The following is a 72,089-nucleotide window of genomic DNA, read 5'->3' as shown; positions in this document are numbered from 1 at the left end:
TGTGGCAGATAGTGGGGTGCGATGTTCCAACATGGTTTGTTCATTTTTTTGTAAATGCAGTGACCACCCTTTGAGAATTTTGGAAACATAAAGTGGACCCCTCATTGTACAATAACAATGTATTTCACATTATTCTTATATTTAGGTTGTTAATAACGTACAGGTCTCTATTTTACAAAACAAAACAACTGAAAATTGCGTATCTTCCTCCTGAACGTACATGTACATGCCTTCTTTTGCTGAAGTACAGGTACATGCCTTCTTTTGCTGAAGTGACTACATCGTCAAGTAATATTGCACATATGATACTTGAATGAATCTTGTGCATTGTATTATGTATTGTCCCCCATTGTTAGACAAGTGTTTTTCTGCTTCTTGTTTGCATGTTATGCAAAGTACTTAACATTTCATGTTTTACCCATAACTTGGTTGTCTTAATTAATACAGATCTACATGAAACTTATATGTAGCAGATATTATGTTATTCTCGTTTGTATCAGTGTAAGATTTAAAAATTTTGGATAACACGTGATTCAGTTTTTACATTTGTTACAATTCTTTTCTATCTATTTATATCTAACATATCTGATGGTCTTGTAAATATGCTAGGTATGATTACATAGTGAGCTACTTGGTGCTGCCAATAACAATCAGCATGACATGATACATAGTTTCCATCAGGAGGGCCGACAACAAGATGAATAATAACTTGAATAGTTTAGATGTTATCTTTGTCTGAGCTGGATTGTACTATTTCCTAACTTTTTTGAGTGATATTTTGTCAACCTATATTGTAAAATTACCATTTCCTGAAGGATTTTGTAAACTTCTATATTGTAAATACATGCGGATGATTGGATATTGATTCATATATGTATGTATGAAACTTTGGAAATACTTTGTCTTGGGCCATATTTGGCATTATGATTTGTGGAACGCATTATGCTTAAAAATGTACTTGGTGAAAATTGGGTTGAATGAAATAGGCTAATGGTAGAACTAAATTTATATTGCCTCTAAATCCATGACAATTTCCGTGACAGAAAATAGTGTCCATGTAGGCAGCCACGGAGGCGATTTCTGTGACGATTTCCGTGACAGAAAATAGTGACCATGACAAAGGCGATGTTCGTCATGAATATCACGTCATAATTTGACATCATACTGACCATGACGTCATAATTTGGTCAACTGAAAATCCTACGTGGTGTCAGTCCATGACAGATTTTTCTGTCACAATGGTTTGGGCCTTGGGAGGGCCTAGGGCAAATCCATGACGGTGAAAATCCATCATGGTCAGTATGATGTCAAATTATGACGCGATATACATGACGGGCATTGCCTCCGTCATGGATGGGCACCCATGACAATTTTCTCCTAGTACATGACGGACAGTAACCGTCACGTATTAACAAATTTCTTATAGTGTAGGGCGCCCAAGAACCCAAGAGGAACAAGCTCAAGGGTACCAAGCACCCAAGAGTAATAAGCTTCTCAACTTGTAACTTCCACGTATCACCGTGGAGAACTCAAATCGATGCATCAAATGCAATGGCAAGGGCACACGGAGTGCCCAAGTCCTTCTCTCCCAAATCCCACCAAAGGAACTAAAGCTAGGGAAGAAAATGAGAGGAAGAATAAGAAGAACACCAAGAACTCCAAGATCTAGATCCAAGGGGTTCCCCTCACCTAGAGGAGAAAGTGATTGGTGGAACTGTGGATCTAGATCTCCTCTCTCTTTTCTCCCAAAAACTAGCAAGAATCCATGGAGGGATTGAGAGATAGCAAGCTCGAAGAAGGTCAAAAATGGGGGAAGAACACGAGCTCAAAGGATAAGATTCATTGGGGAAGAAGACCCCCTTTTATAGGTGGGAAAAATCCAACAGTTATGCTCATAGTCCGCACAGAGCGGTACTACCACTCATGGGAGCCGTACTACCGCTAGGGCGGTAGAAGCCCTTTGAAAAACAACAGCGAGGAGGCAAAAGGCCAGTAGAACCGCTGGAGCGGTACTACCGCTTTTCCTCACGGTACTACCGCTAGGGGTAGCGGTACTACCACTAAGGGCAGAGGAACTGCTGCTTGCGAGCGGTACTGAAAAATACATCCGTGCCTACCATTGCTGGACTTATGACGAGTTTTTGGTCCGGAGCGGAAGTAGCCATGGAAGTAGTCGCGGTAGTACCGCTCCCAAGAGCGGTAGTAAAAAATTACATCCCCTCCAAGCGGTAGTACCGCTCCCGTGAGTGGTAGTACCGCTGCAGCCTTTTTAAGGACACCAAAACTGACACAACTACTGCAAACGGACTCCGAAATCAACAAAACCAAGTTTGTTGGAAAGCTAGTGACAAGGGCTAACACGGAAATAACAATAAGAAGGAAGTTATAAAAGTCCCATAAGAAAATGGTGAGAACCCTTCCTCGAATAAGACCGGTAAAACCTCCAACACCAAAAACGCAATAGAAGAAGCATGTGAACTCCATTTTCGATGAACTCGAGCTTGTCAAGAAGATGACCATAAACTCAAAATCTCACAAGGAGAAAACAAAACAAGAACCAAGAAATATGATGCAAGCATCCAATGGTTTGAGCTCTCTACAAACGATAGGATCAAGCTACTTACTTGAGAGCTCCCCTTGATAGTACGGCAATCGATCCTATAACCCAGTCTCGAAACTACCACCATGAGACTGGTAAAATAGAGAACCTATCAAGGCCAAAACTTTGCCTTGCACAAAGTCCAATTGAGCTAGATGTAGATGATCTTGACTTCCTCAATTTGGACCACATTTCTTGATTGTGTTGGCTCGGTGAAGACTAGTAGATTGCTCCCCCATACTCCACTATGGGTGAGCCACTCTTCGGCACATCTTCACAAGTCAATTGTCACAATAATGGACAGCAAGCTTCAAGCATGATATCTTCGTGATGCTCCACTTGATCTTGCACACCGCAACCTAAACCTAGAAAGAACTCTCACGCATACCATGGGTTAGTACACAAAGCGTAATGGACAATGCTTAACGTACCATGGGATCACTTGATCCCTCTCGGTACATCTTCTATGCTTTGTGAGTTGATCAACTTGATTCACTCTTGACTTAGTCTTGATCAACCTTGAAACTTTCCAAACTCTCTTCATTTGGATGATGTCTTGAAGGTAAACATGAATGATCACACAATCTTCTTCTTAAAGACATGCGTGCAATAAGCTCAACACTCACATGACCAATCTTCGGATAATTCCTTAATAGCACCTTGGTCAACTCATAAACTCCTTGAAACCAACACATGGACTTCAAGAAGAGCCTATGGACAGATCCTTCAAGTAAAACACAATGCAACCATTAGTCCAAAGAGAGTGTCATCAATTAACAAAACCACACATGGGGGCACTGAGGGAGTCCTAGATTATAGGGTCCTCGGGGAGCCGGCCTATGTGACATGGGTCGGTTTGATGGGCCGTGAAGATACAAGACCGAAGGCCTTCTCCTGTGTACGGATGGGACTCTCCTTAGCGTGGATGGCAAGCTTGGTGTCCAGATGTATAGTTTCCTTCCTCTGTAAACTGACTTTGTATAACCCTAGTCCCCCCGGTGTCTATATAAACTGGAGGGTTTAGTCCATAGAGACAATCATAATCATACATGCTAGACATCTAGGGTTTAGCCAGTACAATCTCGAGGTTGATCAACTCTTGTAACCCCTATACTCATCAAAGTCAATCAAGCAGGAAGTAGGGTATTACCTCCATCAAGAGGGCCTGAACTTGGGTAAAACTTCGTGTCCCTGCCTCTTGTTACCTTTGATCCTTAGCCGCACAGTTTGGGACCTGCTACCCGAGATCTGCCGGTTTTGACACCAACATTGGTGCTTTCATTGAGAGTTCCACTGTGTCGTTGTTAGAAGGACCGATGGACCTGTCATCAAGGACAACATCACCTCCAGGGGAGCCCTGGCTTCAAGGCAAACCCTTCGGCTTGGCAACTTCGTCATGAGTACCCGTTCAGCCCTTAAGCCAAAAACGGCTCATGTTGCCACTGAGAATCATCTCCGCATCAATGTTGAGTACTCCGACAAGATGGATCCGGTAGACGTAGTGTCCTTGAATGCACTGCTAGATTGCATCGCCGCCCTAGGGGTCGCAACCGACTATGATCGGATTGGGCTTAAACCCGATCAGAGAGAAATCAAATCTCCACTGATCACCCATCGGGTAGCGGTCTGGAGGAAAAGCAGACGAAAATTCTTCTCCTACGCTGAGGACGAAGTATGTTTGGATCTCTGAACTCACAAAACCGGACACCCCTCCTCTGGAGTACATGTCCTGCCTTCTGAACACAGGATCGGGCTTTAAACCTGGAAAATTACTAGACACTCCGGAGCCCGGGCTGTCAGCCCCGGACACTCTTCAAACCCCGGACTCCATGATGGTATCGGGTACGGATTCAATCCCGCCCACCCACCACAAGCAATATTCACCAAGAAACTCCAGTCCTCTGGATATATGCGACTTAATGTACGTGCGGCAGCAGTCTCAGGAAACAGTCCACCACTTTTGGGCTAGATTCCTCCTTGTTAAAAACAAGATTAAAGATTGTTGCGACAACGACGCAATCTCAGTATTTGTTAACAACTATACGAATGAAGGAATTCTCAATGGCCTCAACCACCGTCGCATCCTGCACTTTACAGACTTGGAACACATAGTACAGAAGTACTGCGCAATGGAAAATGCCTGGAAGACCAAGTCAGGCCACTGGGAACCACAAGCCCTTAGGCCATATCCCTGGCGGGCCAAAAGGATGCACCCTCGAGGAGCACCTGATCATCATCCCAGGGACAAGAAAACTAAACCCTTTACGGGACATAGAACTGTCCTCGATGACTGGCTCGACAAGCCCTATCAAATTCACATGACTCCGAATATCGAACCAACACACATCCTTAAAGCATGTTGGATACTTCTGCAGGTGGCTAAGAGCGGTGAGGATATTCTCACCAATACTACCCCGGAGAGTCACTCTTCGGAGAACAATGATCTTAAAGTATTCACGATCTTCAAGACCTTTTCATCCAATACTTGGTGCAAAAGGGCACTTCGCGACCTCGCCGAAGTCTGCCAAGTGGCAGCAATAAATCCTTGGAATGACACGACAATCACTTTCAATGGCGAATACGAACCAAGATCACGCTCAGTCCGGGCACCAGCCGCTTTAGTCCTAAACCCAATAGTGGATGGCTATCGGCTCACTGAAGTGCTAATGGACGGGGGTAGCAGGCTGAACCTCATTTACGAGGATACGCTTAATAAAATGAAAATGGACATGAGCCGCATTGAGCAAACTAACACAACCTTTCGAGGTATTATCCCCAGTCGAGAAGCAAGATGCTCGAGGAAAATCAAACTTGACATGGTATTCGACACGTCGGAGAACTATAGGTCCGAAGAGTTACTCTTCCATGTGGCACCTTTTAACAGCGGGTATCACGCCCTACTAGGGCGTGATGCATTCACACGCTTCCAGGCAATACCCCATTACGGGAATATGAAGCTCAAAATGCCAGGGCCCAATGGAGTTATCACTATTGCCAGTGATCCGGACATAACACTTCACGCCGAAAATAAAACCACCTCTCTGGCTCTCGAGGCCTTATCTGTGGCCCTAGCGGCCGAAGAATTAACCTCCCTACGTTCCATAGTCTCGATAAGAGATCCAAATGCACTTCCTTCGAACCAGCGGACGAAATAGTCGAATTTCAAGTCCACCCAATGGACCCCAAGAATAGGGCGTCCATTGGGGCACAACTGGAGTCGGCGATCAACACTGCATTATGTGCATTCATGCGCGACAATTGGGACATATTCGGCTGGCACTCTTTGGATATGCCAGGTATCCCACGAAGACTGGCCGAGCATAGTCTCAATATCCTGAAAGGATACAGACCGGTCAAGCAAACACTGCGCCGATTCTTTGAACCCAAACGACAAGCTATGAGGGAGGAACTAGCCAAGCTACTTGAAGCCGGGTTTATCAGAGAGATCAAACATCCGGATTGGCTAGCAAACCTGGTCATGCTGCCAAAGAAGGACAAGTCCTGGCGCCTATGTGTCGATTTTAAAGACCTTAATGAGGCTTGCCCTAAGTACCCCTTCCCATTACCTCGCATCGACCAGATTATTGATGCAACTGCGGGACACGATTCACTGTCTTTCCTCAATGCATACTCCGGATACAATCAAATTAAGATTGTAGAATCTGATCAGGCCGCAACGGCATTCAATACTATGCCTTTCGGGCTCAAGAACGTCGGCGCAACATACCAACGCATGATTCAAACATGCTTGGAGAAGCAAATCGGAAAGACTGTGGAGACATATGTAGATGATGTAGTCATCAAAACCAAAAATGTCAAATCACTGGTGGAGGATTTCCGCCCTATATTCGACAGCCTCCGATCATATGATATCCGGCTTAATCCGGAAAAATGCATTTTCGGCGTCCCCATCAGAAAACTGCTTGGGTTTATTGTCTCTAATAGAGGAATCGAAGAAAATCCAGCCAAAATCCAAGCTCTGACTCAGTTGGCAACACCCACAGGCCTCAAGTGGGTCCAAAAGCTAGCCGGGTGTGTGGAAGCCTTGAGCCGTTTTATCTCCAGATTGGGAGAAAAAGCATTGCCATTATACAGACTTCTCTGACGCACCGATAACTTCGTGTGGACGGATGTTGCCACTGCTGGAATGGAGGAGATAAAAGCTTTGTTAGCAAGCAACCCAATCCTGTCCACACTAGGCATCGGCGAGCCGATGTTGCTCTACATATCCGCAGCACACCAGGTGGTGAGTGCGGTGCTCATCGTCTAACGAGAGGACGAGGGCACAAATTCCCACTCCAAAAACCAGTATACTATGTATCGACGGTCCTTCCACCATGCAAATCCCGATACCCGCACTAACCAAAGATGGCATATGCGGTCTTCATGGCATCCCGCAAGCTGCGGCACTACTTTCAAGAGTGCTCGATCACGGTGGCTTCCAAAGTACCACTCAATGACATTATAAATAATTGGGACGCCACCGGCCGAATTGCCAAATGGGCCATCGAGCTCTTACCGTTTGAAAACCTTATAAGCCACGCCAAGCAATCAAATCTCAGGTGTTGGCCGACTTCGTCGCCAAATGGACAGAGGCCAAAATCCCTAAATAATACAGCACATATTGTAATTGGGTGATGCACTTTGATGGATCTAAAATGCTAGCCGGACTCGGGGCTGGTGTCGTCTTGACATCCCCCACAGGAGACATAGTTCGTTATGTGCTCCAAATATTGTATACAGATTCCAACAATGTAGCCAAATACGAGGCCCTATTGCATGGTCTCTGAATGGCCGTCTCCATGGGCATACAATGCCTCGAAGTACGCAGGTATTAAAACCTCGCAATATCCCAATTAAATGGAGACTTCAATGCAAAAGATCTGAAGATGGCTGCTTACTATAACGCTGTAATCAAAATATCAGCTTGGTTTGAGGGACTCGAGTTTCATCACGTGGCTCGAGAGAGTAATCAAGGTGCGGACATCCTTGCCCGCATGGGCGCTAAACGCGACCCCGTCCCACCCAATACCTTTGTGGAATGTCTCTTCAAGCCATCTGTTGTGTGGCTAAACGATTACCAGTCTAGAGCCGAACATACCCCAAGACTCCGAACATAGTTCCGATATAATTGGGGGTTCGGACACTGAAATAACACCATCGGCCCACGAAATTATGGTTGTAATTGCCCCATGGGCTGAACCTTTCCTCGCCTACCTTACTAGGAATGAACTCCCTGAAGATCAGACTAAGGCCTGTCGCATTGTCCGGCGCTCGAAGGCCTACAAAGTTCATGAAGGGGAATTGTACAAGAAAAGTAGTACCGGAGTCCTTCAAAGGTGTATCTCCGAAGAAGAGGAACGGCAACTTTTGGCTGAAATACACACCGGTCTTGGTGGCCATCACGCCGCAACTTGGGCCCTTGTTAGTAAGGCCTTCCATACGGGTTTCTTTTGGCCCACGGCCCAAGCAGATGCACAGGACCTCGTACAGCGCTGCATTGGATGCCAGCTTTTTGCCAATCAAAGCCACATGCCGCCCACTACCTTGCGCACAATCCCCATTACTTGGCCTTTTGCGGTCTGAGGGCTAGACATGGTTGGACCCCTTAAAGGGGGAAGCCATAAGAAAAATTATTTACTGGTTATGGTCGAAAAATTAACTAAGTGGATAGAGGCCAAAACAGTCAAAACGGTCGAAGCCGGACCGGTTATAGACTTTATATCCGGTGTCGTACACCATTATGGTGTCCCGCACAGTATTATTACTGACAACGGCTCTAATTTTACGGTTGATGAGGTGAAAACCTGGTGTGCTAATCTGGGCATCAAGCTCGACTACGCCTCCATATATCACCCACAGACTAACGGTCAGGTCGAGCAGGCCAATGGTCTGATAATGAGCGGCATCAAACCCAGATTAGTGCGATCTCTGCAAGAACCAGACAAGCACTGGGTTGAGGAACTCGATTTCATACTCTGGGGGCTGCGGACCATGCCCAATCGCACGACCAGATATACACCCTTTTTCATGGTGTACGGTGTTGAGGCAGTATTGCCTTGTGACATTATTCCAGTGCACATGTACAAAGAGAGAGAAGCCGAGCTTGATCGGCAGGACGATCTGGACAGTCTGGAGGAGGAGCGCGATGTCGAGAAGGCCCGTTCCGCATTCTACCAACAACAAGCTCGGTGATACCAAAACAAGGAGGTAAGGGCAAAGACTTATAATGTCAGTGACCTCGTTCTACGCCTACCAGAGAAGAAAAAGGAAAATCTCAAGCCCAAATGGGAGGGTCCCTTCATTATAGATGAAGTTCTCACTAGAGGAGCCTATCTCCTTTGTAACTCTTTGGATAATTGCTTGGAGCCAAACCCATGGAATGCTGCCCGGCTCCGAAGATTCTACGCCTAAGTCCGCACTCTTATCTTTATTTTTGTTCTTTATTTTCTCTCCTTTCATGTTTCCTTTTCCTCATTTTTTTACGAATTCTAGCTCGTGTTCGGATAAACCGCACACTTGAGGGGCATACATCCTTAAATGTACCTACCCTGCAGTACCTGGGGGCTTCTTTTTACAGAAGCTTATTATTATTTTCCGAGCATTAAGCTCATCATATATATATATGTGTGTTGTCTACTCATATATGTCTTTTCTTGCCATTATATGCACCTTTATGACTTAAGTTTTTGCCAAGCTGGGTTGTCTGGCTCCTGTGCTTATGCCCTACGTTCTCGCTTGTTCGGCTAGGGCATAAAGGGAGCACCTCTGCGATTGTTACAGCCGGGTCATCCGGACGTGTACCTCAGACTGGGTGAAGCAAAAGCTAGCATTCTTAAGGGAATGATTGGTCGGCAGAAATAAAGACAAACCGCACTTGTTGCAATATAAACCCCCAGAATATAACAAATATTGTGATCTTTACAATCACAGCTTCGGCATGCGCCAAAAAGGTGCATGCTAGCCCAGGGAAAGGAACCCTTAATGGAACTATTCTCTCTGGAAGATGTTTCTTACGATTAAATGTAATATAACATAACTCCCCGAATACAACTTGTCTGTTCAAGAACCTATGACCGGACTGCCTGGTTTTTGGACATACTTTGGTATTTACCCATAGTACATGATACGTCTCCGACGTATCTACTTTTCCAAACACTTTTGCCCTTGTTTTGGACCCTAATTTGCATGATTTGAATGGAACTAACCCGGACTGACGCTGTTTTCAGCAGAACAGCCATGGTGTTATTTTTGTGTAGAAACAAAAGTTCTTGGAATGACCTGCAAATCCGCGGAGATAACTTTTGGAAAATATAAAAAATATTGGCGAAAGAATCAAAGTCTGGGGGCCCACACCCTGTCCACGAGGGTGGGGGGCGCGCCCCCTCCCCCTGGGCGCGCCCCCCTGTCTCGTGGGCCCCCTGATGCTCCACCGGCCTCAACTCCAACTCCATATATTCCGTTTCGCGGAGAAAAAAATCAAGGAGGAAGTTTTATCTTGTTTTACGATACGGAGCAGCCTCCAAGCCCTAAAACCTCTCGGGAGGGCTAATCTGGAGTCCGTTCGGGGCTCCGGAGAGGGGGATTCATCGCCGTCGTCATCATCAACCATCCTCCATCACCAATTTCATGATGCTCACCGCCGTGCGTGAGTAATTCCATCATAGGCTTGCTGGACGGTGATGGGTTGGATGAGATTTACCATGTAATCAAGTTAGTTTTGTTAGGGTTTGATCCCTAGTATCCACTATGTTCTGAGATTGATGTTGCTATGACTTTGCTATGCTTAATGCTTGTCACTAGGGCCCGAGTGCCATGATTTCAGATCTGAACCTATTATGTTTTCATGAATATATGTGAGTTCTTGATCCTATCTTGCAAGTCCATAATCACCTATTATGTGTTATGATCCGACAACCCCGAAGTGACAATAATCGGGACACTTCTCGGTGATGACCGTAGTTTGAGGAGTTCATGTATTCACTATGTGTTAATGCTTTGGTTCGGTACTCTATTAAAAGGAGGCCTTAATATCCCTTAGTTTCCATTAGGACCCCGATGCCATGGGAGGGTAGGAGAAAAGATGGCATGCAAGTTCTTTTCCATAAGCACGTATGACTATATTCGGAATACATGCCTACGTTACATTGATGAACTGGAGCTAGTTCTGTGTCACCCTATGTTATAACTGAAAGTGCTAGTTATCGACTAGAGGGGGGTGAATAGGCGATTTTTATCAAAGTCTTCAAAACGTGGAAATTTCGACGACAAACAATAGAAATGACCTAATTGATATGCAACGGAAGATAAACTACAACATGTAAGCCATAGTCAAGTATGCAATAGTATTAACATACGAAGACTAATAGCAGCTAGGTAGTAAGGATCAGGATGGAAGATAGTATGAAGCCAATTAACGGTAGTAGTCAAGCAATGAAGTCAAACAGATAAGACAGATAAGCAATGACTTCACGAAGACAAACTCATGTAAAGGAGGGAAGGGATAGAACCAGTCACTTGTTGAAGACACAGGATTTGTTTGACCAGTTCCAGTTGTTGTGACAACTGTACATCTGGTTAGGGAGGCTGAGATTCAACTCAGAAGACCGCGTCTTCACCTTATTCCCCTTGAGCTAAGGACACACAGTCCTCGCCCAATCACTCTGGTAAGTCTTCAAGGTAGACTTCCGAACCTTCACAGACTTCGTTCACCGGCAATCCACAATGACTCTTGGATGCTCAGAACGCGACGCCTAACCGGCTGGAGGATACACAGTCCTCAAGTGTAATAAGTCTTCAGGTCACATAGACAGAAAGACTTCAGTGATGCCTAACACTCTTTGGCTCTGGGTGTTTGGGCTTTGTCCTCGCAAGGATTTCTCTCTCAAAGGCTTCGAGGTGGGTTGCTCTCAAAACGACAAAAGCCGTAAACTACCTCTGAGCAGCCACCAATTTATGGTGTAGGGGGTGGGCCATTTATAGCCACAAGGCAACCCGACCTGATATGTCCGAAATGACCCTGGGTCACTAAGGAACTGACACGTATTCCAACGGTCAGATTTCAAACACACACGGCAACTTTACTTGGGCTACAAGCAAAGCTGACTCATCTAGCTCTGGATAAGATTTGCTCTCATTGTCTTCGCTCGAAGACATAGGATTTCGGTTGAGCATCACTTCAGTCACTCTGACTTAGTTCACTTGGACCCCACTTAACAACTCAGTCTTCGCGCTCCATAGTCTTCACTCAATGTCTTCTCATGTCATAGACTTCAGTGTGAATATCTTCACACACCACCATTGTCTTCAATGTCTTCATACATTTTTAGGGGTCATCTCCGGTAGGTAAACCGAATCAATGAGGGACACTACCTGCGTTATCCTGCAATTCTCACAAACGCATTAGTCCCTCAACCAACTTTGTCGTCAATACTCCAAAACCAACTAGGGGTGGCACTAGATGCACTTACAATCTCCCCCTTTTTGGTGATTGATGACAAACTGGTTGAAGTTTTCAATGGGAAATAAATTGTGAAATTGTAAAGGATAATGTGTTGTCTTCATAAGTGGCAAGGGCTCCCCCTGAAGATGTGCATATAAATAATTTGCTTTTGGAATGCAAATGCACATGGCAGGTTGTACTTGTGGAGATCCTCTTCAACTTATGAAGATAATTCATCATGCATGAAATGATATAGCTAAGAGAATGACATGCATAATGAAAAATGGACGTCTGCAGAATGATCTAAGTGCGGAAGTTATCATCGCACGTGAAAATGCAAATAAGTAGCAGACGACCATCAAGTTTAAGTGTTACAACTCAAAGAACGAAGTGTATCAAAGGCAAGAGTTGTAAGCACTAGGCAAAAACATAAAGCAACTGCCCTTATGAACCCGCTTGAAGACTATCAACTCATATGCTTCTCCCCCTTTTGTCAGTAATGACCAAAAAGGTTTGAAGACATAGAGCATCTACTCGTCTTCCTGAGGAGTAGGTGAAGCAGCAGGGTTGTCGTTATTGGTTGGCGGTGCAGACGAACTTGGTGCAGTGTCGATGCGTGCAGAAGTAGGGGGCGGTGAAGTTGCATCGTCTTCATCATCGATCACATTGGCATTTACAATTGCCGCGGAGGAAGAATAATCAGAGTCTTCAAGAGATGGAGTTCTTCGTAGGACAGCATTCCGTGGAGGAGTGGAGTCAAACTTGAATCTTTCAGTGAAGCCATCGTCTTGAAGATCAGCTTAAGCACTGAGCAGGGTCAAACTCTTCCATGATCGCCGACAAGTTTCGTGAGTGACAAATGCATTCTTGGTGGCAAGGTTTCGAATGCGATTTACATCCACCAAGAGGCTTTGCATCTGACGCTTGAGCCAAAAATGATGCTTATCTTGCTTCTGATGCAGGGCCACAAGAAGTTCTCAGTCATTGAGGACCCGAGAGCGCTTCCGAGGCCTTTGAGCAATGGTGCTCACAGTGGCTTCAGTTTATGCACGATGAGGCAGACGAATATTTCCAGCCATCGGATAGACACGCATGACAGCTTGGACTCCTTCCATAGGCTGAGTGAAGCTTTGATGTTCAGCATTTTGAAGACAAAGAGGCTTCTTGGCAGGTTCAGGGTATATGGCTTCAACTGACATATCAACCTCTGGTAGGAAGATCACATGATTGTGAGCAGATGGTTGATAGTTGACAACAGAGTGTTGCTTGATGACGCGTGTGACCCATGGAGCATAGAATTTCAGTCCGAAGAGGTCAGATCCAGATGCAGCCAGTTGCCTGATGAAGAAATCTTGCGCATTGAAGCTAATGCCATTGAGGATGTAAAAGACCAATGTCTTCATGGCTCCTTCAAGTTTTGCAGCTGATGAATGTCCTTTGATCGGCCATAGAGTCCGCCTGATGATATGATATATAGTGCGCGGCAGATACTCAAGGTCATCAACAAAGAACTCCTTTGGATATTCAGCATTACATGGCAAAGGCTTCATCATGCTCAACATCTAGCTCATATTGGGTTCAGGCTTATGGAAGATGCTCTCCAGTGCATTGCGGTGGTTTTGACAACCAGGTTCATATAGCTCTCCGGGAGTGGATAGGCCTGTAAGCTCAATGATGTCAAGAGCTTTAGCTTCATGATGAACATTTCCTGTCATCCACTCGAGAACCCATGTCTTCGTATCTCTGTTATAACCGCGAATGTGGAGTGTAGCATAGAATTGAAGCAATAGCTCTTCATTCCAATGTTCTTTGTCTGTGACAAAGCTGAGCAGACCAGCACCACGAAAGCAGTCAAGTGCTTCTTCTAAGCATGGCAGTCCAGCAATGGCTTCAGTGTCGAGGCGCATATGAGGGAAAATGCGCCCTTGATCATACAGAACACAGGAGTAATAGCTTCACTGCTGATGACTCCAGAACCGATCAGATGATATTCTTGGATTCGTGTAGGGGTTCTTTGAGCTATCAAAGAATGTGTTGTGGCTTTTGAAGCCATTTGCATTGAAAGACCCAACAGATGTGGCAGTACCTGGAAACCTTGGCAGTCTTGGCTTTGGCTTCTGGACCTGAGGCCTATGCTCAATGTGATAGTCAAATTGAGGACCAGAGACAGTAGGCAGAGGGACCAGAACGGGCCATATTACTGTGATTAGCTCGCCATGGTTGTATGCTTGCTCGATTTATAGGGCCTTGGTGGCTGAACAGGAGCAGTGGCAGCAACAGTGGCTTTGGGCTGCACAACAGAAGCTTCAGGAGCATTTTCAGCATTGACTTCTGGTATGGGGCTTGGGACAGGCTCCACATTAGCTTCAGCCATGACTATGTCATCGGCTTCATTGGTGTTGGTGGTGGCAGCCTCAAGGTTTTCAACCTCCACTTGCTGAGCTGGAGGGTCAGGCACAGACACGTTCACATCATGAACATCTTCTTTAGGAATGGGGGGAGTAGGGACACGTTCTTCTTGACGTTCGTCATCGGCTGATGCAGCTGGATTGTCTTCAGCAGCTGGTGCTTCAGACATGGAGACATTCACAGCAGGAGTGGCTTCTGAAAACACTTGACGTGCAACAGGTTGATGGTGCACTTCTCCTTCTGGAACGCTCGGAAGAGGGGCTTGAGGCCTTGGTCCTTTGAGAAGCCTTTGTAGTACAGGCGACGCCTTTGGAGATGGAGTGGGCAGGTCCTCATCCTCTTCAACTTGCACGGATGGTGTGGCTTGTTGTTGTTGGGGAGTGCTAGGGGAGTCTTGTTCTTGCGGGCGATCAGCCCATGAAGCATCCTGAGCAATTGGCGTCAGAGGAAGACCAATGCTGATGATTTCGCTGTTCGTACGAATAGGCGATGATACCACATTGTATTCAATTTGATGAAGAACTTCATCATCTTCAACATTGTCATGGTGACCAATGTCTTCAGCAGTGATGGGATCAACTGTTGGAATCTCTTCAGCTTCAGGAGCCTCTATGGAAGCAGGCTCATGAATAGTCATGTGAAGTTCTTGGGTTGCAGATGCAGGACGAACCACTGAGATGGGTCCAACAACAAGGGGCTCTATGGGAGCAGCCCGACTCTTCTTGGTCTTGCGCTTCTTCTTGGAGGGAGCAGCATCAGAGGCTTCTGAGGTTTTTTGTTTTCTGGCTTCAGCCTCTGCAGCCCTTGTCTTCTTCTGTTCTGAAGCGGTTGACATGATTTTTGGCTTCGAGCCAGTCATGCTGCTTGGGAAGACAATGCGAGGTTCATCTGGCCTTGAAGGTGCAGATTGGACAGTCGATTTCTTCTTCTTTGCAGCCATCCTGAGGTCGATGCCAGAACGACCAAGAGCCTTGCGCTTTTCAGCCTCATTATAGGCAAGCACACACATGTCAGCCAGATTTTTCATGCGCTCTCTGGAGCCTCGAGCTTCTTCACGCTTCTTGTGAAAGGCTTCTTTGAGCTCGTGAAGCATGATCTTGAAGTACTTGACATCTTCCACGTTGAGCATGGCCACATGCTTCTTGAACTGAGCCTTTTCATAGTCAATCTTGTGCTTCAGTTCGACGACGCGCTGAGCAATAGCTAGCTCAGAAGCAATGGCGCCATTGAAGGCGACACTGAGGCCAATTGGAAGTTGCAGATCATCAAAGCTGAGATTTGGTGTGTCAAACCACTCATCAATGAAGTTATGGATGATTGCCACGTCAAAGAGAGGCAAGTTGTTGAAGATCTCTGCTTCTTCCTTGCTCTTGATCAGTTGCTCAAGAGCATCATCTGCAAGATCGTCATTGCTGGATAAATCAATGTGCTCTTCATGCAGAATAGCAGCAGGAGTCAAAGCCTGATCAGTACTCTTGACGATTTTCTTTTTCTTCTCCGTCTTCTTGGAGATGCGGGAAAGATCTTCAGACTGCACATTGGCTTCAGGAGGTGCAATGGCCAATGGCTTCACACAAGAAGCTTTTGGAGGTGCAGCTGATGATGAAGCCTTAATCTTCTTTGGCTTCTGCGGCCTTGGAGGAGGAGCTGGGGCTTCATCAGAATCAGCATCATTGTCAGAATGATCCACTTTGGCACCTTGTACCAAGATGTAGGAGATGAGGCCATCAAGGTTTGCAAAGGGTCCAATTCTATTTTCTTCGGCTTCACGTGTGCCATCATCACGGGGAGCAGAGGGACCAGGATTGAAGTCTAATCCCCATAACTTCTTGTTTTCCTTTGCCGAAGCCTTAGCATACTGGAAGTTGCGCTTGAAGAGATTGTCGTCACGACACCATAGCAATGATGATGGGTCGGCTTCTTCAGGCTGTGGTCCACAGACCATGCAAGGTAGAATTCTTGCGCAATGGCTTCAGCTTTGTTCTTGGGGGGAAGGCCTCGATAGAGAATATCACCCCAAGGGCTCTTGATAGCATTCTTCTCAGCGTACTCTTGGGTCACGAACTTGTACTTGAACCATTGTTCAGCCCAATAGCGTCGATTCCATTGGATTCGAGTCTTGCGCTGATTGTAATCCTCTTCAGGATTTGTTTTGTAGATTTCTGCAAGATCATCAGGCAGGTCCTTTGAAGTTCCCCCACGACACTGTCTGCCACCCTTCCTGACTGATTTCTCCGTAGCCATGAACTTCAAACTGAATGGTTTCAATATGTTCAAAGGCTTCAAAGGCTTTCGCTTGCTGGTCAGACAAGAACTGGCTTCGGGAGATTCAATGTGTTGCTGTAAGAATTCTGCAAACGGATGCAGACTATGAGAACCTATGGATTCTCCCACGGACATGTACATGTGACAGCATTAGAGATGCGAGGGAAGGGGAAGAGGTCATATGCGTTCTCAGAAGATTTTGAAGATAAATCAGTTTGAAGACATTGACCTCATGTTGCAAAGACATTCACTTATATGTTGAGAGTCGGTTCCAGATTTGTATGAATCCGTGAATAAGTACAAGTGAGGAATCTAACTAGATGTGAAGCTTAAGTGAATATACTATGCAGTATGAGATGCAGACAGAATAGATCTAACTTTGTATAGACAGAAACCAATTTTGGTAAATTGGATGAATCATTGAGGATCAAAAAGATGGTAAAAATAGAGTTATATTTACCACACGATGAACTGCTAGATGGGATGAAAGGAGACCGAGAAGTTCTATCCACTGTGCCCTAACTTGGCGACGGAGGACACCTACGGCGGCGGCGGAGAGGACGATGCCCGTGGCCGGCATGAGGACGGCGTCGGAGAAGTCGCGGCAGCTAAGCGCTTCGTCGTCGGCGTCGTCGCGAGCTAGCGGTGATATATGGAGGTAGTGATATTAGAGTCATGATAGTTGGGTGATTATGAATTAAAAGAATGCTTGTGTTGAAGTTAGCAAGTCCCATAGCATGCATGTATGGTAAAAGTTGTGTAACAAATTTATTGCATGGGGTGCTCTTTTGATTGTCTTCCCTTGTGTGGAGGTCGGGGGGTGCGTGATGGTTAACTCCTACCAACCTCCCCCCTAGGAGCATGCGCATAGTGCTTGGTTTTTGATGACTTGTAGATTTTTTCAATAAGTATATGAGTTCTTTATGACAAATGTTGAGTCCATGGATTATACGCACTTTTATCTTTCCATCATTGCTAGCCTCTTCGGTACCGTGCATCTTACAACTATAGAACTTGTCGGAGACTTCTTATCTCTCGACCCGGGCGTGAGCTTGGAAAACCATTTTCAGCTCCTCGAACATCTCATATGCTCCGTGTTGCTCAAAACGCTTTTGGAGCCCCGGTTCTAAGCTGTAAAGCATGCCGCACTGAACGAGGGAGTAATCATCAGCACGTGACTACCAAGCGTTCATAACGTCTTGGTTCTCTGGGATGGGTGCTTCACCTAGTGGTCCTTCTAGGACATATGCTTTCTTGGCAGCTATGAGGATGATCCTCAGGTTCCGGACCCAGTCCGTATAGTTGCTGCCATCATCTTTCAGCTTGGTTTTCTCTAGGAACGCGTTGAAGTTCATGTTGACATGAGCGTTGGCCATTTGATCTACAAGACATATTTTGCAAAGATTTTAGACTAAGTTCATGATAATTAAGTTCATCTAATCAAATTATTTAATGAACTCCCACTCAGATTTGACATCCCTCTAGTCATCTAAGTGTTACATGATCCGAGTCGACTAGGTCGTGTCCGGTCATCACGTGAGACGGACTAGTCATCATCGGTGAACATCTCCATGTTGATCGTATCTTCCATACGACTCATGTTCGACCTTTCGGTCCCTGTGTTCCGAGGCCATGTCTGTACATGCTAGGCTTGTCAAGTTAACCTAAGTGTTTTCGCATGTGTAAAACTGTCTTACACCCGTTGTATGTGAACGTAGGAATCTATCACACCCGATCATCACGTGGTGCTTTGAAACGACGAACTTTAGTAATGGCACAAAGTTAGGGGGAACACTTTCTTGAAATTATTATAAGGGATCATCTTATTACTACCGTCGTTCTAAGTAAACAAGATGCATAAACATAATAAACATCACATGCAATTATATAGTAGTGACATGATATGGCCAATATCATATAGCTCCTTTGATCTCCATCTTCGGGGCTCCATGATCATCTTCGTCACCGGCATGACACCATGATCTCCATCATCATGAACTTCATCATCGTGTCTCCATGAAGTTGCTCGCCAACTATTACTTCTACTACTATGGCTAACGGTTTAGTAATAAAGTAAAGTAATTACATGGCGTTAAATCATTGACACGCAGGTCATACAATAATTAAGACAACTCCTATGGCTCATGCCGGTTGTCATACTCATCGACATGCAAGTCATGATTCCTATTACAAGAACATGATCTCATACATCACAATATATCATTCATCATTCATCACAACTTTTGGCCATATCACATCACAAAGCAATTGCTGCAAAAACAAGTTAGACGTCCTCTAATTGTTGTTGCATCTTTTACGTGGCTGCAATAGGGTTCTAGCAAGAACGTTTTCTTACCTACGAATAACCACAACGTGATTTGTCAACTTCTATTTGTTGGGGAACGTAGCAGAAATTCAAAATTTTCCTACGTGTCACCAAGATCTATCTATGGAGAGACCAGCAACGAGTAGAAAGAGAGTGCATCTACATACCCTTGTAGATCGCTAAGCGGAAGCGTTCAAGAGAACGGGGTTGAAGGAGTCGTACTCGTCGTGATTCAAATCATCGATGATCAAGTGTCGAACGCACGGCACCTCCGCGTTCAACACACGTACAGCCTGGTGACGTCTCCCACGCCTTGATCCAGCAAGGAGAGAGGGAGAGGTTGAGGAAGACTCCATCCAACAGCAGCACAACGGCGTGGTGGTGATGGAGGAGCGTGGCAATCCAGCAGGGCTTCGCCAAGCACCACGGGAGAGGAGGACGACTTGGGAGAGGGGGAGGGCTGCGCCAGAACTTCGTGTGTAGCTCCCATGCGCCTCCCCACTATATATAGGGGTGGAGGGGCTGGTTTCTTGCCCTCCAAGTCCATTGGGGAGTTGGCCAAGGTGGGAGGAAAGAAATCCCATCATTTCCTTCCCCACCGATTGTTATCCCCCCTTTTTAGGGATCTTGATCTTATCCCTTCGGGATATGATCTTATTCCTTCTAAGGGGGGATCTTGGTGCGCCTTGACCAGGGGTGTGGGGCCTTGCCCCCACTACCCACGTCCATGTGGGTGCCCCCATGCAGGTGGGCCCCATTCCGGAACCTTCTAGAACCTTCCCGATACAATACCGAAAAATCCCGAACATTTTCCGGTGGCCAAAATAGGACTTCCCATATATAAATCTTTACCTCCGGACCATTCCGGAACTCCTCGTGACGTCCGGGATCTCATCCGGGACTCCGAACAACATTCGGTAACCACATACAAACTTCCTTTATAACTCTAGCGTCATCGAACCTTAAGTGTGTAGACCCTACGGGTTCGGGAGACATGTAGACATGACCGAGACGTTCTCCGGTCAATAACCAACAGCGGGATCTGGATACCCATGATGGCTCCCACATGTTCCATGATGATCTCATCGGATGAACCACGATGTCAAGGACTTAATCAATCCCGTACTCAATTCCCTTTGTCTATGGGTATGTTACTTGCCCGAGATTCGATCGTCGGTATCCAATACCTTGTTCAATCTCGTTACCGGCAAGTCACTTTACTCGTTCCGTAACACATCATCCCGTGATCAACTCCTTGGTCACATTGCGCATATGATGATGTCCTACCGAGTGGGCCCAGAGATACCTCTCCGTTTACACGGAGTGACAAATCCCAGTCTCGATCCGCATAAAACAATAGATACTTTCAGAGATACCTGTAGTGCACCTTTATAGTCACCCAGTTACGTTGTGACGTTTGATACACCCAAAGCACTCCTACGGTATCCAGGAGTTACACGCTCTCATGGTCGAAGGAAGAGATACTTGACATTGGCAAAGCTCTAGCAAATGAACTACACGATCTTTTGTGCTAGTCTTAGGATTGGGTCTTGTCCATCACATCATTCTCCTAATGATGTGATCCCGTTATCAACGACATCCAATGTCCATAGCCAGGAAACCATGACTATCTGTTGATCACAACGAGCTAGTCAACTAGAGGCTCACTAGGGACATATTGTGGTCTATGTATTCACACGTGTATTACGATTTCCGGATAATACAGTTATAGCATGAATAAAAGACAATTATCATGAACAAGGAAATATAATAATAATACTTTTATTATTGCCTCTAGGGCATATTTCCAACAGTCTCCCACTTGCACTAGAGTCAATAATCTAGTTCACATCGCCATGTGATTAACACTCACAGGTCACATCGCCATGTGACTAACACCCAAGAGTTTACTAGAATCAGTAGTCTAGTTCACATCACTATGTGATTAATACTCAATGAGTTTTAGGTTTGATCATGTTGCTTGTGAGAGAGGTTTTAGTCAACGGGTCCGAACCTTTCAGATCCGTGTGTGTTTTACAAATCTCTATGTCATCTCCTAGATGTAGCTACCACGCTCTATTTGGAGCTAATCCAAATAACTGTTCTACTTGGAGCTATTCTAAATTGTTGCTCCATCATACGTATCCGGTATCTCTACCCAGAGCTATCCGGATAGGTGATAAGCTTGCATCGACGTAACCCTTTACGACGAACTCTTTTACCACCTCCATAATCGAGAAAATTCCTTAGTCCACTAGTTACTAAGGATAACTTTGACCGCTGTCCTGTGATCCATTCTTGGATCACTCTTGTACCCCTTGACTGACTCATGGCAAGGCACACTTCAGGTGCGGTACACAGCATAGCATACTGTAGAGAGCCTATGATAAAAGCATAGGGGACGACCTTCGTCCTTCCTCTTTCTTCTGCCATGGTCGAGCTTTAAGTCTTAACTTCATACCTTACAACTCAGGCAAGAACTCCTTCTTTGACTGATCCATCTTGAACACCTTCAAGATTATGTCAAGGTACGTGCTCATTTAAAAGTATTATTAAGCATTTTGATCTATCTTATAGATCTTGATGCTCAATGTTCAAGTAGCTTGATCCAGGTTTTCTATTGAAAACACCTTTCAAATAACCCTATATGCTTTCTAGAAATTCTACATCATTTCTGATCAACAATATGTCAAGAACATATACTCATCAGAAATTCTATAGTGCTCCCACTCACTTCTTTGGAAATACAAGTTTCTCATAAACTTTGTACAAACCCAAAATCTTTGATCATCTCATCAAAGTGTACATTCCAACTCCGAGATGCTTACTCCAGTCCTTAGAAGGATCGCTGGAGCTAGCATACCTTTTAGCATCCTTAGGATTGACAAAACTTTTCTGATTGTATCACATACAACCTTTCCTTACAAAAACTGGTAAGGAAACTTGTCTTGACATCCATCTGCCAGATTTCATAAATGCAGCCAATGCTAACATGATTCCGACGGACTTTAAGCATCGCTACGGATGAGAAAATCTTATCGTAGTCAACTCCTTGAACTTGTGAAAAAATCTTCGCCACAAGTCGAGCTTCATGGACGGTGACATTACCATCCACGTCCATCTTCTTCTTAAAGATCCATTTATCTCAATGGCTTGCCGATCTTTGGGCAAGTCCACCAAAGTCCATGCTTTGTTCTGATACATGGATCCTATCTCGGATTTCATGGCTTCTAACCATTTGTCGGAATTTGGGCCCACCATCACTTCTCCATAGCTCATAGGTTCATTGTTGTCTAGCAACATGACCTTCAAGACAGGATTACTGTACCACTCTGAAGTAGTACGTATCCTTGTCTCCCTACGAGGTACGGCAGTGACTTGATCCGAAACTTCATGATCACTATCATAAGCTTCTACTTCAATTGGTGTAGGTGCCACGGGAACAACTTCCTGTGCCCTGATACACACTGGTTGAAGTGATGGTTCAATAACCATATCAAGTCTCCACCATCCTCCCACTCAACTTTTTGAGACAAACCTTTTCTCGAGAAAGGACCCGATTCAAGAAACAATCCATATTGCTTTCGGATCTGAATTAGGAGGTATACCCAACTGTTTTGGGTGTCCTATGAAGATGTATTTTATCCGCTTTGGGTTCGAGCTTATCAATCCTGAAACTTTTTCACATAAGCATCGCAGCCCCAAACCTTTAAGAAACGACAACTTAGGTTTCTCTAAACCCTAATTCATATGGTGTCATCTCAACGGAATTACGTGGTGCCCTATTTAAAGTGAATGTGGTTGTCTCTAATGCCTAACCCATGGACAATAGTGGTAATTCGATAAGAGACATCATGGTACGCACCATATCCAATAGGGTGCAACTATGATGTTCGGACACACCATCACACTATGGTGTTCCAGGCGGTATTAATTGCGAAACAATTTCCACAATGTCTTAATTGTGTGCCAAAACTCGTAACTCAGATATTCATCTCTATGATCATATCATAGACATTTTATCCTCTTGTCACAATGATCTTCTACTTCACTCTGAAATTACTTGAACCATTCAATAATTCAGACTTGTGTTTCATCAAGTAAATATTCTCAACATCTACTCGAATCATCTGTGAAGTAAGATCATAACGATATTCACTGCATGCCTCAGCACTCATTGGATTGGACACATCAAAATGTGTTACTTCCAACAAGTTGCTATCTTGTTCCATCTTACTGAAAATGAGGCTTTTCAGTCATCTTGCCCATGTGGTATGATTTGCATATCTCAAGTGATTCAAAATCAAGTGAGTCCAAACAGTCCATTTGCATGGAGTTTCTTCATGCATATACACCAATAGACATGGTTCGCATGTCTCAAACTTTTCAAAACGAGTGAGTCCAAAGATCCATCAACATGGAGCTTCTTCATGCGTTTTATACCATTATGACTTACATGGCAGTGCCACAAGTAAGTGGTACTATCATTACTATCTTATATCTTTTGGCATGAAAATGTGTATCACTACGATCGAGATTCAATAAACCATTCAGGTTTAATACTAATCTTGATGGTAGAGGGAGCGTGTGATGTTTGATCACATCAAACTTGGAAACACTTCCAACATATATCGTCAGCTCACCTTTAGCTAGTCTCCGTTTATTCCGTAGCTCTTTATTTCAAGTTACTAACACTTAGCAACCGAACCGGTATCTAATACCCTGGTGCTACTAGGAGTACTAGTAAAGTACACATTAACATAATGTATATCCAATATACTTCTATCGACCTTGCCAGCCTTCTTATCTACCAAGTATCTAGGGTAATTCTGCTCTAGCGGCTATTCCCCTTATCACAGAAGCACTTAGTCTCGGGTTTGGGTTCAACCTCGGGTTTCTTCACTGGTGCAGCAGCTGATTTGCCGTTTCATGAAGTATCCCTTCTTGCCCTTGCCCTTCTTGAAACTAGTGGTTTCACCAACCATCAACAATTGATGCTCCTTCTTGATTTCTACTTTCACGGTGTCAAACATCGTGAATACCTCAAGGATCATCATGTCTATCCCTGATATGTTATAGTTCATCATGAAGCTCTAGCAGCTTGGTGGCAATGACTTTGGAGAAACATCACCATCTTATCTGGAAGATCAACTCCACTCGATTCAAGTGATTGTTGCACTCAGACAATCTGAGCACAAGCTCAATGATTGAGCTTTTCTCCCTTAGTTTGCAGGCTAAGAAAATCGTCGGAGGTCTCATACCTCTTGACGTGGGCACGAGCCTGAAATCCCAATTTCAGCCCTCGAAACATCTCATATGTTCCGCGACGTTTCGAAAAACGTCTTTGGTGCCTCTACTTAAACCATTTAACTGAACTATCACGTAGTTATCAAAACGTGTATGTTCGATGTTCGAAACATCCACAAACAACGTTTGGGGTTCAGCACACTGAGCAGTGCATTAAGGACATAAGCTTTCTACTGTTCGCATAATCGCTACTATCAACTTTCAACTATATTTTCTCTAGGAACATATCTAAAACAGTAGAACTAAAGCGCGAGCTACGACATAATTTGCAAAAGGTCTTTTGACTATGTTCAGGATAATTAAGTTCATCTTATGAACTCCCACTCAGATAGACATCCCTCTGGTCATCTAAGTGATTACATGATCCGAGTCAACTAGGCCGTGTCCGATCATCACGTGAGACGGACTAGTCATCATCGGTGAACATCTTCATGTTGATCGTATCTACTATACGACTCATGCTCGACCTTTCGGTCTCCGTGTTCCGAGGCCATGTCTGTACATGCTAGGCTCGTCAAGTTAACCCTAAGTGTTTTCGCTATGTAAAACTGTCTTACACCCGTTGTATGTGAACGTAAGAATCCATCACACCCGATCATCACGTGGTGCTTAGAAGCGACGAACTGTAGCAACGGTGCACAGTTAGGGGAGAGCACTTCTTGAAATTGTTGTAAGGGATCATCTTATTTACTACCGTCGTTCTAAGCAAACAAGATGCATAAACATGATAAACATCACATGCAATCAAATAGAGTAGTGACATGATATGGCCAATATCATATAGCTCCTTTGATCTTCATCTTCGGGGCTCCATGATCATCTTGTCACCGGCATGACACCATGATCTCCATCATCGTGTCTTCATGAAGTTGTCACGCCAACGACTACTTCTACTTCTATGACTAACGCGTTTAGCAATAAAGTAAAGTAGTTTACATGGCGTTCTTCAATGACACGCAGGTCATACAATAAATAAAGACAACTCCTATGGCTCCTGCCGGTTGTCATACTCATCGACATGCAAGTCGTGAATCCTATTACAAGAACATGATCAATCTCATACATCACATATTATTCACCACATTCTTGTTGGCCATATCACATCACAAAGCATACCCTGCAAAAACAAGTTAGACGTCCTCTAATTGTTGTTGCATGTTTTATGTGGCTGCTATGGGTTTCTAGCAAGAACGTTTCTTACCTACGCAAAACCACAACGTGATATGCCAATTTCTATTTACCCTTCATAAGGACCCTTTTCATCGAATCCGTTCCGACTAAAGTGGGAGAGACTGGCACCCGCTAGCCACCTTATGCACCAAGTGCATGTCAATCGGTGGAACCTGTCTCACGTAAGAGTACGTGTAAGGTCGGTCCGGGCCGCTTCATCCCACAATACCGTCGAAACAAGATTGGACTAGTAACGGTAAGCATATTGAACAACATCAACGCCCACAACTACTTTGTGTTCTACTCGTGCAAAGAATCTACGCAATAGACCTAGCTCATGATGCCACTGTTGGGGAACGTAGCAGAAATTCAAAATTTTCCTACGTGTCACCAAGATCTATCTATGGAGAGACCAGCAACGAGTAGAAAGAGAGTGCATCTACATACCCTTGTAGATCGCTAAGCGGAAGCGTTCAAGAGAACGGGGTTGAAGGAGTCGTACTCGTCGTGATTCAAATCATCGATGATCAAGTGCCGAACGCACGGCACCTCCGCGTTCAACACACGTACAGCCCGGTGACGTCTCCCACGCCTTGATCCAGCAAGGAGAGAGGGAGAGGTTGAGGAAGACTCCATCCAACAGCAGCACAACGGCGTGGTGGTGATGGAGGAGCGTGGCAATCCAGCAGGGCTTCGCCAAGCACCACGGGAGAGGAGGACGACTTGGGAGAGGGGGAGGGCTGCGCCAGAACTTCGTGTGTAGCTCCCATGCGCCTCCCCACTATATATAGGGGTGGAGGGGCTGGTTTCTTGCCCTCCAAGTCCATTGGGGCGTTGGCCAAGGTGGGAGGAAAGAAATCCCATCATTTCCTTCCCCACCGATTGTTATCCCCCCTTTTTAGGGATCTTGATCTTATCCCTTCGGGATATGATCTTATTCCTTCTAAGGGGGGATCTTGGTGCGCCTTGACCAGGGGTGTGGGGCCTTGCCCCCACTACCCACGTCCATGTGGGTGCCCCCATGCAGGTGGGCCCCACTCCGGAACCTTCTAGAACCTTCCCGATACAATACCGAAAAATCCCGAACATTTTCCGGTGGCCAAAATAGGACTTCCCATATATAAATCTTTACCTCCGGACCATTCCGGAACTCCTCGTGACGTCCGGGATCTCATCCGGGACTCCGAACAACATTCGGTAACCACATACAAACTTCCTTTATAACCCTAGCGTCATCGAACCTTAAGTGTGTAGACCCTACGGGTTCGGGAGACATGTAGACATGACCGAGACGTTCTCCGGTCAATAACCAACAGCGGGATCTGGATACCCATGATGGCTCCCACATGTTCCAAGATGATCTCATCGGATGAACCACGATGTCAAGGACTTAATCAATCCCGTACTCAATTCCCTTTGTCTATCGGTATGTTACTTGCCCGAGATTCGATCGTCGGTATCCAATACCTTGTTCAATCTCGTTACCGGCAAGTCACTTTACTCGTTCCGTAACACATCATCCCGTGATCAACTCCTTGGTCACATTGCGCATATGATGATGTCCTACCGAGTGGGCCCAGAGATACCTCTCCGTTTACACGGAGTGACAAATCCCAGTCTCGATCCGCATAAAACAATAGATACTTTCGGAGATACCTGTAGTGCACCTTTATAGTCACCCAGTTACGTTGTGACGTTTGATACACCCAAAGCACTCCTACGGTATCCAGGAGTTACACGCTCTCATGGTCGAAGGAAGAGATACTTGACATTGGCAAAGCTTTAGCAAATGAACTACACGATCTTTTGTGCTAGTCTTAGGATTGGGTCTTGTCCATCACATCATTCTCCTAATGATGTGATCCCGTTATCAACGACATCCAATGTCCATAGCCAGGAAACCATGACTATCTGTTGATCACAACGAGCTAGTCAACTAGAGGCTCACTAGGGACATATTGTGGTCTATGTATTCACACGTGTATTACGATTTCCGGATAATACAGTTATAGCATGAATAAAAGACAATTATCATGAACAAGGAAATATAATAATAATACTTTTATTATTGCCTCTAGGGCATATTTCCAACACTATTTACCCTTCATAAGGACCCTTTTCATCAAATCCGCTCCAACTAAAGTGGGAGAGACAGACACCCGCTAGCCACCTTATGCAACTAGTGCATGTCAGTCGGTGGAACCTATCTCACGTAAGCGTACGTGTAAGGTCGATCTGGGTTGCTTCATCTCACAATACCGCTGAAGCAAAATAAAACTAGTAGTGGCAAGAAAGTTGACAACATCTACGCCCACAACAGATTTGTGTTCTACTCGTGCAATAGAGAACTACGCATAGACCTAGCTCATGATGCCACTGTTGGGGAACGTTGCATAAAATAAAAAAATTCCTACGTTCACCAAGATCAATCTATGAGTTCATCTAGCAACGAGAGAGAGGAGTGCATCTACATACCATTGTAGATCGCGAGCGGAAGTGTTCAAGAGAACGGGGTTGAGGGAGTCGTACTCGTCGTGATCCAAATCACCGGAGATCCTAGCGCCGAATGGACGGCACCTCCGCATTCAACACACGTACGGTCAGCATGACGTCTCCTCCTTCTTGATCCAGCAAGGGAGAAGGAGAGGTTGATGAAGATCCAGCAGCACGACGGCGTGGTGGTGGATGCAGCAGGGTTCCGGCAGGGCTTCGCCAAGCGACTACGGGAGGAAGAGGTGTAGCAAGGGGGGAGGGAGGCGCCAGGTGTTAGGGTGTGGCTGCCCTCCCACCCCCCTCTTTATATAGGGACCCCAGGGGGGGCGCCGGCCCTAGGAGATGGGATCTCCTAGGGGGGGCGGTGGCCAAGGGGGGAGACTTGCCCCCCAAGGCAAGTGGAGGCACCCCCTCCCCTAGGGTTCCCAACCTTAGGTGCAGAGGGGGGGCCAGGGGGGCGCACCAGCCCACCAGGGGATGGTTCCCCTCCCACTTCAGCCCATGGGGCCCTCCGGGATGGGTGGCCCCACCCTGTGGACCCCCGGGACCCTTCTGGTGGTCCCGGTACAATACCGGTAACCCCCGAAACTTTCCCGATGGCCAAAACTCGACTTCCCATATATAATTCTTTACCTCCGGACCATTCTAAAACTCCTCGTGACGTCTGGGATCTCATCTGGGACTCCGGACAACTTTCGGTTTGCTGCATACTAATATATTTACAACCCTAGTGTCACCGAACCTTAAGTGTGTAGACCCTACGGGTTCGGGAGACACGCAGACATGACCGAGACTGCTCTCCGGTCAATAACCAACAGCGGGATCTGGATACCCATGTTGGCTCCCACATGCTCCTCAATGATCTCATTGGATGAACCACGATGTCGAGGATTCAAGCAACCCCGTATACAATTCCCTTTGTCAATCGGTACGTTACTTGCCCGAGATTCGATCGTCGGTATCCCAATACCTCGTTCAATCTCGTTACCGGCAAGTCACTTTACTCATACCGTAATGCATGATCCCGTGACCAGACACTTGGTCACTTTGATCTCATTATTATGATGCATTACGGAGTGGCCCCAGAGATACCTCTCTGTCATACGGAGTGACAAATCCCAGTCTCGATCCGTGTCAACCCAACAGACACTTTCGGAGATACCTATAGTATACCTTTATAATCACCTAGTTACGTTGTGACGTTTGGTACACCCAAAGCACTCCTACGGTATCCGGGAGTTACACGATCTCATGGTCTAAGGAACAGATACTTGACATTGGAAAAGCTCTAGCAAAACGAACTACACGATCTTGTGCTATGCTTAGGATTGGGTCTTGTCCATCACATCATTCTCCTAATGATGTGATCCCGTTATCAATGACATCCTATGTCGATAGTCAGGAAACCATGACTATCTGTTGATCAACGAGCTAGTCAACTAGAGGCTCACTAGGGACATATTGTGGTCTATGTATTCACACGTGTATTACGATTTCTGGATAATACAATTATAGCATGAATAAAAGACAATTATCATGAACAAGGAAATATAATAATAATCCTTTTATTATTGCCTCTAGGGCATATTTCCAACAATTCTTCATGTACACACATTTATAGGATTGTGAGGTGCACAAAGCACATCACTCCCCCATAATGGGATATTCCATTAATCTCTCACAAGAGCCAACTAACATACAAACAATATGCGCAAAGGCTCAATGCACTACACACACGTACATGACGTGCCAACCAACACACACATACTTGATTACTCAAGATAAGCAAATTGGAGGCACAACATATACAAACACAAGCAAGGAACAAACAAAAACATGCAAACGGGCACGTGACTTTCAATGTAAACAATTTAAGTAGAAGTTACCGCAAGGAGGCACATTGGATATAAGATAGAAACTTGATAACCCAATTGACTTGGCTTGAGACAATATGAATGATGAAGATCCCTTAATTCTTCATGATGTAGCCAAATCTCCAATGCCCTCCAACAACACCTATTGATCAAGTTTGAGCTAGTTGGTCCCCAACCAAGTTGGGCCCTAAGAGGATAGTCACAATAGGCTTGGATGCCCAAATGGTTCTTTTCTTGACACCACTTTGAGTACCAACAACTTTGGCAAACACATTTCCAACCTTATCATTCCCAAGAGAATATATATCATCAATAATAATTGGGTTGGATAAGTTACCACTAGTGCATGAAGAAGCGAGGTGACCTTTCTCACAACATAGGTAGCAACGTCTACTCTTCACTTTCTTCTCACTTGATTTCTCAACTTGAGAAGCATTAGCTTGAGTTTTCTTGGGAAGGGGCCTTTCTTCAACTTGAGGTTGAGCATGAGAGAGAGCTTGTGGCTGCTTCCCTTGTTGCTTGTCACTAATGGGCTTCTTATTCAATGGGTAAGATCTAACATGATGCCCTTCTACTTTGCACTTGAAGCAAACAATCTTGGCCGAATTCTTGACTTGTTCTTGGCCCTTCTTTTTGTTTAGCTTGGACTTCTTCTTCTTATTGGGGTTGAATCCAAGTCCACCTTTGTCATTGGGGGATTTTTGCACACTCAAGATATTGTTGAGTGTGAATTTCCCTTCATCACCCTTTTCCAAGTTTTTCTTCAAAGAAGTGACTTGGGCCTTGAGCTCGTTGATTTCTTCTACATGGTTAGTCTCAACACAAGTACTAAAGGAAGTATAAGCTTCATCGTTAGAGCAACAAGGCAAGGAAATCAATTCATCACAAGATGTACCAACATTGTGAGTAGATGAATTACAAAGACTAGCACATGGCAACATAGCATTTTGACTTGTAGTACATGTCAATATAGCATTTTGACTTGTAGTAGTGCTAGTATCCACATGAGGCTCACTAGATGTTACCTTAGCAACCATGGCCTCATGATCTATCTTTAGAACATTATGGGATACTAGAAGATCATCATGGGATCTTGAGAGCTTTTCATGACTTTCTTCCAATTTCCCATAATTGCTAGATAGCAACACAAGTTGAGCCCGTAGCTCAACATTCTCCTTCAAAAAGGATGATTTACAAGTAATAGAGTTAGTAGCACAAGCATCATCATTAACAACAAGAGGAGAGGACAACTTGGCAAGCTCTTTTAAATAAGAAGCTTCAAGTTGAGCATGAGACTCGATGAGTTTAATGAACTCACCCTTGATGACCCTTGAGCCATTTTCGAGGTGCTCAAAATCCTCAAGGAGTTTAGCATGAGCAACTTCAAGCTTAGCATTTTTAGTTTGAAATCATTGGCCACCTCAAGTGCTCTATCATGAGATTCCTTTATTTTAGATAGTTCTAGAGCAAAGGTCTCCTCAAGAGATTCTTTGGTGGTTTTTTCAAGTTCAAGAGCTTGAGAGAGGTCCGCGATCTCATTAGCGTAATCACGCTCATGACCTTCCATTTTATCAATGGTGGCCTCATGCTCCTCGATGTATTTCTTGCCCTCAATGGCAATAGACATGATTTATATGAAGTTGGAACGAGCCATTTTATTCTTGTGAAGAGCTTTAAAACTCATTTATCCCTTAATTTTTAAGGAAGCAACATTATCCTCATCATCATTAGCATTAACATCATCATCAAGAGACATATTGGGGTTCAAAGTAGGAGATACCTTTGAAGCCTTAGCCATAAGGCAAAAAGCAATAGATGATGATGTAGGATCCCTTGAATCACCATTTAAGACCACATCTTGTTCCATGGAGTTTTGAGTTTCCTCTACATTGTTAGCACAACAACTCGAGGAAATAGATACATTTTTATCATGGCAACAAGATATAGCATGCATATCATCATGAGAGTTGAGCAAGCAATTTCTACATGATATGCAAGGACTATCAACACAAGCATGTGAAACATGTAAGGTGCTCGAAGTGTTAAAGTCCAAAGAAAGACCATTGCAATAAGACAGTGATGAAGGATCACCAAGAACAAGCACAATATCATCATTGTAATGACCAACACTACTCACCATAGCATTACCTTGTGGCAAACCACATATAGGTGAAGTAGAAGAAGTTGAGAACTCAACACGGCCAGAGGTGGAGGGAGAACAATCATCCCCACAAAACTTGGACACGCCATATTTGTCTTGAAGCTTTATCCACAACTCATGAGCGTCCCGGAACGGCATGAGTTGAAATATAACTACATTGCTCAAAGCATCAAGAAGCACATTAGAAGCTTGAGCATTGAGATAAGAGTTTTTCTCATCCTCTAAATATAATCATTGGGGATCCTTTGGAGGAGAAAACCCCATATCTACAATTCGCTCTAAATTTGGGTCCACGACCCTAAAGAGATTAAGCATGTGAATTACCCAGACATCAAAATTGGTGCCATCGAAACTAAGAGTGTCAGAGAATCCTAAACCCCTAGTCGACATCCTTAATCTCTAGGAGGTTAATCCCTATAAAGAGAGATCAGGTTCTGATACCAATTGAAAGATCGAGGATGTCGCCTAGAGGGGGGGTGAATAGGCACTTTAAAATAATTACGGTTTAGGCTTGAACAAATGCGGAATAAACCTAGCTGTTAATTTATCAAGCACAAAACCTACAACAACTAGGCTCACCTATTTGCACCAACAACTTATGCTAAGTAAGATAAACAACTAAGTGATAGCAAGATATATGACAAGAAACAATATGGCTATCACAAAGTAAAGTGCATAAGTAAAGGGGTCAGAGGTAAGAGATAACCGAGGCACGCGGAGACGACGATGTATCCAAAAGTTCACACCCTTGCAGATGCTAATCTCCGTTTGGAGCGGTGTGGAGGCACAATGCTCCCCAAGAAGCCACTAGGGCCACCGTAATCTCCTCACGCCCTCGCACAAGGCAAGATATCGTGATTCCACTAAGGGACCCTTGACGGTGGTCATCGAACCCGTACAAATGGCAACTCTTGGGGGCGGTCACCGAACCTGTACACTTTGGCAACCCTTGGGGCCGGTCACCGGTACCCGTCAAATTGCTCGGGGAGATCTCCGCAACCTAATTTGAGACCCCGACGCTTGCCCGGACCTTTACACCACAATGATTGAGATCCAAACACTACCAACCATCTAGGGCGCCCAAGCACCCAAGAGGAACAAGCTCAAGGGTACCAAGCACCCAAGAGTATTAAGCTTCTCAACTTGTAACTTCCACGTATCACCGTGAAGAACTCAAACCGATGCACCAAATGCAATGGCAAGGGCACACGGAGTGCCCAAGTCCTTTTCTCCCAAATCCCACCAAAGCAACTAATCCTAGGGAACAAAATGAGAGGAAGAACAAGAAGGAGAACACCAAGAACTCCAAGATCTAGATCTAAGGGGTTCCCCTCACATAGAGGAGAAACTGATTGGTGGAAATGTGGATCTAGATCTCCTCTCTCTTTTCCCCCCAAAACTAGCAAGAATCCATGGAGGGATTGAGAGATATCAAGCTCGAAGAAGGTCAACAATGGGGGAAGAACACGAGCTCAAAGGATAAGGTTCATTGGGTAAGAAGACCCCCTTTTATAGGTGGGGAAAAATCCAACCGTTATGCTCACAACCCGCACAGAGCGGTACTACCGCTCATGGGAGCAGTACTACCGCTAGGGCGGTGGAAGCCCTTTGAAAAACAACGGCAAGGAGGCAAAAGGCCGGTAGAACCGCCAGAGCGGTACTACTGCTCATCCTCACGGTACTACCACTAGGGGTAGCGGTACTACCGCTAAGGGTAGTGGTACTACTGCTTGCGAGCGGTACTAAAAAAATACATCCGTGACTACAATCGCTAGACTTATGACAATTTTTTGGTCCGGAGCGGAAGTAGCCATGGAAGTAGCCGGGGTAGTATCTCTCCCAAGAGCGGTAGTAAAAAATTACATCCCCTCCAAGCGGTAATACCGCTCCCGTGAGCGGTAGTACCGCTGCAGTCTTTTTAAGGACACCAAAAGTGACACAACTTCTGCAAACGGACTCCGAAATCGACGAAACCAAGTTTTTTGGAAAGCTAGCGACAAGGGCTAACACAATCTTGATAGAAATAATAATAATAATAATAAGGAAATTATAAAAATCCCATAAGAAAATGGTGAGAACCCTTCCTCGAATAAGACCGGTAAAACCTCCAACACCGAAAACGCAATAGAAGAAGCATGTGAACTATGTTTTTGATGAACTCGAGCTTTTCAAGAAGATGACCATAAGCTCCAAGTCTCACAAGGAGAACCAAACAAGAACCAAGAAAGATGATGCAAGCATGCACTGGTTTGAGCTCTCTACGAACGATAGGATCAAGCTACTCACTTGAGAGCCCCCCTTGATAGTACGACAATCAATCCTATAACCTGGTCTCCAAACTACCACCATGAAACCGGTAAAATAGGGAACCTATCAAGGCCAAACATTTGCCTTGCACAAAGTCCACTTGAGCTAGATGTAGACGATCTTGACTTCCTCAAGTTGGACCACCTTTCTTGATTGTGTTGGCTCAGTGAAGACTAGTAGATTGCTCCCCCATGCTCCACTATGGGTGAGACACTCTTCGGAACATCTTCACAAGTCAATTGTCACCACAATGGACGGAAAGCTTCAAGCATGATATCTTTGTGATGCTCCACTTGAAGTTGCACACCGCAACCTAACCCCACAAAGAACTCTCACAAATACCATGGGTTAGTACACAAAGCGTAATGGACAATGCTTACCATACCATGGGATCACTTGATCCCTCTCGGTACATCTTCTATTGTGAGTTGGGTTGATCAACTTGATTCACTCTTGACTTAGTCTTGATAAACCTTGGAACTTTCCAACTCTCTTCATTTGGACGATGTCTTGAAAGTAAACATGAATGATCACATAATCTTCTTCTTCAAGACATGCTTGCAATAAGCTCAACACTCACATGACCAATCTTTGGATAATTCCTTAATAGCACCTTGGTCAACTCATAAACTCCTTGAAACCAACACATGGACTTCAAGAAGAACCTATGGACAAATCCTTCAGGTATAAATCAATGCAACCATTAGTCCTAAGAGAGTGTCATCAATTACCAAAACCACACATGGGGGCACCACATGTCCTTTCAAGGGGCTCCATCCCTAGCCCTATTATCATGCTTATTTTCCGCCACATCTCGTTCAATGACCATGACGATGGTGGTTGCGTTGGTCGGGGTGCTATCGGAATGTCTGCAGACCTCCATCACATATTTCATCATGGGATAACTTAGGGATGGATGCCATAAAGGAGTGTGCCAACGCAGCCGCCGTCACTGCGGTAGACGGTGGGGTGCGTGTGTCTTCCACCTCCTTGCATTGTGTGTGTGTGTGTGTCTCCATCACCTCATATCCCTCGTTGGCCATGACGACTGCGGAGGAGGTCAAACCATTGGGAGAGCCTCTCTTGCGACGTGGGCTAGAACCGCGACAAGGCGCTGTGGATCGCGGTTGTGGTGCCAGGCCTCATGTTCGGTCGGTTTGCTACTCCGACTAGTGTGCCAGCACCCGCGGGTGACAAGCGGTGTCGTGACCGTGGCAACATTGTGCGCCGCGAGGGGAGAAGCAATCAGACATGTGGGAGTAGCGTCTCCCATGACGATGACATGAATAGTGAGGTATGCGACAAGGATCTTGCACCATCAATGCTTGCCCACGCTCCAATTTGTCATCATCAGGGATGCCCGGAAGGGTTGAATTGTCATGCGAGACCATCGCGCTGGCTGGCGGCTCAAAATTAACCAGAGGATCTGGTCGGCGACCCTTGGTGATCGCAACAAGGAGATCAAAGAATGCAACAGCGCATCTGCATATACATTAGTGTGTCTAGAGGCACGACTATGATGGTCGCAAGCATTGTTCTGGAAGCTCGTTGATGTTGCAAAGGAGACTTTCTTCTCGTGAGAGGGAAGCGGTTATCGCACGAGAAGGTTCATGGAGCCAGCGGCGGCGGCCGACACTGATGAGTAAAAGTGCGGCCCAACGATTCCGTGACGACATCTAGCATCGAGGCAGTGGTTCTGATGATTGAGTGGATGCGACAGTGCAACTCACATCAGTCTAGAGTGGAATAGACCCAAAATGCTCACTAGGGTCGCCCTGCGATGTGCGCTCTTGTGCAGTTCAGTCCATGATTCACCATCTGTCGTTCAGTCCAATCCATTATTTATTGTCACATAAATGACTTGACTGGACCTGCGCTCCCAAAATCATGAGTCGGTAGCGGTCTGCGATGTGCTCAAGTGCACGTGTACCGATGGTAGGTTCATATCAGTTTTCATTGGTTTTTTAGTAAAAAAAACATTGAATAACTATCAACTTTTTAATTCATGGTCATAATTTTTTCAGAAAAAGTTTTCAATATGTATACTGCAAAAAACAAAAATAAAATCTACATCCCGTGTTAAAAAATATTCATAGTGGCAAAAACTCTACAAACTTCTTAAATATTCACAAATTCATATAAATCTTCTAAACAAATTAAAAATATGCTAACGCTTAAAAATGTTCAAGAATTGAAAAACAATGTTCATCAATTTTGGAAAACAACATGGATTTTGAAAAATGTTCAGGAATTTTAAAGATATTGTGTTTTTGAAATAACCATGCATTAAAAATTGTTCATGGATTTGAAAAGGAGAAAATTGAAGAAAATTTCAAATGAAAAACACGGCTGAAAACCTACAGAAAAAAATAAAAACAAACATACAAAAACCAATACAAGAAAAACAACAATCGCTAAGAAGAACCCAGAGGAAAACAAAACGCCACATGGGTTGGCCCATGTAGTGGTGTTGTGAGTGTTATAGCGACTACTTATGGTATGGAGCATCAAATAGAGAATTCCCCAATAACAATAATAAGAGACCTCTATTTAACATCAAAATATAAATAATATAAAAATGGAAAAGCAAACCAAAATGGAAAAAGTGTAAGAACTATAAAAACGGAAAAAGTACATAGGAAAAAATGTTAGAAACACCAAACCCAGAAAAAAAAAGATAAAACCAACTCACAATTAAAATGAAAAATAAAAAGATAAACTAATGAAGACCAAACAAAAATAAAAAGAAACAACACAAAACCATAGGAATTTCTTTTTAATTCAATAATAACTTGGAAACAAATGCCCTCAGGCACATTTGTTAGCCATAGGCGGCGACCAGTATCAATGAGAGTCAAACTTCTAGCAAGCCATGTGCCTCTTTACACAACACCGCTGCGCTGGCCAATTCTGCCTCGCTTCACGCGCACCTCGACTATTTGATATCAATGCTTGTTAAATCGAAATCACTAGTTAAGGAGTATCTTTTGAAACGTTCACTCTCCACCTTCTCAGGTGTTGTACAAGTGGCGCACTGTGTATGTGGCACTTGTCACAACCAGGCGTTTTTTTTTAGATTTCTTTATTCAAAGTATTTTATCTCTTAAACCGTCTATTCAAATCCCGAACCGTCTTCATCGTTGAATTTCCCGCGCTGAGATCTTCGAAACTACACCCCGTGTTAATAGGTTTTGACAAAAAATACAAAAAACTAGAAAAAACTAGGCGCAAAAAAAAATCCAAAACCAGAAAAAATGGCGATAGAAAAAAAGAATAACAAAAAATGGAAGGAAAAAACAGGAGTGCGAAAGCACGGTTGTGGTTTTTTCATCTCTTTTTCCTATTCAAGAATCATAGTTTATTCCCCGAGGAGCACTCGCGGAAGTAAATTTGTGCTTTTTGTGGAAGCACATACTCTTTTCCCTTTCTGGGTAGCACAATGCAGAAGCAAACATGTGTTTCCATGAGAAGCAAATATTGTGCTTTCACGAAAAGCAAATATGTGCTTCTCATGGAAGCACAGATTTTTGTCCGAAGTAAAAGTAACTCTACCTTGACCAAATTTATAGAAAAAAATATCAACATTCACAACGCCAATCAATATTTTTAGATTCATCGTGAAATGTAGTTTCATAGTACATATATTTTGTATTGTAGATGTTGACATGTTTTAAATGGTCAAATTTTGTAAAGTTTAACTTGACAAAAATCTAATACGTGAAGTAAAAAGTACCGGAGGGAGTGTGTGCTTCTCATGGAACCGTTTTTTGTTTTTCTGAGAAGCACATCTCAGGGAAGCAAATATGTGATTGCACGAGAAGCATCGTGATGTGCTTCTCATTGAAGGCCACGCCCTCAATTTCTCATCAAAATCTAACGCACTTGAGGATTCGGCTTCAAGCCCGTTTAAAATGGGCTGGTGTGCAAATTGAGGCCCATTTATTGTACTAACGGTTAGCAAAAAGATGCATCGTGGATGGGCCAATGAGACAGTGCCAGTTCATCCTGTCCACCGGGAATCATATCATGGTCTGTGCGCATCACCTGACCGAGAAAGGATCCGTGCATACATAGTGGCCGTCAAATCCATCCAGTAAAGCCCGTTCAATGCTGAGCAGCCGTATCTTTAAGTCTGTCAGAGTCCTCTCAACCAGAGGAAAAAAGTCACACTTTCAGAGCTCCATCCTGTCATGGTTGTCCGTCTATCTATCCAAGACACCTCTCTACGTGACAAAAGCCGGGCACCATGTGTCCATCCACGGCCGTTGGGTCGACGTGAAAAGAATATTTTGGCTCGCTAGGAAACGGTATACGTCTCCATCAAAGCAAAGCAAAAGCGTGGATTACGTTGCTACGTAGCTAGCTAGCTATGGTTTGGATCCATTATTCCGTTTCTCGGTGGCATTTAGAGAAGCTAGTAGGCTGCCGTGCAGCCGATTATGACTAACAACATGCCCAAATACACGTAATACGGTGGTTAAGCGTGGTCCTGTCGTGCATGGATCGCTGATTTTGGCATGGCGCCACGTGAGCTCTGCGATGGACCAACGGACCAGGGAAGACGGAGTGTCTCGGAACAAGAGATCAGAACGGCTAAGTCGATCTCCCCACATGCGGGCGCGCGTACGTGCACGGTGGCGTGGGACGTGAACAGCGTCGCGCTCCGGCGGGGCCCGAGGCGGAAGGAGAAGCGGTGTAGAAGCGCCGCCGTACCTGCACTGCACGCACGTAGCGTGCGGTTGCGCGTCCGGGTCGCGGTCGCCGGCGGTCCCCCTCCGATGGTGCAGTGCAGTGCATGCGTGCCTCTTTTCGCGCCTTCTCCAACCTCTCGTTAGCTAGCTAGCTAGCTGTTGGATCATGTATGTCTCGCCAGTCTGGCTGCACGCCTCCATGCCTGCTGCTAAGTTGGTATCATGAATGCACGGTCATATGTGTCGGCGAGGGATTTGCTGCGAGTTTAGACTGTTTGCGGCATGACACGTGTGGTTAGCTTCCATCAATAATCGATTCTTCCTCGTGCACAATCTAGAATCAGAACGCGCAGGCTCTTTTTGGTAGAGTAGAGGATCCCTTCATGGCAATGGCCACCATAACTTCTCTCGCACGATCGCACCTCCAAACTGGCGAGGGAAAACAGGAGACCTATATATAATTTGTTAACGAGGCTAAGGTACGTAGGGGCCGTTCTGCTCCGTTCCAGTATCAACACGTACACTCGATGGGCACCTCGACCCAGACCACCACGATTACGCGGTGAACAACACGCACGCGCCAACTTTCGAGCGCGACGGCGACACGGCGAAACTGTAAAGCAGCGGCTAGCTAGCGCGCAGTAGGTCGATCGCGCGCGTACGTAGTGCTCGATGTCGGATCCGTATCAACATCACGCTAGCTTCGCGCCCACTGTTGGTGTCGCCCGATCACCGCGGGCGCGCGCGCACTAATCCGCCCCGGTCGCGTCGATCGCCAGAGCAATCATCACGTACGGCGACGAGGAGAGGAAGAAAAAGCAGAAGCCCCCATAAACCAACGTCGCGAGTGGGCGCCGACGGCGACAGGGGAGCGGCACGGCCGGCCGAACCGGCTGCACACATGGTTGGCTGCTTGGCCCAGCTCCCAGCCCACCCATGCCATCGCCGAGATCCATGCGCCGGCAGTGTCGTCCCTGTCTCGGGATCTAGAGGAGGGCACGGATTACGGGGACCGACGTACGGGAGATCTCGGCGTGGGGTGGGCTAGGAATGGGCGGCCGGGGTGGCGGTGAGCTGCACGGACGCGCGCGCGGCGCGTTCCCATGCAGCATGCACGCATGCACGCGCCGGCATGGGTGGGTGCGGGCCGTGTCGTCGTGCACGCGACCGTCTACTCGGGGGCAGCGGGTACCGGCAGGCAGCCCGGCCATGCTTTGCTCCACCCACACTCGACATACGCCGGCCGGCCCTCTTCTCCCCAAGCTCTTTTCCTTTCCTTCACCCGCACTTCTACCACGACCGATCTGCTCCTAGCTACTGCCACCAGTGGCGTTCCCGTCGGTTCCGACTTCCAAAGAGCTGGGAATCTTGCTTCGACTTAACGAATCACAGGGCACAAAGTGAGGTGCTGCCTGGCTTGCTTGCTCAGTTGTCCGTTGACCTGCACACCCCACTCGATCGCACTCGATCAACCAACGAACAGCACCAACGGTATGAACGTAGTAGCCAGTACTAGTACTCCTATCCTACTTGGTAGAGTGATCACAAGGTCAAATAGACAACGAGATCGGGAAAAAGAAAACAATAGTGGCAGTGCCCGATCCTAGGCACCACTGAATTCCCGGGAGAAGAAGTCCAAAACAGCACGTACGGTATGTGCCGTATACGTACGTCCATGGAGCCAGCTAGGGCGCGTGGGCTCGGTGCCTGCCTGCCTGCCCGCCCGCGACACCCAGACGTGCCTCTGGGTCGTCGCTGCCCTCCCAGACACGACATCTGCGGTTTGTTCCACGCAGCTCGCTCACTCATGTACGTAGTAGCGAGTGACCCAGAGTGTAAAACCAGCAGCAACAGGAGCAGTTTCCCTCTCGAAACCAGACAGGGCCGCCATTTTTTTCAACCTCCGAGTTGATCTAGGGGGGAGCACGCCTCCCCAGGCCTGCCTGCCGGCCGGCTGCAGACGGTGGAAAACCGTACAGGAAAAGTAAAACTGCCCGTGCAGTGTGCCAGTAGGAAAAGCACGCAGCATGCAGCATGCAGGCTGCGAGTAAAACTTGTTGGCCCCGGCTGCATGATGCAGCTAGCGTCTCTCATCATCCTTCGATGCATCAGCATCAATGCATCATGCATGCAGCTTCTTGGATGGATCCGTGGAACTCAGGCTGCAAGTGGACGCGGGCTGCCCGCGGTGCCCACGGCCAAGCCCACATAACTTACGTTCGTGGACACCCACGGTTAGAGCACGAGAGATGCGGATTATGTGGGCTGTCCCGCGGCAAACCCACATCTCTTCTAAGTCAGAACGTCAGTCGTGCGGATTAGCCGATTATGACACGCCGCCATGGCCGCCCAGCGCAGCTGTCCAACTCAGCCATGGACGCCGTAATGTCGTTGTCAACCTTCGCCAAGTACAGATATAGTTCAGTCTTCTTCCCCTCTCACATCTGTGATTTATTTGCTATCAACTACTGCATCTTCAGCTAATTTACTCTAAATTGTTCAGAGCAGAGCCGATTCATTCCACCTTGTTGGATCACATATCATCTGCGGCCTGATAATGCGAGTCAGCGGTTGTGGTATCTTCCCTCCTCATCTAATCCTCCTTGATTTCTTCTTCTCTGAAGAACGTCATGAAGAAGCTTCGCTGCTTCAAGGAACAGCAGCTGCAAACAAGCAGATTGCACTCTGCTCACCTCTTATTTTGAGCTTATAACAGTGGCACTTCTAATATCATTTTCGATGTGATTCTTCTACTGAAGGGACACCCGCCGAAGCACTGAGCTGCGACTTCGTAGAGGCAGAGGATTGCCACTCCCAGATAAACAAAACTACTACAAAAAAATGTAATTTGCAGTGCCAACTCCGAAGATTTTTCACCTGATAATGAAGCCTGAACTTCTCTGCTTCTTCCATGTCCATTGCAAAACAGAAAATATAATCTTGAGCCTGTGATTTACATAAGGATTACGTGGGATGTGGGAGCCCACTTATCCCGCGAAAAATTATGTGGACATATGCGGGCTTCCCACTAATACTACGCGGCAGATGTGGGCGTGTTCGCGGGCTCCCGCGGAACGTCCCACTTGCAGCCTGACGTGGAACCAAGCCTCGCTCGATTCCATCGTCGGGCAGCAGGAATCGATCGGGCACATGCGGCGGAGCATATTTCTAGACAGGGACGGGGAGGGAGGTGCGTTGTATATTCCGTCGGGGGGTTAGCTCGAGAGTAGTACCGCTTCTATCTCTAATCCCAATCAAGCAGTGGCTGACTTGCTTGCATGTGTACCGTCGGTTCTAATCCCAATCACACCGTTGCTCGCTTGCTTGCGAAGGAGGGGATGCCAATCATGCTGATGATTGATCACAAGTGGTGCTCCCTGCCCCTTGGTGTGCTTCCCAATCTATTCTCGCCCCTCAAAGTTCACACATGCACTTTAATAATGGATCAAATGAGTAGTTTGGTTATATGCCCGCAAAATGCAATTTGCAACTTGTGGCAAGAAAAATCAAGTAGTTGAAAGGAGCACCGCCTCTTAGCTAGAAGAGCCAAGTAGGTAGTAGGAGAACTGGATGTTCAGAATGGAGCTTGGGTTCCAATCACAAACAAATTGGAGTGAGTGAGAGAAATGAAACCCATATTATCTCTACTACACTTACAGTTGGACATGTCACCTTTTACTTGCTCAACATCATGATTACACAGGTTGATTGAGTCAACGTCCTATCTACCTAACTTTTATGGTACCCTCTTGTCACCGAGGACGGCAGAAGCTTGGCTCCATTTCATTGATCCGGCTTTGATTCAATGACTCAGATCTTCATCAATTTATAACCATCGTTCTGCATCATTGACCTAGAATATCGAAAGGTGTCATTCTAAGGTATCACTTGTTCGTCAAGGTTAACCTTCTCCTCCTCCTCCTCCTCATACACTCCCTCGTACCTAGTAGGACTGAAACCGCACCTAATATACTCAATTTTATAGTTCTAAAAAGTATAAAACCTTCTGACTCCAAAATCCATCTACGAGGTCTAACTTGCTAAACTCCCGCCTGACTATCATTGACTAGCACCACACCATCTGTAAAGTGCATACACCATATATCCCTTTGTGACCTTACTCATCACCAAAGCAAAAATATATATCCCTTGTAACCTCATTCATCACCAAAGAAAAAAAAAGGTAAGACTCAAAACTGACCCTTGGTATATATAGTCCTATTTATAAGTCATCAGTGTCGTCATCGTTTGTTCGAACAGCCATTACAACATTACTATACATGTCCTTAATGAAAGTAATGTACCTTATTGGCAGTTTGTGTTAAGGCCCGCCACATAACATTGCGTGGTATCTTATCGTGAACGTTCTCCGAGTAAATGAACATCGTATGCTTGTTCTTCTTTTTCTCCCTATATCTCTCCATAAATTGTTGTACTAAGAAAATAACTTTCATGGTCGACCTTTCATGCATAAAACCAAACTGATTTCTGGTCACGCTTCTCATTCTTGGTGAGAGGGCATGAGAATGAAGCCGTGTGTAATTAAAGAACTCCATTAACTGGGTCCATACACAACCTTATTACTCAAAAAGGCTAGTAACAGAAGGAAGCACTCAAAAGGGGGAGATCGATATATGCCATGGGTAATAGCCAGTGAGTCAGATGAGCTCGTCGACCAGGGGAGCTCAGAGCCCTAGCTACGTACAGACAGACAGTTCGAGCGAAAGTCGATGCGTCGGGATCGGTGAACATTTAGGCGTCTAGGGGCGCAGCGCATAGGACCCGACGGAACGGAGAGGTGTGTGCGTACATACACATCCGCATATGCACGGGCAGGCATGAGGACAGTTCGTGGGAGGGCCGGGCGGTGGGGTGCACCGGCCCGGGGCACATGGGCATGGGTTCAGCGCGCCGGCGACACACCCGCACCCACCCCACATGCATCCTCGCCGTTATACCCGGCCAGCCGTCCGTCCGCGGGTACCAACGTACCATGCATATACGCGTACTGTACTGTACGTACCAATGCCCATCGTCGGTTACCCCACCTCGTCTATTTTATACTCCTCCTACTACCGGTACCTATACCTGACTCGTGTACAAACCTCGTTCACAAGGGCCTGCTCTCTGCTGGTACCATCGATGGGTCCAGCATGCATTTCTCTCCTCTACTCCATTGCCCCACCACTCTATTGCCGCCGTATGTATGTACGACATCACGGCTAACATAGCTACATACTCCAAAGTATTTACACATCCAACAATCCAAAGTATGTTGCACATTTTGATCTACTTCTCTGTGCACGCACGGGGCCACTAGATGGCTAGCTGCTGCTACGATCGGGGCCCCGGGCTCTGTTTGAATCAGGAGTATTTCTAGGCTGGAAGAACCTTGTTCACTTGCAAAGTAAGTGCGTCTACTCGGCCTTGATGTGCACCATCTGCTTAGATTCTCCGCCGAGTTTCCTAAACGTAACTAGATCCAGGCCAGGTGCATGCCCGTTTGGGTAATTACCTAGCTGTCTGGCTCTGTTCCGTTGCGCAGTGCCTTAATTCCCGGCCCCTTGTGCAGCGACGATACATACATAAGCATACAAGTAATTAACTAATTCAGCTGCCGCCACCAGTGAAACTCAATTGGTGGCCGGGGAATGATTGGTGGCCAAGAAATCATGCGCTGTCATGCGGCTAAGCCCAAATTCGGCTTAGCTTATTAGCACTAAATCTAATCTTATCTAATCATCCGGGATTATTATTACCAGTAGTATACAGAAAAAGGTGTGGTCGCGTGGCGCTGGGAATCCGTTCACAGTGCTCGGCCGCATCGCGTGCCCCCACATGCGCGCGGGGCCGTGGGGCCGACACCTGAGTTGACCTGCCCCCACCACGCCCGGCACGCGGGCCCCGCCGCCCCAGGGATTCCAAAAGCCGCTCCACGCTCGCCCAAAGTCGCGGATCGCCGAGCTTTTTTCCTTTCCGTTTTTTCAACTCGGCCCGGTTTTCACCGCCGCCCCCGGACACAAAAATCAGCACGAACGAAGTCCGAGAAATTTCCGTGTGCAGCTCGGCCAGTTCGTTGCCCTTTTTTTTAGTACGGCCAGTTCGTTGCCTGTGACGTGGGGACGTGGGGTCCGGACGGAACAGGAGAAGGCGATATATCCTGTTGCTGCCGCGACGTGGGCCCGGGCCAGCCGGGGATCGGGAACGAGGAGGGGCCGGGGCCGCAACGCGCATCACGGCCCGCCGGGCCCGCGGTGAAAAATAGCTGGGGCTCCGGGGAGAAGAAGGGTGACGCCAGTGGGCGCGTCACGACCAACCGGCACGCACCGGCAAAACCGGCGCTGGGCCAGCTCATCCCGGCGCCACGTTTCGGCTCCCGGCCTGGCCCCCGTATGGCTTCGCTCCGCTTCCGTGCACCGGCACCGGCGCGGCGGACGGGCTGGCCGTGGATCGTCTGCGTCCCGCCAACCCTGCACGCGTACCCAGTACCCGCTAGTACCTTTCTGCTTCACTTCATTGCTCATCACGGGCCACAAAAGCTACGCCTGCGTTCTACGCTTGTTCAGCCGCTTCAATTAGCCAGAATTTAGTTTAGAAGATCACCACTCACAAACACTTGTCTATGGGTGAGAAGATGAAAACTCATCAAGACTCGCCCGCTAACACACATAACTAAGAGCATCAACAGTCGGGCCTCTCATACCGTCTCAAACGCCTAGGCAGGCCGTCCGGTCACTGACCGGTCAGCAAAAATCGACCCAACCGGACCTCTCAAACCGCGGACAAACGCCCGGGCTGACCGGCACCCCTCATATCCAGCCCAAATATAGGGCGAATATGGGGCGGCGTCCGCCTGATAGGTCCGGCCCATCCCCGACCCCACAAAAAACCCCAATTCGGGCAGCGAACTCCAATCCTAGCGCTCTCTCTCTCTCTCTCTCTCTCTCTCTCTCTCTCTCTCTCTCTCTCTCTCTCTCTCTCTCTCTCTCTCTCTCTCTCCGTCCACTCCTCTCCCTCTCCGGTTCCGATCCCATCCACCACGATGAGCAGGTCCGGCAGCGACTCCGGCTCGAAGCTCGACTACGAGGAGGAGATGGCCCTCCGACGGAAGAACGCCAAGGCGCTCCGCCTTGCTATTGAGCAGTCGGAGCGCGAGGCGAAGAAGACAGCAGCGGAGAAGGCTCGGGTGACAAGGTTGAGGCGGGAGCAGGACAGGGTGGTCCGTCGGATGAAGGGGCTCATCGTTTTCTCCGACTCCGACTCCGCCGACGGCGACCAGTGCACCTCCTCGTCCGACGACCAAGACCCTCCACCAGCCGCGGACGCCTACAGCTGCGCCGACGACCGGAAGGGCAAAGGCCCGACGAGGAAGTGGTGATTCTGCCCCCCTCCTCCTTAATGTCTATATCATTTTCAGTTGCAGAAGTTTATGAACTTGTCCGGGGCCGAACTATGATCTTTTGGATGTTGTGAAGTATGTTAATGTCCGTTTGCAACCGATCTTGTGTCCCTTTGCAGCCGATTTTTGTTGTCCGTCGTTTGATCATGTAGGGTAGATCAACGTTTGCATGTGTATTATGGATATAAGGCGCCAGATATGCGATACGCGGATGTAGAGTGACAAATATGAGGGTTGCTCGGTCAGTGCCCGCCGGGCGCGTCCGCAGGCATTTGAGGGGCTAGATTTGCCAACTCTGGCTGTAGATGCTCTAAGACAAGCATTGGTTCATATGCGTCGCCGCTCGCACAAAGTAGACGTGGTAGCACACATACTTCACACATGTTTCGGCTGCGGCCATGTTATGCCTAAAATGGCCCGTGTGCGTTGTCTAGCGCAGAGTTAGTTGTGAAAAGTTATGGGTGCGTGTTACCGCCTCGAGAAGCATGCTGAAAAAAGCCATGTATCCAACCGTTATCATCATTGCTACATGGATTAATAAATAGAATAATTTTAGGGTTCTCAAACTAATTCCTTTGTTGATGACCTTCATGGTAAAGCTCAAGGATTTGAAAGTTGAGTGAATTGTAGATGGTGCCCAATCTCTTTTCTTCTTGACCGCTGTTTTGGTTACCTGGCCTTTGCCTAAACATGTTGGTTGTCTTTTTGAGAAATAAATTCATGTGTTCCACTTGATTCATCATCTATCTATCAGATAGTAACACACACTTATAATTTCTTCATTTCCTTTCAGCAATTTTTTCTTTCACAGAAATAATCTACGAACCGTATTGCAGCCGACCGACAACTTTATAAAAGATATAAACGGATAGGGTAAGTATCAAGGAATGGTGTCTCTATATACCAGGTAGTGAGACAAAATTATAATTTTCCTTATTTCCTGGCAAAATTACTAATTGCCATCACTTTAGTATCACTCTCATTGATGCTCTAGATAAATAAAGTACAAAAGTTCAAGCACACAACCAACAAAAATTAGATGAAAGGGTTTCACCCGATTTTAGTAAACAGTACCTTAAAGAAACAAGTTCAAGCAAAGCAAGAAATAGTAGTACCTTAATAAACAAAGTAAGAAACAATATATATGATAGAGCTGCGCTATACACACGATAAAATATGAACGACTCATAGAGGATATTTAAAATCCGGCCACACATATGTGCATACATTGGGCACTGTCCGCTGGATATCGATGTCGTGCATGCATCGGGCAGCAGGAACGTGCATGAAGCAGTTTCGTATGTGATAACTGCAACAACTCATATTAATTTGAGGTGCCTTGTACTTCCGTGAACTTTGATAATAAATCTGAGTTGTTTCCGTAAGAAAAAGAAAACTCATATTAATTTGAGCCTTCAAATCATGAGACATGAACTCATGCAATTTTGCTATTGATCTTGGACCAAAAGTAATCCTTAAATGCATCGACTAAAACTCATAGGCCACAAAGAGCTAAACACTGTGACAATGGATAGCTGGACACCAGCACCCTGCAGCTCATCTCCCTTGGGGAATTTTAGCTGGTGACTAATTATATTTCGACCCACTAATTAATTATACTAGCAAGTAGAGCAAACCACTTGTTTGTTGGCCTACAACATTCACCCTGTTGACATTTCATACCACTGGATCCCAAGTTGGTAGGCCTCCACACTGTGCTAACTGGCAACACGGCAGCACCTATGCTTGCATCAGTCGTTGAGCAGACAATCCAAGCCGGGGAAACATGGAAACAAAAATTATTGGCTCCAACCTCCAAGTAGCCTCACTCATGCTCTAACTAACTGTTGTTCTAGTAACCCCACAGCTCTCTCTCTACCACCCTACCAGCAGAGCATTCACCACTTCATCTCCCTCCTCTCTCTCCTCTCTCTTTCTCTTCCCTCTATATATACGCACCCCCACCCAGTTCTTGGTTCCTCTCTCTCTTCCACCACCACCATCTCCTAATCACAAGCCATCTTGCATACACGGAGAGAGAAAGAGAGGACGAGAGATCAGCAGCTGCTCGAGTAGCTCGCGTGGAGGTGTCCAAGGTGGGAGACCCAAGCACGGGCTAGCTAGCCGACCAGCTGCTGCTCCACCGGAGCCGATGGCTGGCGCCGACGTCGACGTCGGGACGGAGCTCAGGCTCGGGCTGCCCGGGGGCGGCGCCGAGGCGGCCAAGGCCGGGAAGAGGGGCTATGAGGACACCATTGACTTGAAGCTCACGCTGCCCACCGGCGGCGGCATGCAGGAAGACTCCGCCGGCAAGCCGGAGCCGGCCGCCGACAAGGCCAAGAGGCCCGCGGAGGCCGCGGCCGCCGACCCCGAGAAGCCACCTGCTCCCAAGTATGCCTGCATATGCTTCCTTTATCACACATAATCATTTCGTTAGTTTTTAACTCATTATGGTAGGTTGTTGGTTTTGTTTCCTAACTAACATAGCATCGATCGAGTAATCTGATTTTTCTAGCTTCTAGGAATGGAACCTGATTATCTCCTTTCCTTTTCTTTCCATTATGGTTGTTTAGCAAAAGATCCATAAGTGCAGACATAATTAGACATATGTAGAGTTTGAACATGTGTGCTCAAGGTTTTTTCTAGATTCTATGCATGGAACCTGATTAATTATCTCCTTTCCTTCTTTTCATTCTGGTTGTTCAGCAAAAGATCCAGAAGTACACACATAAACATAATTAGACATATGTAGAGCTCCAGCATGTGCAGGCCTTCAATCCTTTTTCCCGTTATAAACTGGTTTTCTCGAGTTTGGATTCGTTATGTATTTATAGGACGTTGAATAAACCATGGCATGCAAATGGGCAAACGCTTTAAGTAGGGCAAAATATCCGCAAAGGAGATCCCATGGCAGAAAGCGTGCAAGGCGACACCATCCGCTGTGTGTTGTTTGTCGCCTCCAAAGCGCCGACGCGAATTATTAACGCCTTTCCAAACCATAAACATATGCGCACTTGATGCCTGCTTTGTGCGGCAGCCGGTACATACATGTCAGAGAGGAAAACCGGTGATGTTTATACTTTCCATCCATCTTTTGGCAGATTCCACTGCAAAAGGAAAGCGTTTCATTTTCTGTGATGAAAACGGAGAAAATGTTTAGTCTGTAGAAGATAGTAGATGATTGGGGCTGTGGATAATCATGCTGGCCATGATTCATGTGGCGTTCGGCTAAAGCTGATGCCGTTTCAATTATACACCATAATGATAGTGGTACTGCTACCACCATAAAGTTTGCCGCAGGCGTACATAGATTAGTTAAACGGAGCTGGCTGCCGGAAGGAATATAGTAACGTGCGTGATCGAGATGGATGGAACCTCCAGCAACAATTGCAATGGAGAATCTTATTTGTTTTTACAGCACCAGTGGGTTGGACTTGGAACTAGATTATGTAACGAACTGATTTGCAAGTGGTAAATGTAAATTTGTGGCTAATTTCGCATGTCATGCGTCGACCAGGGCACAGGCTGTGGGTTGGCCACCAGTCCGGTCGTACCGCAGGAACGCCATGACCGTCCAGTCGGTCAAGATCAAGAAGGAGGAGGAGACCGAGAAGCAGCAGCCTGCTGCTGGCGCCGCTGCTGGCGCCAACGGCTCCAACTTTGTCAAGGTGAGCATGGACGGCGCGCCCTACCTGCGCAAGGTGGATCTCAAGATGTACAACACCTACAAGGACCTCTCCATTGCTCTGCAGAAGATGTTCAGCACCTTCACCGCAACTGGTAAGATCCGTCACCGTCGGCATCAGAACCTGCAAGAGCATATTATCAACTCATGTTAATGATTTTGCCTCGACTGGTATGGATGGAGCTTAGTTTGAATTAAAATCATCAACTACTTTTTTTTCCCAGGGAATGAGGGGAAGATGGTTGAGGCAGTGAACGGTTCAGATGTTGTTACTACTTACGAAGACAAGGATGGAGACTGGATGCTTGTTGGAGACGTCCCATGGGAGTATGTTACTTCACTCCTGCGCCCCCTTATCTACTCCCGTATTTACGACCCCGTGCTTAGAATGCAATTAAGCGAGGTCCACGGTTCAGTTTCTTTCGTCGGCTGATGATCAATTACCCTGCAGGATGTTTGTTGCTTCATGCAAACGCTTGAGGATCATGAAGGGGTCCGAAGCCATCGGTCTTGGTCAGTATCTTCAGCTAAAATTCTCTTACAATTCAAGAGTTATATCTTAATTCTAACCCCCATGGGACTTTTTTGTTTCAGCACCAAGGGCCAAGGACAAGTACAAGAACAAGAGCTAAACATGGGGCAGTAAGAGGAAGACTATGATGCCATAAGGATGGTGTTCTTGCAGTGTGCTATGGTTTCTTAGATATATAATGTTTTCAATTATTAGCTGGATTAAAAGAAGGGAGAGTTGCCATGTTTAATTTGTTGGTGGACCAGAAGCAATAATCTATCTGTGTGTAGCTGGATTGGTGTTATGTGATGTTCCCTACCATGTGTCCCAGAATCTACTTGGTGATTTTATTCTACTGTTGTCAATTAAGTATGTGTGATTGTTAAGTAAAGGGCATCAATGAGACTATTATTATTATGGTATCTTGTAAGTTAACCTGTTTGTTAATTATAAGCACACTATTTTTGTAATCTGTGTGTGGTCAAGTGGAAGGGAACAGGCCATGTGCTTGGTGATGGGAAATCCATTACTATAACCTAGCCTATCTGTCATTGAGTTATTGAGAAGGTTGGGTCTTGAGGAATGATGGGTACGATCATAGCAAGAAGCTTCCTTGCTCTGCCAGGGTTGTGGTGATAACAAGGCTAAGTACATTGCATAAGCTAATCAAACATAGTCTATTCATCATGCATTTATGGCAGGGAAATGTTTATATAGGATGCATGTATCATGGTTGGTCTGCAAGATGTCACACACCATTGGAATCACACAGCTGTGCAATCACATCGTCAAAAGGAATATGCAGATGTTATGTGAAGACGATCAGAGGCATCTACATGTCACTGTTTGCGTAATAGAAATGAACTGCTTAAAGGATGTATTATGCCTATAAAATACTCCCTCCAATCCATAATACATGTCGCAGTTTTGAACTAAGGTTGAACTAACCCTAGTTCAAAACTGCGACACTTATTTTGGATCGGAGGGAGTTGCATCTCGACATTAACTCCTTAAAATAGTGTCACTGTCCTACCGCATAACTAAAACAAGAATGGTAGAGTGATTTACTGCATATCAAATGTAACCACAGGCATCTCAACGCTCGTCGGGGGTAAAGATTAATAACATCAGTCTATACAAAAAATTAAAAGGTAACTGGCTTACATCAAACTGGAGCTGAAGCAAATGTACAAATCAAGGAGATCTCATTCCTCCAGGCAGCTCTGGCAATATTTCAAGATAACATATGGCCAAAAATAACACGTAACTAATTCCACATGGACTCTTTCATCCTGTACAGCCAGTTACTGCAAGTGTTCAATAAAACTTGCAAGTAAACACCACCCGTGAATATGACATTCCATCTATCAGAAAGCCGTATCTTCAGGATCTGAGATGGGCCCAACTGAGATAGCGGAACCATGGGCAGGTCCATGCGTCGCTAACCCTGAACAGCCAACTCCTGCAAGTGTTCAATAAAAACTTGCAGACAAACATCGTCGGTGAATATGACCTCAGATCCTTCAGAAAGCTGTGATTTCTGTGTCACAGATGGATTCAATCGGGCTAGTAAAAACCTGGCTTGGCTCCCATGCTGATCACATTTTATGAGTTTTGGCACTGGAAAACGGTCTGCCAATAGTGCCTCTGCATCAACTTCTGGTGCTTCAAGCAGCTTCCGTAAGTTTTCATGATTTGGGTCTCTATGATAGCCAAGTTTCCTCCACTGAGCAATCTTCGAGCCATAATGAATCACTATATAGAAGTACGAATCAAATAGCAAAATGACATCAGGAGAGATGGAGCTGACATCTAGCAGCACAGGGATAGGTGGTCCATCAAATGAGTACTGGAATAAAGTTGGCTGGATCATGATCAGGGATCCCACAACTCCCTCCCTATTCAACATCAATCGGAAGAAAGCAGTTTCATCAGGAGAGCTGTTGCCAACATCAATGAACTGTGACCTTCGCAGGTAGTACATGAACTGCGGATACAGGGAGAAATTAGTGGACAAGCGAAATGTAGATGGATCTTCAGGGACATAGTTTCCGAACTTAGCAGTGAAGCGAATAAGCATCTTGTCAAGCCATCGTATTACATCTCTAACATGGTATGTCTCTGCTCTGTGAACAGCAAGCCTGGCCACAACTGCTGCAGCAGCTTCCTGATCAAACCCTGCAGCAATTTCTGGAGATCGAGGTCCAGCCCATCTTCTCGCAACAGTCGTTACCCTTAGGCGATTGCTACCATCACCATGTCGGTATCTTGTCATGAACTGAATAAAGAAGACAGTTGGGGGATCGGTATCACGGCTACAATCAGCTCGGAAGAAGAAAGCAATACAGGTTTTGCTGTTCAATGTACTCATTCTCCAATAATTTGTCCCACCCTCACCAATTTCTTTATCACTAACGGAGCTGTTTTTTCTGTGAAGGGAGATGCAAGGACCAAGGGCACCACAAATCTTGACCTCCCTTGATGTCACTACCTCAATCGTTGCATTGAAGTTCATGTTAAGGTAATCAGTACCCTCACGCTTGAAGGTTTGCCTTAAACAGCTTTTGAACTGTTCAGACTCAAATGACTCTGTAAGCACCATTAAGCCCCCAGATACTTCAACTGGATACCTAAGCTCTGCAGCTCCAATCTGATCAAGAGAGCAAGCCACAAGATCAAGAACTAATGCACTGTCTGTCAATCTCTTGGCAACTTTCTTATAGAAATCCTGGGCTTTTTCAACAAGAGGCACATTGCCATTGAAAATGTCACGATGCGAACGAATTGCCTTCCCGAGATCGGTTTCCACCACAAGTCCTGGACCCACTGTTGTGGGACCAGATGTAAAAACCATGATTCGGCCACCAGTGTTAGGTGAGCAGCAACCTTCCAGAAGAGCAACAGCTGTGGAAATAGCAGCGCCAGTAGCCCTTAATGGGCGATGCCCACGTGGGCAAGCAGACATAGAACTCAGGTCCTCTATTGCAGATGTAATGCTAAATTCACATTCAGAAACAGGCAGCAAATATCTCTGCGCTTCAATGGGTTTCAGTGTAGCCAACTTGTTGTATCGTGAATGTCGAACACCTAGAAGTTGCTGTATCTGAAACATACGAGAAAGCCTCTTAGATACACAGAAACGGCGATGAATTATACAGAGTAAATCAGTTATCGTAAGAGATCAGTGAATGACGTTAGCAGTGAGCCTATGACTGACCCAATTGAATAACAGATGTGAAACAAACAATCATTCGCCATCCAGGAAACAATTTCCAGTAAATCACTGATCAGATACTGAAAGTCCCATCTTGCTGTTCAAGTTTAAAATTTTCGATTCTCATGTACAAAAAGGGGCCAGACTCACCGTAGTTTAATGGACATGAGCATATGCATGTTACTAGCCTAGTGACCTAGAGGCCCAAATGCAGAAACTTTTGAGTCAAACATCCGACAACAACAATCTTAGAAGACAAAAAAAACTACAGTCGTATATAACAGGGCTGCAGAGTACAACTTTAAGGTCACTGAGAATGTAGGGAGCAAGCTACTTAGGATGCGTTTGGCACTGCGGTGGATTATGATGATTCCACTTTTGTCAATTACCCTATGTTTAACCAACTTTTTGTGATTTCATGGCTATTACTCACAGCAGATTATATATAGAAGTTCAGCAACTGCAAACTGAGAGCCTTAATTTACAATGTACAATGTTCATTCAACTTGGAATTCAGAAACCAAAGCTACGGCCCGTTCGGGGGGCAGGGGCTTGTGCCCCATAAGCCTGGCTTGAACCTAGGAACTGTTCTAGTCTGTCTTGTGATTTTGTTCAATATGTTCACTTGAGCTTGTTTATAAGCGGAAACAGGACATTCGGGGAAGCTAGGTCTTTTAGCCAAGGTAAGATCCCCATTGATGTGGGACGTTTAAGTCAATATGTGCAATGCTTGGAATCAGAAACTGTTCTTTTTTCACCATATAACATGTTTATATTACTTATTCTGGCAAAAACAGTGGACTAAATGTGATTCCTACTGACTATACAGCTTGCACAGTGCACTGATCTGTTTCACCAATGATAAGCATATAATCTAACTATAAGCAACACCCCATGATAGGATCAATCACAAATTCAGAATTCACCGACCTTGTCTGACTCGAGCTCACGCTCCCCATTGAACACGACCACCCTGGCGCAGCCCTCGAAGCCGAGATCGTGCACCCACACCGACGCCGAGAACGTGACGAGCGCCACCCTCACCCTCTCAGGCAGCCCCTGCACGACCCTGAGCAGCTCGGCCTTGAGCGCGCCGAGCTCGTCCCCCGCGGTGGCCGCATCGACGACGAACACGATTGCGGGCGGGGCGCCGCCCCCAACCTCGGCAGGGTCCGGGGGAAGCGTGTACTCGACGCTGGAGTGGGTGGGGAATAGCTCGGCCGGAATCGAATCGGGGGAGATGTGGCGCGGGTAGGGGTTGGCCATGGAGCCGCAGAAGGAGCAGGACCAGCGGGCGGAGGCGTGGTGGACGCGGGAGAAGGGGTTGAGGGCCGCGGCGCAGGACGGGGAGGCGCAGCGGAGGGGCGGGTAGGGGAGGATCGGGAGCAAGTCGGGCGCCGTCGGGTGGAGCGGCGTGCAGAGCACCGCGGTGGGGACGACGAGCGCCTCCGCGGCGGAGGGCGTCGGCGGCCACGAGTGCCACGGCCAGCGGAGGCCCTCCACGGCCTCCAGCTCCGCGAAGTCCATCGGAATCGGGCGGCGGGCGGTGGCGTGGCGACTAGGGTTTTGCTATGTTCTCCAGCCCTCTGCCATTAGCTCTGCTTTCCTTTCTTTTTTTTCCCGGCCTGCTTGGCTGTTTCGTCCCCCCTGCTTCTTTTCTCTGTGGTCCGTCGGGACCGTTGGATCGAAATCCGACGGTCAGCCCTCTCTGTCCGGTGGGTTTCTTTTTTCTAAGAGCTTTGAAAGATACGCTGCAGATCATATGAATTGAGTACATAAATAGTTGATCCCTACTAGTAACTCAATTCACTTAATATGCAATTACCGACTCATAATGTCATCATGCATGTTTCATTAATTTTAGTTTGCTCACCATGCAAGTATGCCACACATCATGCCATGATGTATGAGGGTTGTGTGGCCCCTTTTATCGAAAGAATGCATGATACTTCCTCCGTTTCGGTGAATAAGTCATTTGCGTAGTTCTAGGTTGACGATTTAACTATCTAAATATATATTATATGTGACAAAAAATATATATATAGAAACTACATCCATGTATAAATCTAGTGATATAATTTTCATGACATATAACACATATTTAAATCCTCAAATTGATGACCTAGAACTACGCGAATGACTTATTCACCTAGACGGAGGTAGTAACAAAAATGGATGTTTAGCGATAAATATCATGAGTCACACATTATTCCGGATGATTAGCAATATATATCATGATGTCATATTTTATATGTTCGACGCCAGGGTGGGAACAATATATCTACCAATGCAATGATACTAACATAACCGATGTCGCTAGAGCCTCCAATAATGGAGATAACCAAACTGGGCACTATGGCGAATTGACGATGTTGCAGGTCATTAGATTCCACCCACTCCTTCATCTTGATGTCCATGAAACCGTGCATGATGTATTGCCCAGCGTATGTGCCAGTGATACTCGAGATCTGCCAAGGGGTCAAAAGGGGGAGCCCCCTGGCACCTCGGTTGCCTACTTGTCTGGCAACTCTTTCATTTGAGTCGAATCCACCACCTCACCAACATTGGAAGCCCCTGTTTTGGCCGACTAACCTTTATCGCGCAACTTATCCCAATCTTCCATAATCCATATCCATGGAGTCATTGTCTACGCTCTGGTCTTTGTCATCATACTTCGAGCCTTTATCATCATTAGGCTTGGGAGGTAGAGGGTCGTTGCTGCCCACACGTCTGGGCTTGGTCTCAGGTTCCAGTTTAATGTTGTAACCTTTACTATTGAACCAGAACTAGATCATGCCCCTGAGCTTGGACGGTACATGACATGCAAACTTCATCCTTGCGGTGCCAAGTATATAAGGGATAACTCATCCACCACAATAGGACGCCCGATCAACGTTGACGCCATCATATGAGGCGATCATCACGATGTTGCTTCTTGGGGATGCTCGAAAGGCGCACCTAGACTTCTAGCATATCTTTGCCCTCCTATTGTTCGAAGAAAGATTCCCGGATCTTGGCCATGAAATTATTCAGTGAGAGGGGAAGCTTGTTGCTGCGAGTTTGCATATGCAGGGTCTCCGAAGAAGGGAACACCACAAAGTGTTCCGTCCTATCATTGATGACCAACCAATCCCAGTCACCCGACTAAGTGCCAGAGTTTGTGTTCCAAGATGCGGACAGAGAGGAGACCAGGGTTGGTAGAGATAATGGTTGCATTACTGGAATGGACCCCCCAAGTCCTCTCCTTCATCATCTTCATACCATAGAAAAAAGAAATGTTCGCCGGGAATCGCATGATCCCGTCGTGTGCATCACTAGTGGCTTGACATCGAATGGCAGTTGGCAAATGTGTGACCTTCCTGCTTGCACAATACACAAGGCAAGAACTGAGTTGTGACTAGAAATGCCTAGATCTGCCACTTTTCAAGCACTCCTCCATCCCAGTTCATCCACTGGGATGGGCACTGATATCATTCCCTTAGAGGAGGATGACTTTGTCTTCAAAGACATCACCACCAATAACGTTGTTGCTTTCGTGTACTTCTTGGCCAGAGGATCTCTCACCATGTACCCATTGAGCTGGCCCTTGCGAGGTAGATCCTTTCATGTGAGATCTCCATGACGGTGTCTTCTTCTTCCAGGTAGACAAATGATCAGGATATAGGAAGAGGCTCGGGAAAACGGAATAGCAAACACGCTGGAAACCATAGTCTCCTGATTTCAGATCGAGAGGCAGGAACCTTTACCCTGGATTTGCGGCCCCCTAGGAAAACCAAAGATATTTATAGGCCATGGCTTTGGGTAGAGGCACCTAGGTAGCAGGAGCGACTGACACCACCTAATTGGTGTTCGAAAGGGGCTCAGGCGATGAAGACGGGCTACTAGTAGGCCAAGGCCCAGAAACACGGTCCATCAACTGGTCTTTGTCGGCGCTTTGAGAGGGGCCCAAGAGAGGACCACCCATAGGTGAAAACCCTAGGTGAAATGCACGACACCTCCACCGCAACGTCGTTGGCGCCGCGACCAGCGCAAGCGCATGTCCGCCACTGTGGTGACCATCGAGGCTTGAGACGAGCCTACTTCCCGCGGGCACTCCGATCGCGACATGGGAGTAGGCACCGACGTCCAGGACCGCACCGCCACGCGCCTGGAACCCCGGGCTCCTGGCGTAAAGGCTCGCCTCATCTCCAACCAGAGGAAGCACCCAAGCTTCACCACACATGCGATGAAGCCACCCATGGTGCAGGAGCTGCGCCGGCGAGCAACACTTGAGCTCGAAGAGGTTCAGCTTGTTGAACCAACATCAGATATCGAATCGTCCTCAGCATGCGCATGTGACTTTTTCCTCCCAAGGTTCAGTTGGCTACGGCCGTAAGTATAGCTCGTGTGACGCCTTGGCCCGCTTGAGCACTAGCGTCTAGTCGCCATGTGCGGCCACCGACCGCACAAAGCGCTCCGAGTCACTTCCTGAATCGCCGTGTTGTATGTGTTGGGGAACGTAGTAATTTCAAGATTTTCCTACGCACACGCAAGATCATGATGATGGCATAGCAATGAGAGCGAAGAGTATTGTCCACGTACCCTCGTAGACCGTAAGCGGAAGCGTTATGACAACGCGGTTGATGTAGTCGTACGTCTTCACGATCCGACCGATCCAAGCACCGAACGTACGGCACCTCCGAGTTCAGCACACGTTCAGCTCGATGACGATCCCCGGGCTCCGATCCAGCAAAGCTTCGGGGATGAGTTTCATCAGCACGACGGCGTGGTGACGATGATGATGTTCTACCGGCGCAGGGCTTCGCCTAAACTCCGCGACGATATGACCGAGGTGGAATATGGTGGAGGGGGACACCGCACACGGCTAAGGAACGATCCGTAAATCAACTTGTGTGTCTCTGGGGTGCCCCTCTGCCCCCGTATATAAAGGAGGGAGGGGGGAGGCCGGCCGGCCCTTGTGGGAGCGCCAGGAGGAGGAGTCCTCCTCCTAGTAGGAGTAGGACTCCTCCTTTCCTACTCCTACTAGGAGGGGAAAGGAAGGGGGAGAGGGGGGAAGGAAAGAGGGGGGGCGCCCCCCCCTCCTAGTCCAATTCGGACCAGAGGGAGAGGGGGCGCGCGGCCCTTCCTGGCCGCCCCTCTCTCTTCCCACCAAGGCCCATGTGGCCCATTAACTCTCCGGGGGGTTTCCAGTAACCCTGGGCACTCCGGTTTTCTCCGAAATCACCCGGAACACTTCCGGTGTCCGAATATAGTCGTCCAATATATCAATCTTTATGTCTCGACCATTTCGAGACTCCTCATCATGTCCGTGATCACATCCGAAACTCTGAACAAATTTCGATACATCAAAACTTATAAACTCATAATAAAACTGTCATCATAACGTTAAGCGTGCGGACCCTACGGGTTCGAGAACTATGTAGACATGACCTAGAACTATTCTCGGTCAATAACCAATAGCGGAACCTGGATGCCCATATTGGTTCCTACATATTCTACGAAGATCTTTATCGGTCAAACCGCATAACAACATACGTTGTTCCCTTTGTCATCGGTATGTTACTTGCCTGAGATTTGATCGTCGGTATCCAATACCTAGTTCAATCTCGTTACCGACAAGTCTCTTTACTCGTTACGTAATGCATCATCCCGTAACCAACTCATCGGTCACATTGCTTGCAAGGCTTATAGTGATGTGCATTACCGAGAGGGCCCAGAGATACCTCTCCGACAATCGGAGTGACAAAACCTAATCTTGAAATACGCCAACTCAACATGTACCTTCGGAGACACCTGTAGTACTCCTTTATAATCACCCAGTTACGTTGTGACGTTTGGTAGTATCCAAAGTGTTCCTCCGGTAAACGGGAGTTGCATATTTCTCATAGTTACAGGAACATGTATAAGTCATGAAGAAAGCAATAGCAATATACTAAACTATCAAGTGCTAGGCTAACGGAATGGGTCATGTCAATCACATCATTCTTCTAATGATGTGATCCCATTAATCAAATGACAACACATGTCTATGGTTAGGAAACATAACTATCTTTGATTAATGAGCTAGTCAAGTAGAGGCATACTAGTGACTATATGTTTGTCTATGTATTCACACATGTATCATGTTTCCGGTTAATACAATTCTAGCATGAATAATAAACATTTATCATGATATAAGGAAATAAATAATAACTTTATTATTACCTCTAGGGCATATTTCCTTCAGTATGGATATTATGTCGCTTTGCACCCCATCTCCCATACAATATTTTCCAAAACCCCTGTATAAATCCACTGAATAAAAAAGGTCCTAAAGTTTGCAACTGCCACCCTATCACATTCCCGCACTATTGAGGCCTCTCTGATTTGCAGGACTGTAAAATCACAAGAATAGCCCCCGCAAAAAAAATCTTCTACATGAATAGAAAAAACAAAGGATTGGAATAGCATGCCCATTACCCCACATGATTTTAGTTTGTTTGATCTCATCACAGAAAAACAAGTGATTTTTTGAAGAGGTTGAAGAGGATACTAGATTTTTTCCTACAAAATGTAGCACACAAATAATTTCTTTGAAAAAAAACCTTGACTCAATCCTACAAATCGAACGACCAACATAGAAAAAACTAGTAATAACTAGCACAAATGCCCATGCATTGCAACGGGAGAAACAAACCTACACACCCCTTCCATGGAAAACAAATGATGCTCATCTCAACTAAAGCTTACAATTACCGCATGTAATAAGGCATAAGTTTCCATCTTATGTTGTTCATCTATACATGGGTCTATTTTCAACTCAGCTCCACTTCATTATACAAATCTTCATCGCCCTCCCTTTCTCTATCTGATCATCACCCCCTTGCTCTACTCACCATATCTTCGATAGAATACAAATATTGTTTTTCCTCCACCAACACTTAAAGGACGCAAGGAATGTTTTTTTAGCAGAGTAGAAGCATTGCCAAATCATCTTAATCTTTAGCCAAGACAATTATACTCAAATGGGGTTGATGACCTTATGGTTTTTTTGTTGGGGAACGTAGTAATTTCAAAAAAATTCCTAAGCACGCGCAAGATCATGGTGATGGCATAGCAACGAGAGGGGAGAGTGTTGTCCACGTACCCTCGTAGACCGTACGCGAAAGCGTTAGCACAACGCGATTGATGTAGTCGTACGTCTTCACGATTCGATCGATCCAAGCACCGAACGTACGGCACCTCCGAGTTCAGCACATGTTCAGCTCGATGACGAACCCCGGGCTCCGATCCAGCAAAGCTTCGGGGATGAGTTCCGTCAGCACGACGGCGTGGTGACGATGATGATGTTCTACCGGCGCAGGGCTTCACCTAAACTCCACGAAGATATGACCGAGGTGGAATATGGTGGAGGGGGGCACCGCACACGGCTAAGGAACGATCTGTAGATCAACTTGTGTGTCCTGGGGTGCCCCCCTGCCCCCGTATATAAAGGAGGGAGGGGGGAGGCCGGCCGGCCCTTGTGGGCGCGCCAAGGAGGAGGAGTCCTCCTCCTAGTAGGAGTAGGACTCCCCCTTTCCTACTCCTACTAGGAGGGGAAAGGAAGGGGGAGAGGGGGGAAGGAAAGAGGGGGGCGCCGCCCCCCCCCCTCCTAGTCCAATTCAAACCGGAGGGAGAGGGGGCGCGTGGCCCACCCTGATCGCCCCTCTCTCTTCCCACCAAGGCCCATGTGGCCCATTAACTCTCCGGGGGGGATTCCGGTAACCCTCCGGCACTCCTGTTTTCTACGAAATCACCCGGAACACTTCCGGTGTCCGAATATAGTCGTCCAATATATCAATCTTTATGTCTTGACCATTTCGAGACTCCTCGTTACGTCCGTGATCACATCCGGGACTCCGAACAAACTTCGGTACATCAAAACTTATAAACTCATAATAAAACTGTCATCATAACGTTAAGCGTGCGGACCCTACGGGTTCGAGAACTATGTAGACATGACCTAGAACTATTCTCGGTCAATAACCAATAGCGGAACCTGGATGCCCATATTGGTTCCTACATATTCTACGAAGATCTTTATCGGTCAAACCGCATAATAACATACGTTGTTCCCTTTGTCATCGGTATGTTACTTGCCTGAGATTTGATCGTCGGTATCCAATACCTAGTTCAATCTCGTTACCGGCAAGTCTCTTTACTCGTTCTGTAATGCATCATTCCGTAACCAACTCATTTGATCACATTGCTTGCAAGGCTTATAAAGATGTGCATTACCGAGAGGGCCCAGAGATACCTCTCCGACAATCGGAGTGACAAAACCTAATCTCGAAATACGCCAACTCAACATGTACCTTCAGAGACACTTGTAGTACTCCTTTATAATCACCCAGTTACGTTGTGACGTTTGGTAGTACCCAAAGTGTTCTTCCGGTAAACGGGAGTTGCATATTTCTCATAGTTACAGGAACATGTATAAGTCATGAAGAAAGCAATAACAATATACTAAACGGTCAAGTGCTATGCTAACGGAATGGGTCATGTCAATCACATCATTCTTCTAATGATGTGATCCCATTAATCAAATGACAACACATGTCTATGGTTAGGAAACATAACCATCTTTGATTAACGAGCTAGTCAAGTAGAGGCATACTAGTGACTATATGTTTGTCTATGTATTCACACATGTATCATGTTTTCGGTTAATACAATTCTAGCATGAATAATAAACATTTATCATGATATGAGGAAATAAATAATAACTTTATTATTGCCTCTAGGGCATATTTCCTTCAGTCTCCCACTTGCACTAGAGTCAATAATCTAGATTACATAGTAATGATTCTAACACCCATGGAGTCTTGGTGCTGATCATGTTTTGCTCGTGAGAGTGGCTTAGTCAACGGGTCTGCAACATCCAGATCCGTATGTATCTTGGAAATCTCTATGTCTCCCACTTGGACTTGGTCCCGAATGGAATTGAAGCGTCTCTTGATGTGCTTGGTCCTCTTGTGAAATCTGGATTCCTTTGCCAAGGCAATTGCACCAGTATTGTCACAGAAGATTTTCATTGGTCCCGATGCACTAGGTATGACACCTAGATCGGAAATGAACTCCTTCATCCAGACTCCTTCATTTGCTGCTTCCGAAAAAGCTATGTACTCCGCTTCACATGTAGATCCCACCACGACGCTTTGTTTAGAACTGCACCAACTTACAGCTCCACCGTTTAATAAAAACACATATCCGGTTTGTGATTTAGAATCGTCCGGATCAGTGTCAAAGCTTGCATCGACGTAACCATTTATGACTAGCTCTTTGTCACCTCCATATACGAGAAACATATCCTTAGTCCTTTTCAGGTATTTCAGGATGTTCTTGACCGCTGTCCAGTGATCCATTTCTGGATTACTTTGGTACCTTCCTGCCAAGCTTATTACTAAGCATACGTCAGGTCTGGTACACAGCATTGCATACATGATAGAGCCTATGGCTGAAGCATAGGGAACATATTTCATTTTCTCTCTATCTTCTGTTGTGGTCGGGCATTGAGTTTGACTCAACTTCACACCTTGTAGTACGGGCAAGAACCCTTTCTTTGCCTGATCCATTTTGAACTTTTTCAAAATTTTATCAAGGTATGTGCTTTGTGAAAGTCCTATTAAGCGTCTTGATCTATCTCTATAGATCTTGATGCCCAATATGTAAGCAGCTTCACCGAGGTCTTTCATTGAAAAACTTTTATTCAAGTATCCCTTTATGCTATCCAGAAATTCTATATCATTTCCAATTAATAATATGTCATCTACATATAATATCAGAAATGCTACAGAGCTCCCACTCACTTTCTTGTAAATACAGACTTCTCCAAAAGTCTGTATAAAACCATATGCTTTGATCACACTATCAAAGCGTTTATTCCAACTCCGAGATGCTTGCACCAGTCCATAAATGGAACGTTGGAGCTTGCACACTTTTTTAGCACCTTTTGGATCTACAAAACCTTCTGGCTGCATCATATACAACTCTTCTTCCAGAAATCCATTCAAGAATGCAGTTTTGACATCCATTTGCCAAATTTCATAATTATGAAATGCAGCAATAGCTAACATGATTCGGACAGACTTAAGCATCGCTACGGGTGAGAAAGTCTCATCGTAGTCAACCCCTTGAACTTGTCGAAAACCTTTCGCAACAAGTCGAGCTTTATAGACAGTTATATTACCATCAGCGTCAGTCTTCTTCTTAAAGATCCATTTATTCTCAATGGCTTGCCGATCATCGCGCAAGTCAACCAAAGTCCATACTTTGTTTTCATACATGGATCCCATCTCAGATTTCATGGCCTCTAGCCATTTTGCGGAATCTGGGCTTATCATCGCTTCCTCATAGTTCGTAGGTTCATCATGGTCAAGCAACATGACTTCCAGAATTGGATTACCGTACCACTCTGGTGCGGATCTTACTCTGGTAGACCTACGAGGTTCAGTAGAAACTTGATCTGAAGTTTCATGATCAATATCATTAGCTTCCTCACTAATTGGTGTAGTTGTCATAGGAACCGGTTCTTGTGATGAACTACTTTCCAATAAGGGAGTAGATACAGTTATCTCATCAAGTTCTACTTTCCTCCCACTCACTTCTTTCGAGAGAAACTCCTTCTCTAGAAAGGATCCGATTTTAGCAACGAAAATCTTGCCCTCAGATCTGTGATAGAAGGTGTACCCAATAGTCTCTTTTGGGTATCCTATGAAGACACATTTCTCCGATTTGGGTTCGAGCTTATCTGGTTGAAGTTTCTTCACATAAGCATCGCAACCCCAAACTTTAAGAAACGACAACTTTGGTTTCTTGACAAACCACATTTCATAAGGCGTTGTCTTAACGGATTTTGATGGTGCCCTATTTAACGTGAATGCGGCCGTCTCTAAAGCATAACCCCAAAATGATAGCGGTAAATCAGTAAGAGACATCATAGATCGCACCATATCTAGTAAAGTACGATTACGACGTTCGGACACACCATTTCGTTGTGGTGTTCCGGGTGGCGTGAGTTGCGAGACTATTCCATATTGTTTCAAGTGTAGACCAAACTCATAACTTAAATATTCTCCTCCACGATCAGATCATAGAAATTTTATTTTCCTGTTACGATGATTTTCTACTTCACTCTGAAATTCTTTGAACTTTTCAAATGTTTCAGACTTGTGTTTCATCAAGTAGATATACCCATATCTGCTCAAATCATCTGTGAAGGTGAGAAAATAACGATACCCGCCGCAAGCCTCAACATTCATTGGACCACAAACATCAGTATGTACGATTTCCAACAAATCAGTTGCTCGCTCCATAGTTCCGGAGAACGGCGTTTTAGTCATCTTGCCCATGAGGCACGGTTCGCAAGTACCAAGTGATTCATAATCAAGTGATTCCAAAAGCCCATCAGTATGGAGTTTCTTCATGCGCTTTACACCGATATGACCTAAACGGCAGTGCCACAAATAAGTTGCACTATCATTATTAACTCTGCATCTTTTGGTTTCAACACTATGAATATGTGTATTACTACTATCGAGATTCAATAAAAATAGACCACTCTTCAAGGGTGCATGACCATAAAAGATATTACTCATATAAATAGAACAACCATTATTCTCTGATTTAAATGAATAACCGTCTCGCATCAAACAAGATCCAGATATAATGTTCATGCTTAACGCTGGCACCAAATAACAATTATTTAGGTCTAAAACTAATCCCGATGGTAGATGTAGAGGTAGCGTGCCGACCGCGATCACATCGACTTTGGAACCATTTCCCACGCGCATCGTCACCTCGTCCTTAGCCAATCTTCGCTTAATCCGTAGTCCCTGTTTCGAGTTGCAAATATTAGCAACAGAACCAGTATCAAATACCCAGGTGCTACTGCGAGCATTAGTAAGGTACACATCAATAACATGTATATCACATATACCTTTGTTCACTTTGCCATCCTTCTTATCCGCCAAATACTTGGGGCAGTTCCGCTTCCAGTGTCCAGTCTGCTTGCAGTAGAAGCACTCAGTTTCAGGCTTAGGTCCAGACTTGGGTTTCTTCTCTTGAGCAGCAACTTGCTTGCTGTTCTTTTTGAAGTTCCCCTTCTTCTTCCCTTTGCCCTTTTTCTTGAAACCGGTGGTCTTGTTAACCATCAACACTTGATGCTCCTTCTTGATTTCTACCTCCGCGGCTTTTAGCATTGCGAAGAGCTCGGGAATAGTCTTGTTCATCCCTTGCATATTATAGTTCATCACGAAGCTCTTTTAGCTTGGTGGCAGTGATTGAAGAATTCCGTCAATGACACTATCATCAGGAAGATTAACTCCCAGTTGAATCAAGTGATTATTATACCCAAACATTTTGAGTATATGTTCACTGACAGAACTATTCTCTTCCATCTTGCAGCTATAGAACTTATTGGAGACTTCATATCTCTCAATCCGGGCATTTGCTTGAAATATTAACTTCAACTCCTGGAACATCTCATATGCTCCATGACGTTCAAAACGTCGTTGAAGACCCGGTTCTAAGCCGTAAAGCATGGCACACTGAACTATCGAGTAGTCATCAACTTTGCTCTGCCAGACGTTCTTAACGTCGTCAGTTACATCAGCAGCAGGCCTGGCACCCAGCGGTGCTTCTAGGACGTAACTTTTCTGTGCAGCAATGAGGATAATCCTCAGGTTACGGACCCAGTCCGTGTAATTGCTACCATCATCTTTCAACTTTGCTTTCTCAAGGAACGCATTAAAATTCAATGGAACAACAACACGAGCCATCTATCTACAAACAAACATAGACAAGTAAAATACTATCAGGTACTAAGTTCATGATAAATTTAAGTTCAATTAATCATATTACTTAAGAACTCCCACTTAGACAGACATCTCTCTAGTCATCTAAGTGATCACGTGATCCAAATCAACTAAACCATGTCCGATCATCACGTGAGATGGATTAGTTTCAATGGTGAACATCACTATGTTGATCATATCTACTATATGATTCACGCTCGACCTTTCGGTCTCCGTGTTCTGAGGCCATATCTGTATATGCTAGGCTCGTCAAGTATGACCTGAGTATTCCGCGTGTGCAACTGTTTTGCACCCGTTGTATTTGAACGTAGAGCCTATCATACCCGATCATCACGTGGTGTCTCAGCACGAAGAACTTTCGCAACGATGCATACTCAGGGAGAACACTTCTTGATTATTAGTGAGAGATCATCTTAAAATGCTACCGTCAATCAAAGCAAGATAAGATGCATAAATGATAAACATCACATGCAATCAATATAAGTGATATGATATGGCCATCATCATCTTGTGCTTGTGATCTCCATCTTCGAAGCACCGTCGTGATCACCATCGTCACTGGCGCGACACCTTGATCTCCATCGTAGCATCGTTGTCGTTACGCCATCTATTGCTTCTACGACTATCGCTACCGCTTAGAGATAAAGTAAAGCAATTACCGGGCTTTTGCATTTCATACAATAAAGCGACAACCATATGGCTCCTGCCAGTTGCCGATAACTTCGGTTACAAAACATGATCATCTCATACAATATAATATAGCATCACGTCTTGACCATATCACATCACAACATGCCCTGCAAAAACAAGTTAGATGTCCTCTACTTTGTTGTTGCAAATTTTACGTGGCTGCTACGGGCTTTTAGCAAGAACCGTTCTTACCTACGCATAAAAACCATAACGATAGTTCGTCAAGTTGGTGCTGTTTTAACCTTCACAAGGACCGGGCGTAGCCACACTCGATTCAGCTAAAGTGAGAGAGACAGACACCCGCCAGCCACCTTTAAGCACGAGTGCTCGTAACGTTGAAACCAGTCTCGCGTAAGCGTACGCGTAATGTCGGTCCGGGCCGCTTCATCTCACAATACCGCCGAACCAAAGTATGACATGCTGGTAAGCAGTATGACTTGTATCGCCCACAACTTACTTGTGTTCTACTTGTGCATATAACATCAACGCATAAAACCTGGCTCTGATACCACTGTTGGGGAACGTAGTAATTTCAAAAAATTTCCTACGCACACGCAAGATCATGGTGATGACATAGCAACGAGAGGGGAGAGTGTTGTCCACGTACCCTCGTAGACCGTAAGCGGAAGCGTTAGCACAATGCGGTTGATGTAGTCGTACGTCTTCACGATCCGACCGATCCAAGCACCGAACATACGGCACCTCCGAGTTCAGCACACGTTCAGCTCGATGAGTTCCGTCAGCACGACGGCGTGGTGACGATGATGATGTTCTACCGGCGCAGGGCTTCGCCTAAACTCCGCGACGATATGACCGAGGTGGAATATGGTGGAGGGGGGCACCGCACACGGCTAAGGAACGATCCGTAGATCAACTTGTGTGTCCTGGGATGCCCCCCTGCCCCCGTATATAAAGGAGGGAGGGGGAGGCCGGCCGGCCCTTGTGGGCGCGCCAAGGAGGAGGAGTCCTCCTCCTAGTAGGAGTAGGACTCCCCCTTTCCTACTCCTACTAGGAGGGGAAAGGAAGGAGGAGAGGGGGGGAAGGAAAGAGGGGGGTGCCGCCCCCCTCCTAGTCCAATTCGGACCAGAGGGAGAGGGGGTGCGCGGCCCACCCTGGCCGCCCCTCTCTCTTCCCACCAAGGCCCATGTGGCCCATTAACTCTCCGGGGGGGGGGGGGATTCCGGTAACCCTCTGGCACTCCGGTTTTCTCCGAAATCACCCGGAACACTTCCGGTGTCCGAATATAGTCGTCCAATATATCAATATTTATGTCTCGACCATTTCGAGACTCCTCGTTACGTCCGTGATCACATCCGGGACTCCGAACAAACTTCGGTACATCAAAACTTATAAACTCATAATAAAACTGTCATCGTAACGTTAAGCGTGCAGACCCTACGGGTTCGAGAACTATGTAGACATGACCTAGAACTATTATCGGTCAATAACCAATAGCGGAACCTGGATTCCCATATTGGTTCCTACATATTCTACGAAGATCTTTATCGGTCAAACCGCATAACAACATACGTTGTTCCCTTTGTCATCGGTATGTTACTTGCCCGAGATTTGATCGTCGGTATCCAATACCTAGTTCAATCTCGTTACCGGCAAGTCTCTTTACTCGTTCCGTAATGCATCATTCCGTAACCAACTCATTTGGTCACATTGCTTGCAAGGCTTATAAAGATGTGCATTACCGAGAGGGCCCAGAGATACCTCTCCGACAATCGAAGTGACAAAACCTAATCTCGAAATACGCCAACTCAACATGTACCTTCGGAGACACCTGTAGTACTCCTTTATAATCACCCAGTTACGTTGTGACGTTTGGTAGTACCAAAAGTGTTCTTCCGGTAAACGGGAGTTGCATATTTCTCATAGTTACAGGAACATGTATAAGTCATGAAGAAAGCAATAGCAATATACTAAACGATCAAGTGCTATGCTAACGGAATGGGTCATGTCAATCACATCATTCTTCTAATGATGTGATCCCATTAATCAAATGACAACACATGTCTATGGTTAGGAAACATAACCATCTTTGATTAACGAGCTAGTCAAGTAGAGGCATACTAGTGACTATATGTTTGTCTATGTATTCACACATGTATCATGTTTCCGGTTAATACAATTCTAGCATGAATAATAAACATTTATCATGATATGAGGAAATAAATAATAACTTTATTATTGCCTCTAGGGCATATTTCCTTCATTTTTATACCGAATCGTCGACAATATTGTTTCTTCTACTGTTTTTTTAATAAATAAAAATGGACAAGAGGAAAAAGAGAAAGAATGCATGCAATTGTTGCCTTAACTTAGGAAGGGAGTCAGAATATCCAAGGGACAATGGCATAGCACCAATTCACAGTCTATTTCTAATCCTACAAAGCTGCTATATCGTTGTATATTCCGAAAATCATCCCAATCTTTTTTACAGTATGATGTTCAAGGCAGACTACAGTTTCATATACATAATTGATGATCTGTAACATACAGAAGAAACTGACCTCCATCAATTTTCTGTTGTAGCCGGGTGGTACTTTACCTTTTCATGATCTAAGGTGTAACCATTAGAAGCAAGTCTCAACAGGCCAATTCTATGTTCCCAAGTAGAATAACATTTGTTAAGCACAACTTAACATCCACGATAACATCAATGACCCCCTCTGTACAGTCTAGACCTGTCATATATGCAGACACCGAAATAGATAGATAAAGCTTCCCCAAAGACATATAACTCTGATTAGTTCATACTTGAGAGAGCTGCAAGTACGAAAGTTTGCTCTCTTGATTAGGCAGCCTAATCAAAATGTACATGTATATCTGGCTGTTTGGGATTTGTCAAAGAGCACAATCAATGTGGTTTGAAATGTTGTGCCAAATAAGTTAGCAAACCGCCCTACAAGAGATAGATAATTTGTTATATTATTCAGCTGAATATAATATAAATGGATGCAGTTTTCAACTTTTACCAGTTGTCACCGATGAGGTTTACCATGAGCTAGCACCTTGAGACAAACCAGAATCATTAGAGCCACTATGAAATTTTAACCATGTATTACAACGTGATACATATTGTTTTATGATGTCCAATACACATGGGATATTGTGGAATAACAAATTATTCCACATCATCAACATGTGCATCAAACATGATGTCCCTGTGTGGGCTCTCACCCTCTTTCTCAGTTTCTTGCCTTGTCTATCCTTCCCACATGAATGAAATTTCACCCGCAAAATAAATCATAGCGAGCATCGTATTTTAATTTTGTTTAAACCTAAAGTGAGCATCTTATTGCGTGCCAATAAGAATATCCACATCGATATGCAATGCATCTCAAATGGAGTATCATATCAAGCTTGAAGCCAAGGTTAATTACAGCGAGCGTCTAAAAAAGGTTAACTATTTCTTGAGTACAATTAGTCCATGTAGGTTAAGCGACACATACTGATACATTAACAGGTAGTGGAGACAGGCAAAAGTGTCTAAAGTTGTTGTCTACTTCGAGCTACTTACTACCCACCATTGATTGATGAATACATCATTTTTCTTACCGTGTACAAGACGGTTCAGGTGTTTCATCATCTTTGCTTGCAACCTATAAGATGCCCCTGGTCCCAGGCCATTGATCATGGCAGAGGCAGATGTAATCAACAACCTCTTGGTCTTGGACATGAACAATTTGGCTGCACAAGAACACAGATACACACACATCAATGTGCAAAACATCATATTGAAATTTGTACAAAAGAAGAACCAAAATTGCACAAATATCACGCACCAAGTTTGGAAACACGCTGCACAGGACCTAAGCGAATCGTTTGAGGCAGAATTTTGGGCTCAAGCGTTGAGGCCAAACATTAATTTTGCAACTCAAGAAAGGGAAACTGTGAGCAAGATAGAGGAGCATCAATCCAGCTCTTCCCACGGATGGGAACCGACTAAGAGATTTGAAAAAAAAACCTTGATTCAATCCTACAAATTGAACGACCAACATAGAAAAAACTAGTAATAATTCCAATTCCAAAAAAACCTATGAAAATCCTTTGAATCCCCTTCCGTATCCTACATTTTCATATCCTCCAAACCAAAAGAGTTGCCCTAGGATGCGTTTGGATAGAAGGAGATGCTGGGGTGGCTATGGGCATCCCTATCCAGCAGGATAAGGATAACCATATTTTCTGTTTGGTTGATGGATGAGATTAGCCCATGTTTTGTTTGGTTTGAAGGTTAATTTTGGTTGGGGATAGCCATTTTTCTGTTTGGTTGGTGGGTGAGGTTAGCCATTTTTCAATATGAGGCAATCAAATATGATATGTACAACAGCAAGTATAAGAACATTTTTAGAATCTTGAGCACCATACCAAAACAAACTCCAGCAAGTTATAATGAACGAAAAAATAAATTTCAACAAGTTAGAATGCATGAAAGAACAAATTTCAGCAAATTATAATGCATGAAAGAACAAATTTCAGCAAGTAATAATGCATGAAAAAAGCATTTCAACAAGTAATAGAATATATAGCTCGACATTCCATAGAATACTTGATCAAATATATAGTTATACAACCCATGCATAGTTCAATGTTTTGGTTGTAATCAAAAGAACAAGTCCATACAAGCCATTAGCTCCATTGTTTTGGTTGTCATCAAAAGTACAAGTCAAACTACCCATATAAACTCATCATGCGTCGGCTTCA

General features: G+C 45.6%; 3 protein-coding genes across 3 annotated transcripts in view; 1 reads left to right on the top strand and 2 right to left on the bottom strand.

The window, feature by feature from the left end:
- The first annotated feature begins 48,285 nt into the window (after window positions 1-48,285).
- On the top strand, window positions 48,286-51,109 carry LOC123113272 (auxin-responsive protein IAA13). Its single transcript, XM_044534471.1, has 5 exons — window positions 48,286-48,834; window positions 49,961-50,223; window positions 50,353-50,455; window positions 50,580-50,641; window positions 50,723-51,109. Exons 1-5 carry the CDS (start codon window positions 48,596-48,598, stop codon window positions 50,758-50,760), a joined length of 705 nt encoding a protein of 234 aa, XP_044390406.1. The 5' UTR covers window positions 48,286-48,595; the 3' UTR covers window positions 50,761-51,109.
- A 619-nt stretch (window positions 51,110-51,728) lies between these two features.
- On the bottom strand, window positions 51,729-55,488 carry LOC123113271 (protein transport protein sec23-1). Its single transcript, XM_044534470.1, has 2 exons — window positions 54,784-55,488; window positions 51,729-53,742 (listed from the first exon to the last, which is right to left on the bottom strand). Exons 1-2 carry the CDS (start codon window positions 55,378-55,380, stop codon window positions 52,081-52,083), a joined length of 2,259 nt encoding a protein of 752 aa, XP_044390405.1. The 5' UTR covers window positions 55,381-55,488; the 3' UTR covers window positions 51,729-52,080.
- A 16,411-nt stretch (window positions 55,489-71,899) lies between these two features.
- The window catches only part of LOC123116956 (uncharacterized), a 3,760-nt gene continuing 3,570 nt past the window's right edge, over window positions 71,900-72,089 (bottom strand). Inside the window, exon 4 of the mRNA XM_044537820.1 lies at window positions 71,900-72,089. This exon is cut by the window's right edge and continues 512 nt beyond it. Within this exon, the coding sequence (XP_044393755.1) occupies window positions 72,074-72,089 (16 nt within the window). The 3' untranslated portion in view covers window positions 71,900-72,073.

The sequence above is a fragment of the Triticum aestivum genome, chromosome 5B, assembly GCF_018294505.1.
Source record: "Triticum aestivum cultivar Chinese Spring chromosome 5B, IWGSC CS RefSeq v2.1, whole genome shotgun sequence".
NCBI lineage: Eukaryota > Viridiplantae > Streptophyta > Magnoliopsida > Poales > Poaceae > Triticum > Triticum aestivum.
Note: the sequence above shows the minus strand (reverse complement) of the source record. Positions and strands in the feature narration are given on the sequence as shown.

Bases quoted from the DNA above. Each gene is read 5' to 3' on its own strand.
- LOC123113272 (XM_044534471.1), top strand. From the start codon at position 48,596: ATGGCTGGCGCCGACGTCGACGTCGGGACGGAGCTCAGGCTCGGGCTG. The intron at 48,835-49,960 runs GTATGCCTGCAT...TGCGTCGACCAG, and splicing joins GAGAAGCCACCTGCTCCCAA to GGCACAGGCTGTGGGTTGGC. The intron at 50,224-50,352 runs GTAAGATCCGTC...TTTTTTTCCCAG, and splicing joins CAGCACCTTCACCGCAACTG to GGAATGAGGGGAAGATGGTT.
- LOC123113271 (XM_044534470.1), bottom strand. From the start codon at position 55,380: ATGGACTTCGCGGAGCTGGAGGCCGTGGAGGGCCTCCGCTGGCCGTGG. The intron at 53,743-54,783 runs GTCGGTGAATTC...CGTATGTTTCAG, and splicing joins GTGAGCTCGAGTCAGACAAG to ATACAGCAACTTCTAGGTGT.